The sequence below is a fragment of the Schistocerca gregaria genome, chromosome 7, assembly GCF_023897955.1.
Source record: "Schistocerca gregaria isolate iqSchGreg1 chromosome 7, iqSchGreg1.2, whole genome shotgun sequence".
Lineage (NCBI taxonomy): Eukaryota > Metazoa > Arthropoda > Insecta > Orthoptera > Acrididae > Schistocerca > Schistocerca gregaria.
Window position 1 is genome coordinate 57,871,439 of NC_064926.1, and position 72,089 is coordinate 57,943,527.

Sequence of the window (72,089 nt, forward strand, 5' to 3'; positions counted from 1 at the left end):
GTGTAACTGTGCTTCTTGTCAAATTTCTTTATTCAAGGGCAACATTAATTACCGTATAGGTTTTGATGAGCGGGTTTGCGAATGTCACATGTGGGATACGTGGCCATATCTTTTGATTGCATTGACTTAGAATCTTACATTTATTACAAAGACTACATTAATTTACAGTTTATCTGATAACTGTTGCTGCTACTGGGGGCGCTGCTGTGCGACGTCTCGGCTTGGTTGCCGCTACACTGAAAATGTAACTCACCCAGGAAAGAAGTGGTTTATAAGGCGCTCGTTCGCCCGATTCTTTGAGTATTGTTCATCTATCAGGTAGGACTGACAGAGGAGATAGAGAAGGTCCAACGAAGAGCGGACCGTTTCGTCACGGGATCATTTAGCTGGCGAGAGAGCGTTACGGAGATGCTAAACAAACTCCACTGGCAGACATTACAAGAGAGGCGTTGTGCATCACGGAGAGATTTACTATTGACATTTCAGGACAGCACTTTTCAGGAGGAGTCGGGCAACATATTACTTCCCCCCCCTCCCCCCCCCCCCCCACCAGACACACACACACATCTAGCGTATTGACCACGAGGAGAAAATTCAAGAAATTAGAGCCAATACAGAGGCTTACTGACAGCCATTCTTCCCACGCACTATTCGCGAGTGGGACAGGGTTGGAGGGATCAGATAGTGGTACCGAAAGTACCCTCCACCACACTCTATTAGGTGGCTTGCGGAGTATGACGTAGATGTAGATATTACAATGCCGAGGGACTATATACCTTAGTACGTTACGTAAGTTTCAACTATATACAGTTATCCATTGCTGAAGAAAAGGGGTTTTTACAGACGGACAGTCAGACAGATCGTTGGATAGGAAATATCACATAAAGTTTTTTTCTTGTCATATAACTACAGATTAGGAGTTCTGAGAATTTTTCCTTCAGTTTTACTATGAAACCCCGCTTCTTGCCGAATTTCGTTATTCTCGGTCACTGGGGAGTACTCTATTGGTCTTGACGAGTGAGTTTTCGAGTATCAAGATGTGTGGCATTAATTAATTTTTTATACCGCTAAAGGAACGTAAATATTAGTACGAGTATGTGACATAAATTTCAACTTAATGCATCCATTAGTTCCTGAGAGAAAGGTGTTATAACAGAAGGACAGACGGAGAATTGGTCCTGTAAGGGTTCCGTGTTTACTGATTGAGACACCGAACCTTAAAAATCAGTCTGAGGTGAAATCGCATTCGCTCTCTTCCAATCTCACTCGTGAGCAACTGCACAATCAGACTAGCTCACATCATGTAAGATAGTGTTAAAAGTTTTCAGATACTCTAAAATTGTTAAGTAAAACTTAAGAAGGAAAGAGGAAAACTTAAATAGATTCACAGCGATATGTGGCTAGCTGGTCACTTACCTTGGCCTCGGACGAGCCAATAATCAGATTCAGGTCACAGAACAGAATAAGAATACACATATGCCGTTCACTAGAACCCATAATCTTTTTTCGATCTTGAATTTATAATGTATAATGTAATAACAGAAAAAATATATATCGGTCAACTAGGGAGAATTTTTAAAACAAATATTTCGTGAACACATCAACAATAATAAAATTTATCCATCAGCGTTCAGTACATATTTCAAAGTCATGAAGTGATGGAGATATCATAGTGCATTGTCAATATTACACATATTTTACACACATCCTCGAAGAAACAGAAATCCTTACCTACACGAAAAAAGATCTGAATAATAAGCTAAATTAACAAACAGAACTACGAAACAAGAATGTCATCCAACCTTTCACAGGTGTCATCCTGCCTAAAGACTTCATCGACGAATGAAATGACCTCGTAAACTACACACTGAAAAATTTACACTGATTATTAACTTCTCATGCTTGGGATTCACAGTCATATAATATTTCTTAAGAGGCATCATAGTCGCCGTCGACTGTATAAAATATTTATTGTAATATTGCAATTTAGGCCTTATGGCCATTTTTAAGTAAACTGCAAAAGCTACATTCTTTCAGAATATAAAACATGTCAGATAGTTTTATATTCTGACATAATGTAACTTTTGCAGTTTACTTGAAAATGGCCATAAGGCCGAAATTGCAATATTACAATAAATATTTCTTACAGTCAACGGCGACTATGATGTCTTTTAAGTTATACTGATTATGTTTTGTAGAGTTCGCTTTGTACAACACTGAAGAGCCAAAGAAACTGTTATCGGCACGCGTATTCAAATACAGAGATACGTAAACAGGCAAAATATGGAGCTGCGGTCGGCAACGCCTATATAAGACAAGTGTCTGACGCGGTTGTTAGTTCGGTTATTGCTGCTGCTATGGCAGGTTATCAAAATTTAAAGGAGTTTGAACGTGGTGCTATAGTCGGGGCACGAGCGTGTTGAAGAGATGCAATTTTTAGCTCAGATTTAATTCCATGAATATTTAGAGACTATTTCATAAGCTTTGGTCATAGCCACAGCGAAGCTACGTAACACTAACATAAAGATCGTGCTCTCTTTCCAAATTTAAGACGTGTTCTTTTCCTTGAGCCACAGTACTGACGTCTTTGGAGCCTTCTTTTTTTCTTCCGTACTGCATTGGCATTTGGCTGGATTTGCTCCATCTGCCAGTCATGAAACTTTCGTCAGTTGGAAATGCCCGGTGGGTCTTGGCCGATGTCGCAATTCGTTCTTTGATGGCCACAGTCATGGCAGATGAAACAGTTCCTATCTCTCCACTGTAAGTAATATACATCCTGCATCCACAAACTATTGGAAGAGACGAAACATTCTATCTGATACGCATTTCAGTCGACCTGAGGCCGCTAAGGCACTGCAATTTATGTTGGCCACACCAACGTTCGTTATGGAAACGTTTCAGCTGCCCATAATTGGTTAAAACCTCTTTTAAATAACAATTCTGTGCCTCAGGGGGCAGATTAAGCACACTTACGTTTTTGTATTCTGTGTTAGCGTTTAATGTTATTACAGTTCTCACAGAGTCGTTTCAGTTACGGGATTCAGTTTTCCTTCCGTGTTTGAGAAGTATCCTTTCCAGCAACACAGAATTCAAGAGCTCCATGAAAACACGGTAGAGTTCCGTGTCGACGTAAGCTGTGTGGACTTGATCTGATTTGATTCGGTAACTTCCATGGTCCAGTGCTGCACTTCTAATGAGCCTGGTCGAACATTTCTTATCGACTTGTCGAATACGAAATGGAGGGTGCATTTCCTGGGAATCCTTCTTGATATGATCATGACAAATCAGCGGCCTGAAACGTTAACATAGCACACGCTACGGCAGACCAGATGTACAGCACGTCCGAGCTGCGCGGTGTGCCATGCGGTGACCACCAAACTCAGCACATGCATACAGAGAGATAGTTCATCGATAGCTTCTGGTGAGCGAGTTTCCGAGTGTCAAAATATCTGACATATGTGGCAGTATCTTTTGAATCCACTGACTTAGAAGCTCAAACCATTTACATCGTCAAGAGACCGTAGACTTTAGTATTTAACATAAATTAGAGCTAGATAAGTCTGCCCATCCGTGAGAAAAATCTTGTCTCAACAGTCGGACAAACGGGCAAACAACAAACAAACACACAGACAACAAGGTGACCCTATAAGGGTTCGGTCTTAACCGATTAAGGTACGATACCCTATAAAAGATCAATTTCAGCACTTGCGTACTATCACACCTTGTAACATCTTCGTGATACGTTTTTTGCCAGACTATTTCTTGAAATAACCTGATAACATCGATTTTCTAGGCTTCGCGAATAATGGAAACTGAGTGGAAACGCTGTTGTCTATGAAGCAAAGAACGTGGGGTGACCAGGGATGTCCCGATTCATAGTGTGTATCACACTTAAATTTCAAAACGTAAGCTTGGAGTACACTTATTACTGCTGTTTGAGTGTATGGCCTACAATTTAAAAAAAATCGGGATGTATCACTTTTATTATATTTGCATGCCTGCAGCTACCCTATGCATTATAGAAGAAATACGAAAAACACTCAATATTTCACAAGTGTCCTACGTCTTCCTAGTTAGTTAGTTCGCAGTTAGTTGGTTTCGTGTTTCATTGATCAATCGCACGGTACGGTAGCCGTTATGATGTGGGACGTGTCAAGTGCACAAGAAATGCACATACGAAACAAGTTTTTTAATATGTATATATTACAATACAGAGATAAGTATTAATATTTATGTTATTTACCCCATTACCTTAAATGGCACAAAATTCATATACTATATTTATAGATTTATTTATTCCTATTCAAGAAATCATCTATGATATAGAAGGAGTTGTCAAGGAGAGATGATTTCATTTTATTTTTGAAGCTATTACTGCTGTCTGTTAGACATTTCATTTCATCTGGTAATTTGTAAAAAAATTTTATAGAAGCATATTTTGCCCCTTTCTGTGCCAAAGATAGTTTGAGTAAAGAATAGTTTATTTCTTTCCTTTTCTGGTATTATAATCATGAATTTCACAGTTGTTTTTAAACTAGTTCATGTGTTGAGAACAAATTTCATTAGTGATTAAATGAACTGTGAGACTGTTGTAAGAATTCCCAATCTTGTAAAAAGATGCCTACAAGATGTGCGACTATGAACGCCACACATTATTCTAACCACTTTCTTTTGAGCAGTGAATACTTTTTGTCTAAATGTTGAGTTACCCCAAAATATTATTCTGTAAGACATCAGGGAGTGAAAGTATGCAAACAATGTTAGCTTACTAATTTCTATATCCTCAAAATTGGCAATTATTCTGATTGCAAAAGTTGCTGAACCTAGTCGCTTTAGGAGATCCATAACCTGAATTTTCCAATTATTATTCTCACCTATGTGTACACCCAAAAACGTAGTATGCTTTGCCCTCTCTACTGACTTCTGTTGAAGTTTTATATTTATTGAAGGAACTGTACTTTTTGCAGCCGAAAATTGGATGTACTATGTTGTTTTTTTTTTGTTTTTTTTTTTTCAAAGTTTAGAGCAAGCCTATTTGCAGTAAACCAATAAATGGCTTTTCTGAAGACCTTATTTGTATCATTTTCAATTGGAGTTTCTTTTACCGGATTAATAATTATGCTTGTATCATCAGCAAACAGTGTCAGTTCAGCTTCCTGTTTCAGATAGGAAGGGAGGTCGTTCACATATATCAAGAACAGGAGGGTACCCATGATTGAACCCTGTGGAATATCTGATGCAATTTCACCCCTAACGAAGAGAGAGGAGGTAGCTCTCGAGCAGGTCGGTTTTAATTCATATCAGAAATTATTAGAATACTCGCAATCCCTTACACAACATGAATACCATCAGATATGGAAGAAGGTATTAACATTATTAACATATTAACAGAATCAGTCTTTGATCTGAAATGAGACAATGAGCTTCTTTTAAGATTCACCAGCTGTCTGCGAAGTAAATGATCATGAACAGAAGAGATTCAGAACTATTGTCGATCGAGAAGCAACGGTATTAAAAAGAGCAAGACGACGTGGTAACGAAAATCTTCGCTTCCGACGTATTCTCAATTACCGTTTGTCAAACTGAAGAGACAGTAGTCGATATAACGCAGCCGGTATTAGCACTGTGATAACAAGAACGGGGACCGTTTGGCGGCCAATTTACAGTCGAAGAGACAGCACCGTTGGATGTTCTGCATCCCGCTACTCCTGGCCGCGGTGTTAACGAAGGTATCACGCCAGAACGCGCTCTCCGGCTCGACACCGCCAAAGTACGAGCCAGAAGTCCAGTCTCGGCCACGATGGAAGTACGAACCTGTGTCGCGTGAGTAGCTTGTCGCTATGTACAGTACTCTGTGTCCGGCGTAAAGTAAATATCTCTATATGTCCCTAGATTAGAGTCTCATTCTTGCTGTTAGGTTTAGTGCAGTGTTAAAAACTTCCAGAGTGCTCACGGGTAACAAAATACAGCCGTGCATACATTCATTTTAAATTCTGTTGTCTATCTGAATTCTGTGTATTCTTCTTGACTTCTTTTTAACGCCAATCTTTTTCCTCAGTGAAATAACTCTGCTGTTACGTTCTAAGACACAATAGGCTACGGACAAAGTCAGTTTATTACCTGCAGGAGGAGGAGAGAACGAGATAGAATTTAACATCACTTCGATGATGAGATCGTTAGAGGCGGGGCCAAGGCTCGGAGCGAAGCAGAAGAGGGAAAAGATTCGGCTTTGTCCTTGTCAAGCAACCATCCAGTTATCCGACTTAAATGATGTAGGGAAAGCACGAAAAACCTAAATTCTCTTGGATTTGAATCTCTGTCCTCTAGGCAGCGAGTGCAGTATCTCAACCACTGTGCCATCTCGCGCAGTACCTATTAAGTGAAACTGTAGTCCATAACACAGTGACGGAAAAAAGTCGCAACACCAAGAAGGAGTTGTGCGACAAAACGAAAGTTGGTAACCGTGTTTCTACATCTCAAAGATGATGTCTGTGCAAGAGAGTGTGCAAATCAGATTTGCTTTAAATACAAGTTGTGACATAAATTTCAATGTGCTACATCAACCCATTCCTGAGAAAAAGGGTTTTTAACAGTCGGACAGAAAGACAGACAGACAACAAAACGATCCTATAAGAGTTCTGTTTTCACCGGATGAGGTACGGAACGTTAAAAACCATTGGCATAGTCCGAAATATATAAATCTCCGACATCCTGTGACTGGAAACTGTATTTTCAGTGATAAGCCACATTTTATTGTTCAAGAATCCAAAGCAATGGCTGTCAGGCGAAACACCCTTGGTGTAGTGAGAACTAAACATCTTGAACCGACAATAAAATACCCTCCCTCCTCCTCCCCCCCCTCCAAAAAAATGTTTTATGGGTTTTCCAGTGCAAGTAGCACCTGGGCACTAGTTCCAGTTAATAACATGATGAATTCAACCAGATACATAGGAAATCTCTAGGGGCGGTATTGTGCTATTCTTACAGACCTTTGCAAGTGACGGAGGAACATTTCAACACTATGTGGTCCCGTGTCACAATTCGAAAGCAGTCAGGACATTTATGGAAGGAAACAACATTATAACGTCCGTCAGTGGTCTGGTAATTCACCTGACTTGAATCCCATCGAGAATTCGTGGAGTATTGTGAAAAGACGTCTTGGAAAAATGGACTGTTCAACAAAAGAAAGCGTATTAGTAAACGAGAGAAAAGTGTGGTTTCAAGACGATGAACTACGGAACATTTTCTCCAACCTGCTCTAACTTATGTCACAACATGTTCAAAAGCTCATTAAAGCAAAAGGAAGGCACATTACTTATTAATATTCAGCAAGCTACTAACTGTATTATACATATACTAATAAATGTGCACAGTTAAAGTTTAATCGTCTTGTCCCAATTAATTTGCACACCATCGTAGTTCTCCAGGGCTTTGTAAGCAGGCCTTCTCGGAATATGTAGCGTCTATCTTCAAGCGTCTGCCAGTTCAGTTTCTTCAGCATCCCCGGGACACTCTGCAGTGGGTCAAACCAACATGTGACCATTCGTGCTGTACTTCTTTGTAAACTTTGAGATTCGCATTTTAGTCAGATTTGGAACGAATCACACTCACTTGAAAAATATTCTAGCATTGGTCAGAAGTGTTTTGCAAGCAGAGTGATTGCAGTTTCTTAGAATCTTATCAGTGAACCGAATTTTTCAACTAACAGTACCTACGACTGAGTCTAAATGATGGTTCTATTCCATATCTCTATTAATTGTTACACTCAGATATTTATGTAAGTTGAATGATTCAAATTGTGAATCACTGATATAATAGCCTTGCGATACTACAGTGTCTCAAGTGCACAACTATACGCAAGTGAACATTTAAGAAAGTTTCCAATCTTTGCACCACTTAGAAATATTATCAATATCTGATTAAATACATATGGAAATTTTTTAAGACAGTGCTTCATTGTAGATAACTTTATCATCTGTTAATAATCTAAAATTACTTCTAATATTGTCTTCAAGGTCATAAATATTAAATCACCATCCAAGAAATCCTCCAGTCCAGTTGATGTCGCATGAAGTCATACTTTCGATAAGAATTGTGAATGTGGTACTAAGTCAAACGCATTTCGGAAATCAAGAAATATTACATCTGTATAATTGACTGGATGTATGGCTTTCAGAGAGTCGTGCAAGAAAACCGCTGGTTTGGTTTCACATGACCAATATATTCTGTATCCATGCTGGCTGGCAAGGAGAAGGTCATTTTGTTCGTTAAGTTAGAGCTCCTCCCCCCATGAACCATGGACCTTGCCGTTGGTGGGGAGGCTTGGGTGCCACAGCGATACAGATGGCCGTACCGTAGGTGCAACCACAACGGAGAGGTATCTGTTGAGAGGCCAGACAAACGTGTGGTTCCTGAAGAGGGGCAGCAGCCATTTCAGCAGTTGCAGGGGCAACAGTCTGGATGATTGACTGATCTGGCCTTGTAACATTAACCAAAGCGGCCTTGCTGTTGTGGTACTGCGAACGGCTGAAAGCAAGGGGAAACTACAGCCGTAATTTTTCCCGCGGGCATGCAGCTTTACTGTATGATTAAATGGTGATGGCGTCCTCTTGGGTAAAATATTCCGGAGGTAAAATAGTCCCCCATTCGGATCTCCGGGCGGGGACTACTCAGGAGGACGTCGTTATCAGGAGAAAGAAAACTGGCATTCTACGGATCGGAGTGTGGAATATCAGATCCCTTAATCGGGCAGGTAGGTTAGAAAATTTAAAAAGGGAGATGGATAGGTTAAAGTTAGATATAGTGGGAATTAGTGAAGTTCGGTGGCAGGAGGAACAAGACTTCTGGTCAGGTGAATACAGGGTTATAAATACAAAATCAAATAGGGGTAATGCAGGAGTAGGTTTAATAATGAATAAAAAAATAGGAGTGCGGGTAAGCTACTACAAACAGCATAGTGAACATATTATAATGGCCAAGATAGACAAGAAGGCCATGCCTACTACAGTAGTACAAGTTTATATGCCAAGTAGCTCTTCAGATGACGAAGAAATTGAAGAAATGTATGATGAGATAAAAGAAATTATTCAGGTAGTGAAGGGAGACGAAAATTTAATAGTCATGGGTGACTGGAATTCGACAGTAGGAAAAGGGAGAGAAGGAAACATAGTAGGTGAATATGGATTGGGGCTAAGAAATGAAAGAGGAAGGCGTCTGGTAGAATTTTGCACAGAGCATAACTTAATCGTAGCTGACAGTTGGTTCAAGAATCATAAGAGAAGGGCGCCTGCCGTAGTGGCCGAGCGGTTCTAGGCGTTACAGTCTGGAACCGCGCGACCGCTACGGTCGCAGGTTCGAATCCTGCCTCGGGCATGGATCTGTGTGTTGTCCTTAGGTTAGTTCGGTTTAAGTAGTTCTAAGTTCTAGGGGACTTATGACCTCAGCAGTTGAGTCCTATAGCGCTCAGAGCCATTTGAACCATAAAAGAAGGTTGTATACATGGAAGAATCCTGGAGGTACTAAAAGGTATCAGATAGATTATATAATGGTAAGACATGAATTTAGGAACCAGGTTTTAAATCGTAGGACATTTCCAGGGGCAGATGTGGACTCTGACCACAATCTATTGGTTATGAACTGTAGATTAAAACTGAAGAAATTGCAATAAGGTGGGAATTTAAGGAGATGGGACCTGGATAAACTGACCAAACCAGAGGTTGTACAGAGTTTCATGGAGAGCATAAGGGATCAACTGACAGGAATGGGGGAAAGAAATACAGTAGAAGACGAATAGGTAGCTCTGAGGAATGAAGTAGTGAAGGCAGCAGAGGATCAAGTAGGTAAAAAGACGGGAGCTAGTAGAAATCCTTGGGTAACAGAAGAAATATTGAATAATTGATGAAAGGAGAAAATATAAAAATGCAGTAAATGAAGCAGGCAAAAAGGAATACAACCGTCTCAAAAATGAGATCGACAGGAATTGCAAAATGGCTAAGCAGGCATGGTTAGAGGACAAATGTAAGGATGTGGAGGCTTATCTCACTAGGGGTAAGGTAGATACAGCCTACAGGAAAATTAGAGAGACCTTTGGAGAAAAGAGAGCCACATGTATGAATATGCCATTGTCATTACCTCCCTTTTCTGTTCCAGTCGCGTATGGTGCACGGGAAGAACGACTGTATGAAAGCCTTCGTGTGCGCTCGAATCCCTCTAATTTTACATTCGTGATCTCCTCGGGAGGTATAAGAAAGGGGAAACAATACGTTCGATACCTCATCCAGAAACGCTACCTCTCCAAAACCTAGCGAGCAAGCTACACCGCGATACAGAGCGCCTCTCTTGCAGAGTCTGCCACTTGAGTTTGCTAAACATCTCCGTAACGCTATCACGCTTACCAAATAACCCTGTGACGAAACGCGCCGCTCTTCTTTGGATCTTCTCTACCTCCTCTGTGAACCCAACCTGGTACGGATCCCACACTGATGAGCAATACTCAAGTATATGTCGAACGAGTGTTTTGTAAGCCACCTGCTTTGTTGATGGACTTCATTTTCTAAGGACTCTCCAAATGAATCTCAACCTGGCACCCGCCTTACCAACAATTAATTTTATATGATCATTCCACTCAAATCCTTCCGTAAGCATACTCCCAGATATTTTACAGAAGTAACTGCTACCAGTGTTTGTTCCGCTACCAAATAACCATACAATAAAGGATTCTTCTTTCTATGTATTCGCAATACATTACATTTATCCATGTTAAGGGTCAGTTGCCACTCCCTGCACCAAGTGCCCATCCGCTGCAGATCTTCTTGCATTTCGCTGCAATTTTTTAATGCTGCAACTTCTCTGTATACCGCATGGAACTTCCGACACTATATCTCACGAATCGACACTATATCTCACGAAATAAGAGTCAAACGAAAGAACCACAAAGAATGAAACTTGTCTATCTTGAAGGGGAAGTTTCCTTCTTTGTAGTTTTTTCATTTGATGCATATTTCGTGAGATATTTGGCCCGGTCACTATCAATGGACCACCCTGTATAATACAAGTATTTTTCGACAATCACAAATAGAATACAGATCTTGTGATATTCAGCTGAGTGTGCGGTGATTTGAAACTTCGTGGAAGATTAAAACTGTGGGTCGAACCGAGAATTGAGCCTAGGACCTTCACCATCCAGCAGCAACGGCTCTGCTGACTGAGCTAGCCAAGTATGTGTCGCAACCTCTTAGGTTGAAGCTCAGGTCCAACACACAGTTTTAACTATGTTTTGGTATCCTAATTTTTCTTGAATCTTCTTATCCTTACTTCTGTCCGGATAGTGTCGACATACTGGTATAACCGCTAGTGCCATGCTGGAATGTAATTGTAATGTTTTTCTGAAAATGAGATAACAAGTGTCGTGTTTCACATGTTTTGAGGTTAGATCAAATAAATATTTCCCACTGATTTCAGAAAATGAAAGCTTACCGTTTAATACCATCTTCATATAACTCTGTACTCTTCACGGTATTACTCAAACACCTTCTTCCTCCATATCGACCTCCTAGTTCTCGCATTTCTTTCTTTTACAAACGATTAATACACTGGTCCGCATCCATCATTAGTTCGTAGTAAAGCACTTGAATGCATTTCTAACGTATTTGTAGAGTCATGCGATGTAACTCTCTTAGGTAATTTTATCTTTGTATTGATTCTTCTGACACGAATATAAAATAAACATTCTTAGGTAATGTTATCCACCTTTTTCAGCGTTACGTTTGACAATCTTGCAACTAATTTCTTGTCTCTGTCACTCTGCCAGAACTGTGTAGGCTTCGCATCAGACTGCTTACTCCTGCTCATTTTTTTATGTACCGAGAAACTGTGTATTTGTTAAATAACTGAACCTCTGTTCGGTAAAAGTGGTTTAAGAAGCAGTTCTACCATCGGGGTGGGTGAACTACAGATGGTTCCTAAAATGAGGTCACGGCCGATTTCCGTTCGCATTCGTGAGCAAGCGAGTAACTGCACCGACTTTAATGATAACCGCATCGATGGAGAACGTTGGAGTCCACTCCTCCTCTCTTTCCTGTTTCAGCCTTCTTTTTCTTCACTGCAGTTCCATCCTTTTTCGGCAATGCAGTTTCTGATGAGCGTTTCTGGAAGCTTTTGCGTTGTTATTCGCCCGAAGCGTTAATCTGTATTGCAGACTGTAGTGGAAGAGATAGAAACTGTTTCAGGCATTTGTTTTTATACTGAATTAGAAACATTCTGTGTTTATTGTGTTTTGAATGAATATATGTATTTAAAAAAAACATGGGAGACAAATTTGGAAACTCGAAGAGATAAAAATTGTTTCATAGTATTTGTTTCTATATCGAATTAGAATCCTTCTGTGTTTATTGTATTTTAATTGAACACACGTATTAAAAATAAACGTAAGACAAAATCTAGAAAACTTAAAAAAAAAAGACACAATAGACTCCTGGTTGGGTCAGACAGCTGGGCGAAAATGTGGCTCATGGATTCAACACGTGCGTCGTACAAGTCCCTACTCTGAAAATGAACACAGAGTTCACTTTGGCATCTAAATAACTTACCCTTTAGCACTGTTACTTCCACAAAATTGGAAGTCCTCGAACTGGTGAGCCACATATCATTACTTCAGAAAGTAAGAGCTAGTGAATACTTGTTGTTGTTGTTGTTGTTGTTGTCTTCAGTCCTGAGACTGGTTTGATGCAGCTCTCCATGCTACTCTATCCTGTACAAGCTGCTTCATCTCCCAGTACCTACTGCAACCTACATCCTTCCGAATCTGCTTAGTGTACTCATCTCTCGGTCTCCCTCTACGATTTTTACCCTACACGGTGCCCTCCAATGCTAAAATTGTGATCCCTTGATGCCTCAAAACATGTCCTACCAACCGATCCCTTCTTCTAGTCAAGTTGTGCCACAAACTTCTCTTCTCCCCAATCCTATTCAATACCTCCTCATTAGTTACGTGATCTATCCACCTTATCTTCAGTATTCTTCTGTAGCACCACATTTCGAAAGCTTCTATTCTCTTCTTGTCCAAACTAGTTATCGTCCATGTTTCACTTCCATACATGGCTACACTCCAAACAAATACTTTCAGAAACGACTTCCTGATACATAAATCTATATTCGATGTTAACAAATTTCTCTTCTTCAGAAACGCTTTCCTTGCCATTGCCAGTCTACATTTTATATCCTCTCTACTTCGACCATCATCAGTTATTTTACTTCCTAAATAGCAAAACTCCTTTACTACTTTAAGTGTCTCATTTCCTAATCTAATTCCCTCAGCATCACCCGATTTAATTTGACTACATTCCATTATCCTCGTTTTGCTTTTGTTAATGTTCATCTTATATCCTCCTTTCAAGACACTGTCCATTCCGTTCAACTGCTCTTCCAAGTCCTTTGCCGTCTCTGACAGAATTACAATGTCATCGGCGAACCTCAAAGTATTTACTTCGTCTCCATGAATTTTAATACCTACTCCAAATTTTTCTTTTGTTTCCTTTACTGCTTGTTCAATATACAGATTGAATAACATCGGGGAGAGGCTACAACCCTGTCTCACTCCTTTCCCAACCACTGCTTCCCTTTCATGCCCCTCGACTCTTATTACTGCCATCTGGTTTCTGTACAAATTATAAATAGCCTTTCGCTCCCTGTATTTTACCCCTGCCACCTTTAGAATTTGAAAAAGAGTATTCCAGTCAACAATGTCAAAAGCTTTCTCTAAGTCTACAAATGCTAGAAAGGTAGGTTTGCCTTTTCTTAATCTTTCTTCTAAGATAAGTCGTAAGGTCAGTATTGCCTCACGTGTTCCAACATTTCGACGGAATCCAAACTGATCCTCCCCGAGGTCTGCATCTACCAGTTTTTCCATTCGTCTGTAAAGAATTCGCGTTAGTACTTTGCAGCCGTGGCTTATTAAACTGATAGTTCGGTAATTTTCACATCTGTCAGCACCTGCTCTCTTTGGGATTGGAATTATTATATTCTTCTTGAAGTGAGGGATTTTGCCTGTCTCATACATCTTGCTCACCAGATGGTAGAGTTTTGTCAGGACTTGCTCTCCCGAGGCAGTCTGTAGTTCTAATGGAATGTTGTCTACTACCAGGACCTTGTTTCGACTCAGGTCTTTCAGTGCTCTGTCAAATTCTTCACCCAGTATCGTATCTCCCATTTCATCTTCATCCTCTTCCATTTCCATAATATTGTCCTCACGTACATCGCCCTTGTTTAGACCTTCTGGATACTCCCACCTTTCTGCTCTCCCTTCCTTGCTTAGAACTGGGTTTCCATCTGACCTCTTGATATTCATACACGTGGTTCTCTTCTCTCCAAAGGTCTCTTTAATTTTCCTGTAGGCAGTATCTATCTTACCCCTAGTGAGATATGCTTCTACATCCTTACATTTGTCCTCTAGCCATCCCTGTTTAGCCATTTTGCACTTCCTGTCTATCTCATTTTTGAGACGTTTGTATTCCTTTTTGCCTGCTTCATTTACTGCATTTTTATATTTTCTCCTTTCATCAATTAAATTCAATATTTCTTCTGTTACCCAAGGATTTCTAGCAGCCCTCGTCTTTGTACCTACTTTATTCTCTGCTGCCTTCACTACTACATCCCTCAGAGCTACCCATTCTTCTTCTACTGTATTTCTTTCCCCTATTCCTGTCAATTGTTCCCTTATGCTCTCTCTGAAACTCTGTACAACCTCTGGTTCTTTCAGTTTATCCAGGTCCCATCTCCTTAATTTCCCATATTTTTGCAGGTTCTTCAGTTTTAATCTACAGGTCATAACCAATAGATTGTGGTCAGAGTCCATATCTGCCCCTGGAAATGTCTTACAACTTAAAACCTGGTTCCTAAATCTCTGTCTTACCATTATATAATCTATCTGATACCTTTTAGTATCTCCAGGGTTCTTCCACGTATACAACCTTCTTTCATGATTCTTAAACCAAGTGTTAGCTATGATTAAGTTGTGCTCTGTGCAAAATTCTACTAGGCGGCTTCCTCTTTCATTTCTTAGCCCCAATCCATATTCACCTACTATGTTTCCTTCTCTCCCTTTTCCTACACTCGAATTCCAGTCACCCGTTACTATTAAATTTTCGTCTCCCTTCACTATCTGAATAATTTCTTTTATTTCATTGTACATTTCTTCAATTTCTTCATCATCTGCAGAGCTAGTTGGCATATAAACTTGTACTACTGTAGTAGGTGTGGGCTTCGTATCTATCTTGGCCACAATAATGTGTTCACTATGCTGTTTGTAGTAGCTTACCCGCATTCCTATTTTCCTATTCATTATGAAATCTACTCCTGCATTACCCCTATTTGATTTTGTGTTTATAACCCTGTAGTCACCTGACCAGAAGTCTTGTTCCTCCTGCCACCGAACTTCACTAATTCCCACTATATCTAACTTTAACCTATCCATTTCTTTTTTAAATTTTCTAACCTACCTGCCCGATTAAGGGATCTGACATTCCACGCTCCGATCCGTAGAACGCCAATTTTCTTTCTCCTGATAACGACATCCTCCTGAGTAGTCCCCGCCCGGAGATCCGAATGGGGGACTATTTTACCTCCGGAATATTTTACCCAAGAGGATGCCATCATCATTTAATCATACAGTAAAGCTGCATGTCCTCGGGAAAAATTACGGCTGTAGTTTCCCCTTGCTTTCAGCCGTTCGCAGTACCAGCACAGCAAGGCCGTTTTGGTTAATGTTGCAAGGCCAGATCAGTCAATCATCCAGACTGTTGCCCCTGCAACTACTGAAAAGGCTGCTGCCCCTCTTCAGGAACCACACATTTGTCTGGTCTCTCAACAGATACCCCTCCGTTGTGGTTGCACCTACGGTACGGCCATCTGTATCGCTGAGGCACGCAAGCCTCCCCACCAACGGCAACGTCCATGGTTCATGGGGGGAGGAGTGAATATTTAGGCTGCGTATTTATTTGCATATTTAAATAAATATACATGAACAACAGTAAACCAACAATGACTCTAATCTTTCTTAAATTACATCGCTAAATGTTCGGGAAAGGAAAATACTATGATTTAGTAAGTGAATACTTAGGCTTACTAAATCATAGTATTTTCCTTTCCCGAACATTTTGCGATGTAATTTAAGAAAGATTAGAGTCATTGTTGGTTTACTGTTGTTCATGTATATTTATTTAAATATGCAAATAAATAAGCAGCAGTTACTTTCATATTACTCCACCTGGCTCAGTGATAATTTACGGGTAACGCTAGGAGAGTATCACCAAATCGGAAACTTATCATTTATAGAATGATATTTTCACTCTGCAGCGAACGTGCGCTGATATAAAACTTCCTGGCAGATTAAAACTGTGTACCGGACCGAGACTCGAACTCTGGACCTCTGCCTTTCGCGGGCAAGTGCTCTACCAACTGAGCTACCTAAGCACGACTCACGCCACGTCCTCACAGCTGGCAGAAGTAAAGACGTGAGGACTGGGCCTGAGTCGTGCTTGGGTAGCTCATTTGGTAGAACACTTGCCCGCGAAAGGCAAAGGTCCCGAGTTCGAGTCTCGGTCCGGCACACAGTTTTAATCTGCCAGGAAGTTTCTTATCATTTATACTTTAACCGTTTAAGAAATTTCATAGTGACAACAGTTTACAAACATATTCAAAATCAACGTTTTCAACCAATAAAAAACGTGTATTTCGTTCTATGAATTGGAAACATCGTCAGTGATCTGGAATGAAACATATAAAATTTTGATTTGCTTCTAGAAATCTGATTTACTTATAAATCTAAAAACAATGTTTGACAAAAGATACATGAGCGTTATTTTTTCTTAATCAAGGGTTATTCGTAAAGTAAGGAAAGACCGGTCGCGAAATGGAAAATGCAGTGAAAATCTGATGAAGCTTTGCACAGATGCGTTGGGCACAGTGTCTAGTACGCCCTTCGATCGCATCATGTCGCGCTTTTCAGATCTGAGCGAGAAAGTAAATATGGCTAGAAATTAGCGTCTCTCCCCAAGCATGATGGCCTGGCGAAAGATTTCGCCTGAAGGTATGCAGTCCACATACCATAACAGTCATGCGGTTCGCTGTACACGACAATTCTCTGTCGCACTCTGTAGGGACAATGAAGATGCTCCGCAGTGTTTTCGAAGGGAAGTGTTTGATCATCCACAATAAAGCCCGTAATTGGCTACCCTTGAGGTTCATCTCTCCTCAGATGAGCCGCTGGCCATGAAGACAATATCTTTACCCAGGCGTCCCCGGAGGCTGATCAGAAAGCCTCCCCGGTGCGTCTGACAAACCGGTTTCAGGCACTGTCTCTGGCTGAGCCAGATGCAGCCGCCTGCCCTGTTTCAGAGGATCATTCTCAGCCTTCAAGGTCCGGGCAAGCGCAGAGGGTGGGCTTACTGGTAGTTGGGAGCTCCAATGTTAGGCGCGTAATGGGGCCCCTTAGGGATACGGCGGCTAAGGAGGGGAAGAAATCCAGTGTGCACTCCGTGTGCATTCCGGGAGGAGTCATTCCTGATGTGGAAAGGGTCCTTCCGGATGCCATGAAGAGCACAGGGTGCAACCAGCTGCAGGTGGTGGCACATGTCGGCACTAATGATGTGTGTCGCTTTGGATCTGAGGAAATTCTCTCTGGATTCCAGCGGCTATCTGATTTGGTGAAGGCTGCCGGTCTTGCTTACGAGATGAAGGCAGAGCTCACCATCTGCAGCATCGTTGACAGAACCGACTGCGGACCTTTGGTGCAGAGCCAGGTGGAGGGTCTGAATCAGAGGCTCAGACGGTTTTGCGACCGTATTGGCTGCAGATTCCTAGACTTGCGCCATAGGGTGGTGGGGTTTCGGGTTCCGCTGAATAGGTCAGGATTTCACTACACTCAGCTGGCGGCTACACGGGTAGCGGAGGCTGTGTGGCGTGGACTGGGCGGTTTTTTAGGTTAGAAGGCCTCGGGAAAGTGCGGGATGGACTGCAATGTCAAAGGGTGCTCGGCAATTACAGGACGTGCTTGGATCAAGGAACAGTCGGAATTTTAGTTGTAAATTGTTGTAGTTGCGCTGGAAAAGTCCCTGAGCTTCAAGCGCTAATAGAAAGCACAGAAGCTGATATCGTTAGAGGTACAGAAAGCTGGCTAAAGCCTGAAATAAGTTCTGCAGAAATTTTTACGAAGTCTCAGACGGTGTTCAGGAAAGATAGATTAGGCAGAATTGGTGGTGGAGTGTTTGTGTCTGTCAGTAGTGGTTTATCTTGTAGTGAAGTCGAAGTAGATACTCCGTGCGAATTGGTGTGGGTGGAGGTTATACTTAACAGCCGAATTAAGTTAATAATTGGCTCCTTCTACCGACCCCCAGACTCCGATGATACATTTGCGGAACAGTTCAGAGAAAGTTTGAGTCTCGTAACAAATAAATACCCCACTCATACGGTTATAGTTGGTGGGGACTTCAACCTACCCTCGGTATGTTGGCAAAAATACTTGTTCAAAACCGGTGGTAGGCAGAAAATATCTTCCGAGATTGTCCTAAATGCTTTCTCCGAAAATTATTTCGAGCAGTTAGTCCACGAACCCACGCGAATTGTAAATGGTTGCGAAAACACACTTGACCTCTTGGCCACAAACAATCCAGAGCTGATAGAGAGCATCATGACTGATACAGGGATTAGTGATCACAAGGTCATTGTAGCTAGGCTCAATACCATTTCTTCCAAATCCATCAGAAACAAACGCAAAATAATTTTATTTAAAAAAGCGGATAAAGTGCCACTAGAAGCCTTCCTAAAAGACAATTTCCATTCCTTCCGAACTGACTATGCAAATGTAGACGAGATGTGGCTCAAATTCAAAGATATAGTAGCAACAGCAATTGAGATATTCATACCTCATAAATTGGTAAGAGATGGAACGGATCCCCCGTGGTACACAAAAAAGGTCCGAACGCTGTTGCAGAGGCAACGGAAAAAGCATGCGAAGTTCAGAAGAACGCGAAATCCTGAAGATGGGCTAAAATTTACAGACGCGCGAAATTTGGCACGTACTTCGATGCGAGATGCCTTTAATAGGTTCCACAACGAAACATTGTCTCGAAATTTGGTAGAAAATCCGAAGAAATTCTGGTCGTATGTAAAGTACACAAGCGGCAAGACGCAGTCAATACCTTCGCTGCGCAGTGCCGATGGTACTGTTATCGACGACTGTGCCGCTAAAGCGGAGTTATTGAACGCAGTTTTCCGAAATTCCTTCACCAGGGAAGACGAATGGAATATTCCAGAATTTGAAACACGAACATCTGCTAGCATGAGTTTCTTAGAAGTAGATACCTTAGGGGTTGCGAAGCAACTCAAATCGCTTGATACGGGCAAGTCTTCAGGTCCAGATTGTATACCGATTAGGTTCCTTTCAGATTACGCTGATACTATAGCTCCCTACTTAGCACTCATATACAACCGCTCGCTCACCGATAGATCTGTACCTACAGATTGGAAAATTGCGCAGGTCGCACCAGTGTTCAAGAAGGGTAGTAGGAGTAATCCATTTAACTACAGACCTATATCATTGACGTCGGTTTGCAGTAGGGTTTTGGAGGATATACTGTATTCAAACATTATGAATCACCTCGAAGGGAACGATCTATTGACACGTAATCAGCATGGCTTCAGAAAACATCGCTCTTGTGCAACGCAGCTAGCTCTATATTCGCACGAAGTATGGCCGCTATCGACAGGGGATCTCAAGTTGATTCCGTATTTATAGATTTCCGGAAAGCTTTTGACACCGTTCCTCACAAGAGACTTCTAATCAAGCTGCGGAGCTATGGGGTATCGTCTCAGTTGTGCGACTGGATTCGTGATTTCCTGTCAGGAAGGTCGCAGTTCGTAGTAATAGACGGCAAATCATCGAGTAAAACTGAAGTGATATCAGGTGTTCCCCAGGGAAGCGTCCTGGGACCTCTACTGTTCCTGATCTATATAAATGACCTGGGTGACAATCTGAGCAGTTCTCTTAGACTGTTCGCAGATGATGCTGTAATTTACCGTCTAGTAAGGTCATCCGAAGACCAGTATCAGCTGCAAAGCGATTTAGAAAAGATTGCTGTATGGTGTGTCAGGTGGCAGTTGACGCTAAATAACGAAAAGTGTGAGATGATCCACATGAGTTCCAAAAGAAATCCGTTGGAATTCGATTACTCGATAAATAGTACAATTCTCAAGGCTGTCAATTCAACTAAGTACCTGGGTGTTAAAATTACTAACAACTTCAGTTGGAAGGACCACATAGATAATATTGTCGGGAAGGCGAGCCAAAGGTTGCGTTTCATTGGCAGGACACTTAGAAGATGCAACAAGTCCACTAAAGAGACAGCTTACACTACACTCGTTCGTCCTCTGTTAGAATATTGCTGCGCGGTGTGGGATCCTTACCAGGTGGGATTGACGGAGGACATCGAGAGGGTGCAAAGAAGGGCAGCTCGTTTTGTATTATCGCGTTATAGGGGAGAGAGTGTGGCAGATATGATACACGAGTTGGGATGGAAGTCATTACAGCATAGACGTTTTTCGTCGCGGCGAGACCTTTTTACGAAATTTCAGTCACCAACTTTCTCTTCCGAATGAGAAAATATTTTGTTGAGCCCAACCTACATAGGTAGGAATGATCATCAAAATAAAATAAGAGAAATCAGAGCTCGAACAGAAAGGTTTAGGTGTTCGTTTTTCCCGCTCGCTGTTCGGGAGTGGAATAGTAGAGAGATAGTATGATTGTGGTTCGATGAACCCTCTGCCAAGCACTTAAATGTGAATTGCAGAGTAGTCATGTAGATGTAGATGTAGATGTAGACAATGAGCTGCAGTCCAGAGTAGAAAAACCTATAACGAGGGAATTGAAAAGATGGTACAACGCTATGACACGTCTAAGTCCGAGCGGCGACTGTGTAGAGAAGTAGGTGGAAGATGTAGCTAACCGTTGCAAATAAAACAGTTTTGATTTTCACTGTGGTTTTCATTTCGCGACTTATTGTTTCTTACTAAAGCACTCGTATCAGTTTTATTTGGTTTGCGCTCACATCTGAAAGTATCGCCTCCTCACACATTTTTCATAGTTTGGCACTGATGTTTTTAGCCCGCTTTCACCATGGTTCGCAACACTAAACATTTTCTTGACGTGGAATATGCTCCAGAAAGCGAAACGCTTATGTTAATGCTGTATAATAATAATTTTTAGTAGTTGCGAAGACGGATTTTGAATATCATTGTTAACTGTTGTTTATTGTCGAGAAAATTTTTTCAAGAAGGTAACGTAAATTTGATAGGTTTTCGATTTAGTGGCGTGATAATCTTCTAGCTTTACTCGCGAATTCTTACCGTGTGACATGACGTTACAATTAAAGCAGTAAATGTGTATTTATTTATACACACTGCTCTACGAAATTTAAGGAGACAGACAAAGTAACATAACTATTTTCACAAGCTGCGACATCGTCGCGAAGAAACAGTGACCCGAATATTAATAAGTTTCCTTTAATTTACGTATATGGTCACAAACTTTTTGTTAACAGATTACCAGTTTCGGACTTAATAATGACCATCATTAGATCTGTTGCATAGGACTTTGTTTTTATGCAACAGATCTGATGATGGTCATTAAAGACCGAAACCGGTAATCTGTCAACAAAAAGTTTGTGACCCCTGTCGTAAATTAAAGGAAACTTGTAACATAACTAGTCGGTTGGAAATGAATGAAAGTGCGGGAGCATGTTGCCAGGGGTCTCCTTGTCGTGCACAGTGGATTGGACGTCACGTAACACGAGGATCACGTGACTGTAGTGCCAAACTGGGTTGGCTCAGCAACAGGAGGCAATTGAAGGAACGGGAAAAGACAGTGTCTTTCAACCAGCGTGCAGTTACGATGCAATTTTGTGTTCTTTCTTACAACATGGCCTGGAGACATCTTTTGGATAACGTCACTCGGGGAAGAATTATTAGGAAACTCGAATAAAAACTAACTGGGATGGTTGTAGCCGAGGAGACTGGTACTGTTCACATAATTTTTTCACGTGCATCGAGACCGTTCCAAATCACAGGCACCGTTGTTCTTAGGAGAGGAGGTTGTCAACTACAGCAGATGACCGCTACATTGTGCAGAAGGCAAGAAGGAACCACGTCGAACAAGCAGTTGCAACCAAATTTAAGAGAACTGGAAGGCATGCAATCTCAGGCCCCACAGTGTCACGGCGACTGCATATTTGCGGTCTCGTAGGCCGACGACCAGTACGTTGTGCTGCTATTACACACGCACATAGGTGGAATCGTTTGCGATGGCGCCAATAGCATGATGACTGGACCAACGGTGAGTGGAGTCGCATGTTCTTCTCGCATGACGGCAGATTCAGTCTAGGAAGTGATTCCGGGCCGTCAGTGGCGAGTGGTGGGAACAGCTAATGCGCTCAGGAGCATTGTCGAACATGATCGTTTTGACAGTGTAGGTGTTATCGTGTAGTGAGGCACAATGCTGCGTGGGGACACTGACCTCCAAATTTCTAAGCACGATACACTCACTTATCAATGTTATTGTGGCACTGGACTCCTTCCCCATGAGCGTTTTTTCAGGGGGGGGGGGGGGCATTCGGCCCTAAATTCACTCGTATCGATGACAATACCCGACCACATCCAAGAGCGCAGGTAGAGGAGCTCGTGCAGTTGTCGACAGCATTGTTACAGGAATGGAATGCCCAACCACAAAAACACTGTAACATCCTGGTGGGCAGCATGGTAACCATTTGCAGACCATGCATTGGCGTCCGTGGTGAAACCGTAGGCTGCGGAGTATGTATATACGAGTGTCACTCCAAAAGAAATGCACAATATTTTTTTTTAAATATCCATCTTTTATTCTACATGTTTGTAAGTTTTATAGTGTGTAGATACATCCTTTAAGAACAATATTTTCATTTCACCACATAATTTCCATCCCTCTCAACTGCCATCATGGAACCAGCGCCTGTATACCGACAAGGTAAAATTCTGGACCAAGCTGTTGGAGCCATTGTTTGGCAGTGTGCACAAGGGAGTCATTATCTTCAAACCTGAAACTTCCTGGCGGTTTAAAACTGTGTGCCGGACCGAGACTCGAACTCGGGACATTTACCTTTCGCGGGCAAGTAGATCATTTGCCCGAGAAAGGCAAAGGTCCCGAGTTCGAGTCTCGGTCCGGCACACAGTTTTAATCTGCCAGGAAGTTTCATATCAGCGCACTCTCCGCTTCAGAATGAAATTCCCATTCTGGAAATATCCACCAGGCTGTGGCTAAGCCGTGTCTCCGCAATATCTTTTCTTTCAGGGGTGCTAGTTCTGCAAGGTTCGCAGGTGAGCCTCTGTAAAGTTTGGAAGGTAGGAGACGAGGTACTGGCAGAAGAAAAGCTGTGAGATCGCAGTGTGAGTCGTGCTTGGGTAGCTCAGATGCTTGCCGGCACGGTAGCTCAGCCTGTTCGGTCAGAGGGTTAGCAGCCCTCTGCAATAAAAAAACTGAGATAATCGATCAACAACGAACTTAACCGGATATTTTACGACGTCTGCCCCGAGCAGATGCAGCGAACGAAAGTGAACAAAATGAGATCAAAAACAAAAAAAATGGTAGAGCACTTGCCCACGAAAGGCAAAGGTCCCGAGTTCGAGTCTCGGTCCGGCACACAGTTTTAATCCTCCAGGAAATATCAGCGCACACTCTTCGTCTATGATGAAAAATGATGGAGCCATGTTTCATCACCTGTCACAATTTTTCCAAGAAATTCATTTCCACCATTCTCGTACTGTTCCAAAAGTTCGCTGCATACCGTTTTTCTTGTTTCTTTCTGAGTCACTGTCAACATCCTGGGAACCCACCTGACACAAACCTTTTTTAACACCAACACTTTCAGTATTCTGTAAACACTTCCTTTCCCTATCCCAACGTAGCGTGACAATTCGTTCGCTCTGATGCGTCTGTCAGAAGTCACCAATTCGTTAACTCTCTACACATTATCTGGAGTGTGTGCAGTACGAGGCCTGCTGCTGCGAGGGCAGTCCTCAATATTGCCGTGCCCGTTTTCATCACGTAACCTGCTTGCCCACCGACTAACTGTACTGTGATCGACAGCAGCATCTCCATGCACATTTTTCAACCTCTTGTGGATGTTTCCCACTGTCTCGTTTTCACAGCACAGGAATTCTATGACAGCACGTTGCTTCTGACGAACGTCAAGTGTAGCCGCCATCTTGAAGACATGCTATGACGGCAGCACTCACGGGAGCAGGTTGAACTAAGTTTGAAACATGAGGGAAGGATGTATCTACACACTGTAAAAGTTTCGCACATGCAGAATGAAAACTGTATTTTTTACAAAAATAGTGTGCCTTTCTTTTGAAGTGGCCCCCGTAGAGATAGATGTAATGTTTTTTGTAGTTTGTCCAGTGGGCCCTCATAAATCGCGATGGCTTCAGTGTAATTATTGCCTTTACATAACAATCTCATTTATGTTCGTGTCATGGAATATTTCGTTCAGTCATCTTCTGTGCCTACTATTGCAGTTCCCTCTGTGTATTGCAAGTTTCATCGAGCTATTTTATGCGGAAGTCAGTGACACATCACGAGAAAGTTGCTTTCGTCCTATATTTTTGCCCATAGTGGATTTAAATAAATACAAGTGAGTAAATTTAATCGATAAAGCACACATATGACAAGCCACGGATAAAATGAAATCCAGAAATAGCAATTAAATTGGCAAGGCACAGATGTACAATGCTTTTATCTAGTGGAACGTAAATAAATATTAGCAGTGTTTTGTGGTGTTTTAAGTCACGAAAATGCGTAGAGCTGCAAGGTAACACGGAAGTGGACTGGAAACATCAGTGCCAGTCCCTGCAAAACGTGCAAGGAGACGATACCTCCCGGCGTTAGCGAAAATCAGGCAATTATTACGCAACGCAAAACTCACGCTCATACATCTTCTGTAATGAAATGTTTTTTGATGCAGAAGCAAATCAAAACTGTGAATATATTTCATTCCTGATCAGTGACAGTGTTTTAAATCACTATAAGGAAGGGCTTGTGGTAATTAGAAAGAGGCATTTTAGAAGCTTGCAAAGGCGGATGTTCAGTATCTTTAATACTTTTTAAGTGTCGGCGGTGGCGCGAACGAAGATGTTTTCTAAAGAGTCGACGCTTCTAAATGATGGCTGCCAGTTAAGGTATACTGAAAAGTTTATTCCGACACGGAAAGGAAACGCTATTGCATTACTCAAGTAGCTGAACTTTTTATGTAGAGCATCCACAGTCGAAATATTACGTACTGAATAAAAATGACTGCTGTGACTTAAAAGTCTTTATTCAGAGACATGACCGGTTTCGTGAACTATCTTTGCAACATCACGTGTTTATAGTCAGGCCATAGAAGCAATCTGTTTAAAAGCCGAAAAAAGGTGCATTCCCCAACTTTGTCATCAAGATATTTTAAAATTTCTAACTCGCAAATGTGCGAATGTTCATAAATAGAAAGCGGCGACTAAGGCCATCACGATACCTCCTTGTAGAAAGCCTCGGTGGAAGCATCGCTGTTGCCAGTATTAAACAAAGTCGCAGCGGTCCTTCTTATTCGGTATCAAATAGCAGCATTCGGAAAGACAAAATAAGTTCGTCGGAGGCCGTGCAGTACGGAACACACGCCATGCCGGCGGGGCTGAAGGCCGAGTACACCGCACCGCCGCCTCTGCCGCAGGTGGTGCCTCTTGCTGCTGGGCTGCTTCTGCAGTCGGAGCTCGGCCGAGTGGGAGCGACTGCTGTCCAGGCAGCGCAGGAAAGTGCTCTTCACCGACGCCAGCACCATGGGGGTAAGAGCGGCTCTTGTCTCAGTGTTTTACGCTTCCAGATGGAATAACACCTCTGTTGGCTAACAAAGCAGCTACAGTTCTAGTGCATAGTCTCTCTATACGCGTTTGTGATTGGTCTCTCTCTCTCCCTCCCTGCGCGCGCGCGCGCGCGTGTGTGTATGTGTGTGTGTGTGTGTGTGTGCGTGTGTGTGTGTGTGTGTGTGTATCTTCCACTAACTAATCCACCCAAACAAATGAGTACAAGCGTTTATATTTTCACAAATCTAACAATTTGTAAATTTCGCAGTTAACTTTTGGATATAAAGTAGAATGGGAACTAAGAAGCTGGTAAATTCCAGAAGCTACAAGCCACCTTCTTTAACTGGCTTGTGTCTTGATGGATAACATTCCAGCCAGGTAGGAGCACACACTTAAAGATTGACTGCACCTGCTGTCAACAACAAATCCATCACGTTTCGTGACTCCACAGAAACCTGAGTAAGAGAAGAAAGAAAAAGACCTTCTCGTAAGAGAATGCAACAGAAACACTGGCTAGCTTAACGTAGACGGAAACCATTAACAGGCTAGAAGAAGCAGCATCTCCTACATTTACCCGTCCGCTTAGGCATAATCTTGTGTTTGTCCCTGTGGATAATCGTGAGTGCAGACTTCGAGTTTATATTGCATAAATTATAACTTTGTCAATGTTGTCAGAAGTTGATGATATTGTAGTTCATATATTAATTACATAATTCATGGACTTCTCACATTTTTGGAAAGGTCACTTCAAAAAGTATATTTCGGTTAATTTGCAATTCCATGCACATTACACGGACACCTTTAAACGATTTATTATTATCATTATAAGTATATTAATATATTCTAAAGACTGCTGGAAAAATACAACATTCTCCAGGACAAGGTCATCTTATCGACAAGCAATGTAACAGGTAGTTCATAATTACAGAAATATATCATTACAAATGTTGACCAAATCAAACACACATGTCACAGTATATTTTATCCGGAAAGTTGTATTAATACACAGTTTACCCCGATCTGGTGGACACAGGCGTGTGTTCTCGCATGCAAACGGTGATTAAGGCGCTGAATGGTATGCCGCAATAGATCGTCCCAAGGATCTTGCGCCTTTCGTTGCAGTTCGGCAATACTTCTTGCGGGCCCTGGAGAAAGAGTAAGTTAACACTTCATCACGTCCCACACATGTCGGTCGCATCAGCCGTACGTGGACGCGCACTGATCTCCTAAAATACACATCACCTTACTGTCGAAGAAATGACACTAGCACTAGGATACCAGCCTGTGCAATGTAGCAGGCGCCAGTTACTTTACCCTGCAGAAACATCGAATGTGACCAAGAGTTGTAACTAATGGCCCACCGCACCCTACATCCATCACTCGTATAGAAAGAGAACGCACTCTCATCACTGAAGACAACAGCGAGCCATTCCGCCTTCCAGTCAACTCTTCCAGGACACCAGAGTAGCCCTGATTGGCGATGTCGTGGTGTCTGTGGTAACCTGGCAAGACTCACACGTGATCTTAATCCTCCTGCAAGCAGAGAGGTCCCAATGGTCCCTGCTGAACCAGCTTAATGTACCCCTGGATGACGTTCCGTCGGCGACAGCCGCTCGCACCGTGTGTTGATCTTGCCGTGCGTCTGACCGAACCGGACGTCCACAACCTGGTCGACAGGTGTGGGAATGATCCACAGACCACTGGTGAAAGCAGCGACCCATCACTAATACATCGTGCTAAACTTATGTAGCAATCTGGCGGTACGTCCATCCAGCTTCCAACAGACCCACAATGCGACCATCGCTCAAATGGTTCGAGCTGTTCGAGAGGAGTACGTATTCGTCAGTGGGGCACGGTTGTACCCCAGAACGAACATAGCAAGCACTGTTCACCTCTAAGGTGCACTCACTTACTGCCTGCAGAGTCGGAACACAGGCTACACACACAAGCCACCTAGACGCCATCTGATCTCCGATGACTGCTCTGACAAATGAATCACTAACACTGCAATCCGCCAGTATGCACGTACTGTGTACCCTACTGGCACTGAACACAGTCCTTGAGGGGTCTGCATTTTTTCCATCAGTTTATATTTCATTTTGATTAATGAATCATTATATCAAAACATTTTATTGTTATTATTATTAAATTCATAGGCATTTCCGATATGATGGCAAGTTTTATTTGGTGTTGGACCAAGCAAAGGACCATCAAAGGTGAAAATAATAAAGACGTGTATGTGATGGTTTCAGTGAAACAGGTTTGCTTCAAACTGTCGAAAAAGCACAGCTGATAAAATCTCCCGTTCCTTTTGTTACGTGGCCATTTATGCCAGAAGTGTCATAGAAGTTATTTTTATAATTAATATGCAGATCTCAGTAGTCTAAATACTCAGTTCTTCAACACTGTATGAAAACTATAGACAACACTCGCTGCTCCAATCATTGTAGTGCCGTACTCCTTCTTCTCCTTTCCTTTTAATACGGTGAGGAATACCTATTATTTTGAAGACTTGGGAGTTTTTTTAGTAGTCTCATGACAGACCAGTGGTGTTACAAAATTGTTTTCTGTCAAAAATCATTTCACCACATGTAAAGAACATGGAGGGAAATGGCAGTCTCCTGATGAAGGTATATTTATATATACCGAAACCTTGGTCAAGAATTTTAATAAATCTTTATCCTGCAACTGTTTTGGCTGTCATCATTTACCGTGAACTATTCACGTTCACCCCCCCCCCCCCCTCATGAACCATGGACCTTGCCGTTGGTGGGGAGACTTGCGTGCCTCAACGATACAGGTAGCCGTACCGTAGGTGCAACCACAACGGAGGGGTATCTGTTGAGAGGCCAGACAAACATGTGGTTCCTGAGGAGGGGCAGCAGCCTTTTCAGTAGTTGCAGGGGGCAACAGTCTGGATGATTGACTGACCTGGCCCTGTAACACTAACCAAAACGGCCTTGCTGTTTTGGTACTGCGAACGGCTGAAAGCAAGGGGAAACTACAGCCGTAATTTTTCCCGAGGGCATGCAGCTTTACTGTATGATTAAATGATGATGGCATCCTCTTGAGTAAAATATTCCGGAGGTAAAATAGTCCCCCATTCGGATCTCCGGGCGGGGACTACTCAGGAGGACGTCGTTATCAGGAGAAAGAAAACTGGCATTCTACGGATCGGAGTGTGGAATATCAGATACCTTAATCGGGCAGGTAGGTTAGAAAATTTAAAAAGGGAGATGGATAGGTTAAAGTTAGATATAGTGGGAATTAGTGAAGTTCGGTGGCAGGAGAAAAAAGACTTCTGGTCAGGTGAATACAGGATTATAAATACAAAATCAAATAGGGGTAATGCAGGAGTAGGTTTAATAATGAATAAAAAAATAGGAGTGCGGGTAAGCTACTACAAATAGGATAGTGAACGTATTATTGTGGCCAAGATAGACACGAAGCCCATACCTACTACAGTAGTACAAGTTTATATGCCAACTAGCTCTGCAGATGAAGAAGAAATTGAAGAAATGTATGATGAGATAAAAGAAATTGATAGTCATGGGTGACTGGAATTCGACAGTAGGAATAGGGAGAGAAGGAAACATAGCAGGTGAATATGGATTGGGGCTAAGAAATGAAAGAGGAAGGCGTCTGGTAGAATTTTGCACAGAGCATAACTTAATTATAGCTAACACTTGGTTCAGGAATCATAAAAGAAGGTTGTATACATGGAAGAATCCTGGAGATACTAAAAGGTATCTGATAGATTATATAATGGTAACACAGAGATTTAGGAACCAGGTTTTAAATTGTAGGACATTTCCAGGGGCAGATGTGGACTCTGACCACAATCTATTGGTTATGAACTGTAGATTAAAACTGAAAAAATTGCAAAAAGGTGGGAATTTAAGGAGATGGGACCTGGACAAACTGACTAAACCAGAGGTTGTACAGAGTTTCAGGGAGAGCATAAGGGAACAATTGACAGCAATGGGGGAAAGAAATACAGTAGAAGAAGAATGGGTAGCTCTGAGGGATGAAGTAGTGAAGGTAGCAGAGGATCAAGTAGGTAAAAAGACGAGGGCTAGTAGAAATCCTTGGGTAACAGAAGAAATATTGAATTTAATTGATGAAAGGAGAAAATATAAAAATGCAGTAAATGAAGCAGGCAAAAAGGAATACAAACGTCTCAAAAATGAGATCGTCAGGAAGTGCAAAATGGCTAAGCAGGCATGGCTAGAGGACAAATGTAAGGATTAGAGGCTTACCTCACTAGGGGTAAGATAGATACAGCCTACAGGAAAATTAAAGAGACCTTTGGAGAAACGAGAGCCACTTGTATGAATATCAAGAGCTCGGATGGAAACCCAGTTCTAAGCAAAGAGGGGAAAGCAAAAAGGTGGAAGGAGTATATAGAGTGTCTATATAAGGGCGATGTACTTGCGGACAATATTATGGAAATGGAAGAGGATGTAGATGAACATTAAATGGGAGATACGATAATGCGTGAAGAGTTTGACAGAGCACTGAAAGATCTGAGTCGAAACAAGGCCCCAGGAGTAGACAACATCCCATTAGAACTACTGACGGCCTTGGGAGAGCCAGTCCTGACAAAACTCTACCGTCTGGTGAGCAAGATGTACGAGAGAGGTGAAATACCCTCAGACTTCAAGAAGAATATAATAATTATAATCCCAAAGAAAGCAGGTGTTGACAGATGTGAAAATTACCGAACTATCAGTTTAATATGCCACAGCTGCAAAATACTAACGCGAATTATTTACAGACGAATAGAAAAACTGGTAGAAGCCGACCTCGGGGAAGATCAGTTTGGATTCCGTAGAAATGTTGGAACACGTGAGGCAATACTGACCTTAAGACTTATCTTAGAAGAAAGATTAAGGAAAGGCAAACCTACGTTTCTAGCATTTGTTGACTTAGAGAAAGCTTTTGACAGTGTTGACTGGAATACTCTCTTTCAAATTCTAAAGGTGGCAGGGCTAAAACACAGGGAGTGAAGGCTATTTACAATTTGTACATAAATCAGATGGCAGTTATAATAATCGAGGGGTATGAAAGGGAAGCAGCGGTTGGGAAGGGAGTGAGACAGGGTTGTAGCCTCTCCCCGATGTTATTCAATCTGTATATTGAGCAAGCAGTAAAGGAAACAAAAGAAAAATTCGGAGTTGGTATTAAAATCTATGGAGAAGAAATAAAAACTTTGAGGTTCGCCAATGACATCGTAATTCTGTCAGAGACGGCAAAGGACTTAGAAGAGCAGTTGAATGGAATGGATAGTATCTTGAAAGGAGGGTATAAGATGAACATTAACAAAAGCAAAACAAGGATAATGGAATGTAGTCGAATTAAGTTGGGTGATGCTGAGGGAATTAGATTAGGAAATGAGACACTTAAAGTAGTAAAGGAGTTTTGCTATTTGGGGAGCAAAATAACTTATGTTGGTAGAAGTAGAGAGGATATAAAATGTAGACTGGTAATGGCAAGGAAAGCGTTTCTGAAGAAGAGAAATTTGTTAACATCCGGTATAGATTTAAGTGTCAGGAAGTCGTTTCTGAAAGTATTTGTATGGAGTGTAGCCATGTATAGAAGTGAAACATGGACAATAAATAGTTTGGACAAGAAGAGAATAGAAGCTTTTTAAATGTGGTGCTACAGGAGAATATTGAGGATTAGGTGGGTAGATCACGTAACTAATGAGGAAGTATTGAATAGGATTGGGGAGAAGAGAAGTTTGTGGCACAACTTAACTAGAAGAAGGAATCGGTTGGTAGGACATGTTCTGAGGCACACAAATTTAGCATTGGAGGGCAGTGTGGAGGGTAAAAATCGTAGAGGGAGACCAAGAGATGAATACACTAAGCAGATTCAGAAGGATGTAGGTTGCTGTAGGAACTGGGAAATGAAGGAGCTTGCACAGGATAGATTAGCATGGAGAGCTGCATCAAACCAGTCTCAGAACTGAAGACGAACAACAACAACATTCACGTTCACACAATGGTACTTCAGTTTCACTGTAATCCTGTAAAAAAGCCTGTAGCCACGTTCGCACCGCTCTGGACCGCTTGTATCAACAATAATTGGAGTCGTCTGATCTATGGCGCATGCAGTTTCTGGGCGAGAACATTTAAGCGTTTCGGTGCTGTTAAATAATTATTGTTGACTGCACTTTGGTTACCGCCTGTTGTCAGTGTTATTGTCGTTTCGATATTTGCCTTTTATTGTCTGCCACTAAGCAGCCTTTAACTTAGCTTCCTGTCGGTGTTTGTGAACAGGTGTTTATGTAACAGTGAACTCAGTGTCTGGATTAAAATGTCGAAACGCTCAGTACTGTGTGAAAGCAAAAAATCATATGACTGGATTAAAATGGATATTTAAGGTAAATTCAGTGCGATATATAGTATCTGCAAGGACGACTCACATTCTGAAACTACAGTAATTAAATAAAATTAACGAATAATGATATGTTTCTCGCGATAAACGCTTCCGAGAAAAGACACTATATGTTTAAAAAGCAGTATGGAAGTGAAACCACTCAAACCCGGAGACCGAGTGAAAACATTCATGCTATAGACATAACCGACACAGACTTGGTCATTCGGTTCTCTCTCACATCGAATGAAACCAATCAGACACGGAAAGTGAGTGAAAAACATTCATATAGCTGACGTAGCCGCAGTTACTAGTTTCATTCGGTTATTCGACTCGACTGAAAAAACTTACTGAGCGAAAAAACAGTTGACTGGCTAAAATTGGTTGTTGAAACTAGTCGATTGCTTCATCACTACTGATCAGTCTCCGTGAGTTGGCAGGCGGCTATTTTAGTGTCCAATAGAGTCCATGGTACATCGCACCGCCGTCGCTAACACAGCAAAAATAAATGCCACTCGCTGTCAGTTAGGTATCACGAACTCATCTACTGCGACTGAACATGGAACGATTACATAAGATAACATAATTTACGGCTAAACGAATGCCAGAGAAATTCATTGTAGGAACGCTTAGAGAGTATCTTGCAAGTACGAACTAGGCTGCTTGTAAATAGCTACTCCTGCGGAATACATTAAAAATTAAGATGTAGGAAATGGTGCTCTCTTACAAGAAGAGTATTGCATTATGGTTACAACATAAAAAAGGGAAATTCGAGATCATACGGAGATGAGGTGGATTGCGGAGAAAAAGTGTACAAACGTGGAGTGTTTAGCGGCATGTCTGTCGGTAGGCACTATTCTTCATAGTGAGGTAATATTCGAGAACCACACAGAAGCCGAAATCTGGATCTTTCATAACAATCTAGGCAGAAAATACTGTCATTTCTAAAATTCCTGTAATACTTGTCTGTTGGGACCCATATTCAGTATTCGACGTCATTGACTTTTTGTATTAGAGGCACAGATGCTATCTAACACATTTGATTACTGGTTTCGGCCGTTATGAGTCATTTTCAAATGTTTTCAGCTTGATCACAAGGTAACACTTGAAATTCTTCGCTGTATGAAACTGCTTCGACATTAAATTACTCAGTAGACAATGTAAAATGCTTTTTTATTCCAGTCTCTGATCACAAATGAATTATTTAGACGATGACCGGTTTCAGTCTGTAATGACCATCTTCAGATCTAAAATATATATATGTAGTAATCATTTACGCAAAAACATAATCTGATAAAAGCACATCAACATGACTCATAAACTAAGGCTAGATATAAATACGCGATACATTATTTGGTTATCGTAGTACGTTATCAAACAAAGCAAAGTAGGCGTTGGGTGCAAAATCGCTTTGTCCATTGAGTACCCTAGTGTGCTCATGCCTTTTGGCTTTGTAGATTTCTAATTCCTCCAACAAGTCGAGAGCGCGACTCTTCTCTGCCCTGTGTAAAATACGCATACAACTCTCGATATTGTCTACAGTGTGGCCGGTTTCTGCTAAATGCATTCCTAATGCAAATTTGTTATGTGCTTGTAATTGCTCTCCGAATCTAATTTTAAAAGAGCGGCCAGTTTACCCGATGCAAAATTTGTCACAGCTACTACAAATCATTTTGTAAACCCCAGAACCGTCAAATTTATCAGAGTCTTTACTCAAACTGTGTTTTAAACGGAGTTTCAGAGTGTTGTTCACTTGAAAACCACATCTAACCTTAGATTTATTCAAACACTTTTCTATTTGTTGGGACATTTTCCGTAAATTTTCATTGGAATAGTTTTCAGGTTTTCTTTATTCTCTCTTTTTTCTGGATGATTGTGGCTCGGCCTATTATTTACTTTCTGTTTCTTCATCCTATTGTATGGGCGCATAACATCTTTAGCTCAAAAACCGTTGGCTACTGTAATTTGCTTTTGTATATACTAAGTTCTCGGCGTACTTCACTGTCGGCCAATGGTAATCTAAAAAGTCGGTGGATCATAGAGGTGAAAAAAGCCCTTTTATATCGAGGCGAATGGCATGAACTGGCTCCAATAATAGTGACTGTACATGTAGGTTTTTTGAAAATCGAAAATATATGTCTGTTATCAACCTTCTTAATGGTAAGGTCTAAATAGTTAATTGAGCCCGCGTCTTCTATTTCTGTAGTAAACGCTTTTTTTTTTTTTTTTTTTTTTTTTTTTGTGCATGCTGCCTAGGGCTTGAGCAAATGCGGTAACCTCATTCTCGTCCTCCCTTAACAGTAACAAGATGTCATCGACATAACGTTTATAATATATGGTCTTGTCTTTCAGTCGCGGAAACTTAGCAAAGAATTTACATTCTAAGTCGTTCATGAAGATGTCTGCTAACGTACTAGTCAAACTGTTACCCATCCCAAGGCCATCTTTCTGTTGATATATTTTGTCATTGAATGTAAAATAGTTATACCTGTACGCAAATTCTAAAAGTTCCATTAATTCTGTGTATTCTGCAGTATTAATCTTGTTATGTGTTAGCAGATTACGTTTAGTAATCTGGTTTCCTTTATGGGGACACTACTGTAGAGGCTTTTTACATCTAGGGAAGCTATTGTCGCGTTATTTGGAATATGTATATCCTTAATAGCAAGGTCAGAACTGTTTTTCACCCCTAAACTGGTGGAGAAAGTGTACACCGCTTTATGTTTGTTGTTATGACCATGACATGACATGGCGATGACAAATTGTTAACAATTGGACGGGCTTGGTTCCCCTTCTTATGTATCTTAACCTGCGATCTCAGTTGGGGGACCTTAGGATTCATCATTTTTAGCGATTTCTTTGCGTAATCGTTAAGCAGAAATTGAGAGCTGTCTATCTTTCCGCGATTATGTCGCAGTTGGTGAAAGTAGACCTTGTGTGTGATTTTGTAATTGGTGTCACATGTTCTGGAGCAATGGATACAGATTAATATCGTGTAGTGATATTTTTGTTAAAAGTCAGTAACAAAGCGAATCGAGAGAACTACATGGAGATTTAGTACCAGAACTCGAAACCACTCATTATTCACCTCGTATTACTTGCAACAAATACTTCATATCAAGAATGAAGTTATGTGCATTAAGAAGCTAAGTGCGTGACTGGTCTTGCTTTTTTACATATACACTGATCAGGCAAAGTAGAACGATCTAAACGCGGTAGCATAAGGAAAAATATATGCACAGGGGGTCAGATGCCTGATCCGACCGTTTTTCGGGCCACCCCTATTGAACAGGCCGAACCACCTGGCGGAGAACCAGTTAGGCGGCAACAACAGCTGCTATGCGCGAGCTCGTAATTGGGAAACCCTCGACAGCGGCCTGCGTTTCATTGTCAAGATGGAAGCAAAGCAATGCTTCAGCGTCAAAGTCGGGATCAGGACTCACAGGAAGGCGGGACGAGGCCTCCGCATTGGCATATTTAGACGTACATCCAAATGGATTTCGTAACTCTAGCGAAACAAGAACAACGTCCAGCTTTGAAAGCAGTGTGTCAGGCAAGGAAGTCTGAGGGTTAAACAAGGAAATCAAGGGTTTATGGTCAGTAATAAGGTAAAACTTGGAGTCTTAAAAAAAAAAAAAAAACATGAAATTTCTTGCGAGCAAAGACTATGGCAAAAGCCTCAATTTCCACCTAGTAGTAGCGGAGCTGGGACGGAGTGAGAGATTTAGAGGCGAAAGCAACAGGTCGCTCTGAGCCACTGGTACATTAGTGGGCTAGGACGGCGCCAAGGCCATATTGAGAGGCGTCAGTCGCCAAAACTATGTGCTGATCCGGAGAGAAAGTAGATAAACAAAGGGCCCAGTGTAGTTTGGATTTCAACCCTTGAAAAGCACGTCCACAACCCGGACTCCAGCAAAAAGGTACATTCGTGTGCAACAAGACATGTAATGGATGGGACTATGTGACCGCCCCTTGAAGGAATTTATCATATAAGCTATCTTCCCTAGAACGGCCTGAAATTCTTCGTGGAAGATGGGCAAAGCATAGACGTAACAGCAGAAATGTGACCTGGCAGAGCCGGCCGCTGTGACCGAGTGGTTTTAGGAGCTTCAGTCCGGAACTGCGGTGCTGCTACGGTCGCAGGTTCGAATCCTGCCTCGGGCATGGATGTGTGTGATGTGGTTAGGTTAGTTAGGTTGAAGTAGTTCTAGGTCTAGGGGACTGATGACCTTAGATGTCCCATAGTGCTTAGAGCCATTTGACCTGGCAGAGGGAGAATGGCATCCTTCAAGACCTCGAACCCCCAAAAAACAATAGAAGGTTGAAAAACTGACCTTTTGCAAAGCTACACCGTAAACCTGTGAACTGTAAAACAGAAAACAAAGCGCGCAAATATTTCAAGTGACCAGCCGTGGAGGAGCCTCTGACAACAGCGTTAGCCAGGTAATTAATGCAGTCTAGGACAGGCATCGTCAAATTGCTCTAAAAATCTATGTAAAACAGCAGAGACTGCTAGCCACACCAAAAGGAAGGCGCAAATATTGATAGAGACCGAAAGGAATATTCAAAACCCAAACTCACCAAGACTCTTCGTCTACAGGAACCTGTAGATCCACTTCCGGCAAATCGATTTCAGAAAAGTACTGACATGTCGGTATTTTCACTAGCAGTTCCTCTTGCCGTGGGAGAGGATGTGTATCCTGCTCGTTGACAGTAGTTCTGAAGTCGCCACCGAGGGGAAGTTTCCCCGATGGTTTTGGAAACACAGCTAGTGGAGACGACCATTCACTAGCCATGAAAGGTTGCACCACCCATTCAATTCTGCTTTCACTTGACCTTTCATGGTGACAGGAATGGGACGAGCAAGACAAAAACTAGGCGGAGCCGTGGATTTGAAAGAAATATGAGCAGAAAAATTCGTAGCACACCATATTCCTTCCGAAAACAAATTCGAAAACTCCTCACACAGTGTTTCCAACTGAGAGTACGTACCTGATGGGACATTATGTGAACTGCGTCCGTGACAGAAAATCCAAGGGCCTAAAATGAGTCCATCTCGAAAAAGTTCTAAAAATCAGTATCAGCAACCGCCAAAAATGTAATAGATCAGTTCTGACTCTGTAACACGCCCGTGGGTACAATTGGGTGGGGTACATTAAACTGACTTCTCGTTTCGTGGCCGTGCGTCCTGTCCACACCACGTACCTGATAATCCCGCGGCGGTCGTATTGTTCTGCTCCACACTGCTGCTGGCTTGCTTGAAATTATCTATCGAATTATGCTAGCGGGCTCAGGGGAGCCACTCAACGTTAAAACACAACACTGTCCTATGTCTGATATGAACATCTATATTCAGAGACGATATGGAAACCACAGGTTGCACTGTTTACACTCTAAATCGTAAATGTTTCTCCCAATTAACAGTCTTGACGATTAACAGTCCAAAGATCATTCGGACGAGCGTACGCGTAACCGACACGACGCGGGTGATTGTTGATGATGCGGAATCCGAATGATCGAACGAAAGTTGTTACGCTCGTCACACATACAGATATCGTTCTCCTTGTCACCAGTAATGATGTAACACTGTTCGTAAAGTTAATTTTTCAGTTCTCAGTTCTCAGTTGTACGAGCGTACGCGTAACCGTCGCGACGCGGCTGATTTGTTGATAATGCGGAAACGGGATGATCGAAAGCACGTCCTCACGCTCGCTACAAGACACTGGCACTTGACTGCACTCTTTTATGGTAACTAATTTTTAGTGATTCACATTGGTTCATTCTGAGAGACCGAACACGGCGTGGATGATCCATGCTGTACGACACGCAACGAGAGGAAACATAAATACGTTATCGACGGCACTGCTCATTTTTTTCAATACTTCTCGACGCACTTTCCTCTGAATCACTTCCAAGTTTCATCACTTCACTGTAACAGCACTTGTAGCAACACTTCAACCTGAAATTTTTTTAAAAAAAGAGCCTCTCACATGCAGAGCTACACACTACACAACGTAACACTACCGTGTCCCGCGCTCGACTCTCTGCAGACGCGGCTGCCCGAAAAGATACTCCACAACTAAGCCAGCGATATGACACTACGCTTACAACTTGTAAGAGGCAGAAGCCGTAAACTGTCCCAACAGCGCAATGTTCTTTTTGTTATAACTGACCAGCTTCCGTGTGAACAGTATCAACGGTGGCGAGCCTAAATTCACACAAGTTGAGAATTCAATAACGTCACTGCAGCCCCTTTGTCTACCTGTAAAAGGATCACATAGCGAAAAACACTTAACTCGATAAACACCTTGGGAGGAGTCACAAGCGTTGGAGTCACACAGTGTACGCCTGTGCCCATATCCTGAGAAAATTCCGGCGAACGACGCACGGAGGCGATGTGGCCTTTCTTCCGGCGAGCATTACAAGTAGCACAGCGATTAGGACACCCCGAACATTCGTGCTGGACAAAACAGAAAGGGCTAGACGGAAACAGAGCGCTGACGCCTGCGCTGTGGCGGTCGTGGCTGTTGGGTCAGCTCGGCGGTGAGCCCTCGTGTTTAGCCCTGCAACTGCCGCTTTCTCGTGCGAGCTATCTGTCGTCCTAGTGGAGCCGTTTTGTGACACTACTGCCACATCGCCACACACTTCAGTTTGCTCATCCGCTGTCCGAGAAACTGCAGAAGATTCTGTTATTTGCAAAACTTCTACCAAGGGGGGGGGGGGGGGGGGGGGAGGGGGGGTTCCAATGAGTAAAGACTCCTTGTCCGGAGCTAAACAGATATTGTGCCTTGCACCATAGAGTTTGTATAAGAGTCTTTATGGGAATCAGTAACGAACTGACATTTACTGCTTTGGCTCCCCAACGCCATGTATGACCGGTATGGTTTCTTGCGACATCAGAAGAATTCAATTCACGTCGCTACGACAAGTGTGCGTTTTCGATAGTAGTTGAAGAACAAACTTTACATGTGATCAGAAATAAGAGTTGCCGGTTCCCGTAAAGGGGCAAGGTGACACAGTAGCTGATACAAATGGTTCAAATGGCTCTGAGGACTGTGGGACTTAACATCTGAGGTCATCAGTCCCCTAGAACTTAGAGCTTCTTAAACCTAACTAACCTAAGGACATCACACACATCCATACCCGAGGCAGGATTCGAACCTGCGACCGTAGCAGCAGCGCGGTTCAGGACTGAAGCTCCTAGAACCGCTCGGTCACAGATGAAATCCACGACAAGAACCGAGTCTGTCACACCACAAGCCAAAAAATGCTGAGTCTTTTTTCGTAAACGTCCCAATCTTCGGCTGAATCTACATAAGGCGGTAACGCGGGTGGATGGACCGGTGGAACGGTACCCTGTCTGTTAGTGGAGGCCGACAAAGCGGTCACAGCCGCAGTAAGCTGTTCAGCCAGGTCCGGTAGCACGGCCTCCGTAATGAATAAATCTGATGGAACCGCAGGTAGAAATTGCACACGAGGAAACCATTCCATCCTCGTCTTCAGTCGTGTAATAACCAAGTAACACGCGAGACCGGTCAAAGAAAAAGGCACTGAACGATAGCGGAAAACAGACTCTCGTGGACTCCACGTAACAAGAAACAGTACGTTGGTGTGAACGGTACTGTGGGAGGATATAGAATAGAATCAGTTAGCGCAGTTCCACGCATATATATCCTTGAGCCGCCGGCAGACGCCTCGGCGCAGACCTCCCAGCGCGCACACCCCCCACCTTCAGCGGCCGGTCCGCGGTGAGGCAGTTGGCGGCCGATGCTAGCACACATTCGTGACGACACCGCACTCCCACTCACACACACTAAACAGACAGTTTATACAACCATCGAGAACATCGAGTTCGCCACTACATCTGGAGACAAGAAGAACCGCATACCAGTGAAGAGTGTTGCTGCTACTGCACTTGTCGATGGACCTTGTGTTTTCTGTGGTTGTAGACTTAATTTTAGTATTGACATAAATGATACCTTTTCTCATGGTAATGGTTGGCTCACTGTAGCCATTGTACGTCGAGGTTCAGGAATTCCTAACGTACCCGGACTTGAAAGTTTTGTTGATGGAGACATTATTGCCTATCGCACCTACCACATGTCAGAACTTGCAAATAAAGACTTTGGTAAATCTGCTTATATGCGAGTCTCGAAAGACCTTTTCCGAGACACAGTCAAAATGCATCGAAAGGAGTTTATCACCATCTCTGTTGGCAGTTTTGATCTCAACGGGACCGGGATCTCGCCAACGAATTTCACTTCCGATTAAGTGCTCTTTCTTTCTTTCGTTCATTCTCTTTTCATCCGCCTCTATGTCGCGTAACTAGCTTAGCTCGCACTGCTTCACTCGTGTAGACTTTACGGTCTGCACATTTTTTTCGTTTTTACGAAATATTTTCAAAAAACGTTTCATCCCCCTATTTCACCCGCCTTATGGGTTGAATTTTCAGAAATGCTTAAGCTCTAGTTTCAAAATTGTCTCAACATCGACATATTTTCAAGTAACGTATGACCCTCTATTTCACCCTCTAAGGAGAAAGAAAACGATGCCAGTAGTATAACACCAACATCTTCAACAGATGCCAAGTTTCTGTCCAAAGCGATTTGGGCTGGGCGATGATCAGCAAGTGAATCATTCAGAACATTTCCTTTTACGCATACACTAATAGATCAGAAGCCCGCCCGGTTGGCCATGCGGTCTAACGCACGGCTTTCCGGGTGGGAAGGAGCGCCTGGCCCCTGGCACGAATCCGCCCTGCGGATCTGTGTCGAGGTACGGTGAACCGGCCAGTCTGTGGATGGTTTTTAGGCGGTTTTCCATCTGCCTCGGCGAATGCGGACTGGTTCCCCTTATTCCGCTTCTGTTACACTATGTCGGCGATAGCTGCGCAAACAAGTTCTCCACGTACGCGTAGACCACCATTACTCTACCACGCAAACATAGGGGTAACACTCGTCTGGTGTGAGACGTTCCCTGGTGGGGTCCACCGGGGGCTGAACCGCACGATAACCCTGGGTTCGGTGTGGGGCTGCGGAGGGGTGAAGTGTACTGCGGTAGTCGTCGTGGGGTTGTGGACCACTGCGGCTGCGGCGGGGACGGAGCCTCTCCGTCGTTTCGAGGTCCCTGGTTAACGTACAATACATACATACAATAGATCAGAACATTATGACCACCAACCTGCTATTGTCAGTGGCGTTACCTGGCGAGGAATAACAACTACCAGTCAGACACATGCACGGTGCACGTAGCATCAGTAAGCGTGCTGCCCGTGTGTAGAATGGGGAAGGCGCGCCATCTATCTGAGTTTTACCGTCGGCAGATTGTGATAACCCGGAATCTCGGCACGAGCATTTTGGAAACGGCACGAGTTGTCGGGTATCTGAGCAGTACTATGGTGAGTGTCTTCAACATGTGATGAAACAACGTCCAGACGCCGTAGGGTTGGGCGGCCTCCCTCATGTCGAACAAGACAGGTGGCGAACTATGGTGGAACTAACATCAGACTTTACTGCAAGGCAGAGTAAAAGTTTATCTGAACACACAGTGCACCGAACACTCCTAACGATGTTCCTCCGCAGCCGACGACCCGTGCGTGTGCCAATGTTAACACCATGGCATAGACAACTACGACTTAATTCGCCACGTGACAATCGGCAGTGGCAAAGCGTCGCATAAACTGATGAATTCCGATACCTTTTTCATCATCCCAAAGGGAGGGCGCAAATCCGTACTCTTCCAGGGAAAACAGCTCCGTAATACCTGTACTTCGGGATGGACACAAGCTGGCAGTGGCTCCATTATGCCCCGGGAAACATTCACGTGGGCATCCATGGGTTCAGTGTGGCTCATGCAAGGTACCATGACGGCCATGGTTCCAGACCCCTTCAAGAAGATCATGTTTCCCGATAGCAGTGGCTTTTTTCAGTTGCGAGGCCAGGCGCGTGTTGGTGTGGTTCGAGGACTACAGAGGCGAGTTCCGATTGATGTGCTGGCCCTCAACTCGCCAGAACTGAACCCGATCCAACACATCTGGGATGTGATGGAACGTGGTGTCAGAGCTCATTGCTCTCTCGCCCCCCCCCCCTCTCTCTCTCCCGGAATTTACGGGAATTAGGTGACTTGTGTGTGCAGATGTGGTGCCAATTCCCTCCAGCAACCTACCAAGCCCTCATTGTTTCCATGTTCGACCCGATAGCTGAGTAGTCAGCGTGACGGATTGCCGTCCTACGGGCCCGGGTTAGATTCCCGGCTGGGTCGGGGATTTTCTCAGCTCAGGGATTGGGTGTTGTGTTGTCCTACATCATCATTTCATCCCCATCCGGCGCGCAGGTCGCCCAATGTGGCGCAGACTGTAATAAGACCTGCACCAAGGCGGCCGGACCTGACTCATAGGGGGCCTCCTGGCCAATGACGCCAAACGCTCATTTCCATTTCCATTGCTTCCATGCCACGACGCGTCGTCACTGTTATCCTTGCCAAACTTGGACATCTCTGGTATTAGGAAGGTGGTCATAATGTTCTGGCTGATCAGTTGCAAGTGGCTGCTTCTGTGTTGGCAACGCTGTGTACCGCTTTGCATTGGATCTCTGACTGCGCTTTCTTTGTAAGAGATTCTGTGGCTGGTCGGACTCGTAGTTGGAAGTTAATCGCCAGTGCTGTTGGGCAGTTGGAAGTTAGTCGCCAGCAGTGACGGAAGTACTGTTCGGCAGTTGCAGGTGAACAGCCAGCAGTGATGGGTGTTAAATGTGAGGAGCTAGCACTGATGGAGAGTAGAGGTCTCAAGTGTTAGCGTAGGCTAACGATCTGTACATGTTCGACTTAGAGATTGAATATTATTCATGATTATATACCTTTGTACTAGATGTCGATGACGATTTATATTCGTCTCTGAACTGGATGTCACATTATTAAGGTAAAAAGAAATACATTATTTGGTTTGCAACAAAATCTTTCCTTTGCTAGCCACATGCCTATTAGTAGTAGTGGCCTTAGTAGATAGAACCTTTTATTTAGCTGGAAGTATTGACGCTCGCTGTATTTCAGTAGTTCGCGTAATGAAGATTTTTGTGAGGTAAGTGCTTAATGAAATGTATAGGTTATTGCTAGGATTTCTTTTTAGTGAGAGCCATTCTTTTGAATTAATTATTTGAAGTCAGGTTATCTTCTTTTTTTGAGTAGACAGATTGCGTTACGCTAGGATATTGTTGGTCCCAGTCATTCAGCAATTTAAGTACAGACACACACATATAAATAAAGAAGTTTCACAGAGTAGAGCTTTTATTTTGTGACTTTTAAGGTACGGTCCGATCAAGTGAAATGCGTAAATGGAGAGCTATTTTGGTTCTTGTTACGGACTGAGGTGCTCTATTCTCAGAGTTTTCTCTTATTGTCTCATTCCTCGTTTGGCCTTACAAGAAAATTACCTCCATCTTTTACCTTCCAAAGCACAACATTATTGTGTGGTGATCTTGAGGCCAGGCTCTTCCTAGGCTTGGGCGGACCCTTTTACTACTATTACAGTTATTATTTTATTTTTTGCTAGTGTAGTCGTGGTTATTATTATTATTAACCGACTCTGGTCTCCACTTCCCGTTTCAGATACTGCTCGCGCTTGCGACGCCGATCGACCTCCCGGGTCGGGACGTGTCCTTTTCGTACAACTTTGAAGCCAATTACGCCCTGCCGAGCAACCTGACGCAGCTGCTTGAGTACGATTTCACGCTGGTGCGAAGGCAACGCTCTCTAGACCGACGCTCGGCCTACAGCCTGCTGGAGAAGCGCTTCGAGAGGCAAGTCCTGTGTCCAGCGTACCTCCTGGGTACCATACGTCGACGCGCGTACCACTCGCAAACTAATATGCGCTAAAAAGCGACACGAGTGTCAGGTCTTCTGTTATAGAGACCCACTTTTTCCTTTTATTTTTGAAAACATTGGTTTTTGGTTGATTCGGGGAAAGGGACCAAACAGCGAGGTCATCGGTCCCATCGGATTGGGTAAGGATGGGTAAGGAAGGCGACCGTGCCTTTCAAAGCAACCATCCCGGCGTTTGCCTGAAGCCACTTAGAGAAATCACGGGAAACCTGCATCAGGACGGCCGGACGCGAGTTTGAACCATCGTCCTCCCGAATGCGAGTCCTGTGTACTAACCACGAAAACATTGTTGGAGAAACTCATAGATCGAAACGGAATATTTGAAAGTAATTTTAAGAAAGTGTTCAAATGACGAAATAAATCTCGGGTGAGCAGCCGCATACTAGGCTGTTCACCCGAGATTTATTTCGTCATAAAATACGCTTGGAGAAATTGGAGACTCACAAGTGTTCAAATGTTTGTGAATTCCTAAGGGACCAAATTGCTGAGGTCATCAGTTCCTAGAGTTACACACTACTTAATAAACTAACTTATGCTAAGAACACCACACGCGTTCATTCCCGAGGGAGGACTAGAACCTCAGGCGGGAGGGGCGCGCAATCCAGGACATGGTACCTCAAACCGCGCGGCCACTCTGCACGGCTGAAATTAATTTAAAGTAGTCAGGGTCGCAAAGGTACTTTTATTACAAGGTGACCGGTTTTGATCACCACATGATTACCTTTATTCAAAATCATATTGATGGACAATGACTGTTTACGGAGCAGGAACCGCTCAATGAGATAATCAAATGTTCCAACTGTTCAACAGTTGATTATCGTCATTCAGCGGTACCAGGTCCGTGCACAGTCATTGGGCATCAATCCATCGATATGGTTTTAATGGTCTGAGGATGAACCTGTGGTGATCGAACCGGTCATCTTGTAATAGACGAGCGTTTGGTTGTAGACTGTTTTATAATTAACTTCGCTTTTCCTTTTGCTGTGTTTGATTTTTACTGCTTTTCGTGTAATAACGCAACTTGTGTCAGGTTTTAGAAACATGAAGTGAAATGCAGAAATACTAATTGCAGCAAAGGGAAGACCAGGTTCCTAAATATCTAAAAATAGCGAACAATGAGAGTGAATAATAGTGAGATTGAATTCAGGCGTTTTGTGACTGCATTCTCCACATGCATAAAGGGAAAAAGCTGTTGTCTTCAAAATGAACGCTGTAAGTAACGTCCACAAGCCATTCACAAGCAAAACTGTTTTTAACTCTATAAGAAATCAACTGTAAAAACGTGCTATGCTACTATTCATGTAAAATTTACAGAACCATCACTAACTACGCTTTGTCTATAAACGCAAACGTGCCTGGTGTGACACCGTCTTAAGCTGTACGCTTGAAACAAAAAGAAAAGTCTCCTTTGTGGTTCCCTTACGTGCAGCGGTTTCAAGCTTCACACTCAATCTCAAGCGCAGTACCTGGAAAAGAAGATGGGTACGCGACATAACATCAAAGACATTTCTTGTTTGATATTCAGATGTTTCTTTCAAGTCAAATAATGACATATTATTAGTGTGTTAAACGATGCAGTTTGCTATATCTGAGTAATGCCCCAATCGAGATTTTACAAATTGACATTAAGACGTACAAATTATATTAGAACAAATAAGCCCTCGGTCACAAATATTAAGTCAAAATTGACCAGGGTTCGACGCTACTATGAGCGTCGTCTTCAGAATTAGACTAACTGTTCTAAAACATATTAGGTATATAATACATTAATAAAATTAGAGTTTATACTGACTGGAAAAAGAAGCAGTACTTACAAGTGACATATTGAAAAAGATCTAAGCTGGAAACGCGACGTCATGAATAGTTGTAAGTGAGATGGCGAGTCGCTAAGGGCTGTTCGTACTGTGAACAAGGGTTGCAACGCTCATAGTAGCGTCGAAACCTGGTCAATTTTGACTTAATATTTGTGACCGAGGGCTTATTTGTTCTAATATAATTCTGACACGGTCACTGAACCTTAGTCTATGTTCAGAGTTTTAAGACGAACAACTTTATGAAATAAACCTCGAAGTGCCGTTGTAAGTGAAACATTCTATGACTTCGCGGGTCGAGTCCTATAAAAGAAAAGTATGGTGGGTGTGTGAACGCATCACGTGTGTCATCGCAGCTGTATATGTGTTGTTGGTTCCGTGTCCCTCATTTAAATGGAAGGTAGATCAAACATTTTGTTGTAGATTCTGCCTTCCTGGCGCAGTTCTGCTTACAGAATTATCGGTGGCAGTAATGAGATGGCAGTGGCCGACAAACTGGACAACAGTAAACAATACTGAAGCTAATATGGTCACCAAAAGCGATCTTTCACCTCGTCATGAATGGATAGCATCACTTTTCAGCCGGTTCACAGTTCATGTTGTGCTCCCATTTCGCTGTCTCGACAACCTCTCCGCTTATTTTGTAGGTGGTATGAGGTCGCCGAGCTAAAATGCGAGCTTCTGTAAACTGTGTGGCTCCACTGCAGTTTCCTTAATCTTCTTTCGCGCCAGATTTTTTTATAGCGAGTTTCCTAAATTGCTTATAGTCCTTGTTAACTCTCATGCTCAGTAATTTGATATCTTATTTCCCACAGGCGATGTCTTGTTAGGTACGTACCTAGTTCTTGCACTTACACACAGCAAAGAGAGTAGTGAGTGATAAGTCTTCAATGGGTCGTGGCTCCGAAACGACATCCTTTCGTAACACGTAGGCTATAAACGAAAACAACCAAATAGGAAAATTCTATTCCACCTGAGGGCCAGGAGAAAGACAGGCCGCAGCCGGTACATCACGAGGACAGGCCCGAGATAACTCGCTCGCTCAGCTCAGCAGACGAAATGCGTTTCTAGACATGTCAACTCGTAAATGGGTATTTCCGTACAAACCAGAATTGGATCATCTGCTGGAATCCGCTGTTATAGAGTCTTTCTGATTAATCAACGACCGGAAGTCCATAGGGCTACTAATAATTTGTTACTGTTGTACTAAGTACGATAAACCTGAAGCCATACCAGAATGATTATCACTTGCATGAGGCACTACATCTTGTATCAAATGAGGATTGTTAAGCAGAAGAGACTGAGTGCTACAAACAAGCCGTTAAATCATTCACGTAAAGCGTATATCTTACATTACAGAATACTGCAAAGTTCTGTGTTGGAGTGCTAGTTATCAGTAGGCCTCCAAAATTTATTGGTCCAGTTAACCCCATCTTCACTTTATCAAAAATCTTCAGAACAGAGGGAAAACGCTCCATGCACAGCTTATATTCCATGGAATACCATAAAGCAATAAGCACAGAATTTATCTCAAAGAAACAAAATTGTGTGCTATTACTAATTAGAATTTATGGAAATTTGTTAGATGTGAGAGAAAATTACTCTTACCACAGGATTTCACACACACATTGTGTATACCAGCTAAATTGCCAGCTAAAGTCGTATATATATATATATATATATATATATATATATATATATATATATATATATATGAATTTAGCTCGACATACAGCGCCATATAAGTTCAAATAGTACTTCCAACCTTCTTCTTTCTTCTTCTTCGTCTTTTAGTGTTCAACCCTGAGGTTGGTTTGCAGGAGAGCGCCATTCCTCTCTTCTGTCTGCCTTCCCCTTCATTTTCACGCATGTGTTACATCCAGCGTCATTCATGATCTGTTGCGTGTGTGATAACCTTGGTCACGCCCGCCGATTCCTTCCCTCAATAGCTCCTTCTGCTATTATTCCAATGATGTTGTGTCGTAGGATGTGCCCTACAAGTTTTCCTCTTCTTTTTTGGATGTGCCTCCAAAGAGATCTATTTTCCTGTACTCTTCTAAGCACCTCTTCATTTGTTACTTTGTCTCTCCAGCTGATCATCATCCTTGTATAGCACCACATCTTCAGGGCCTCTAGCCGTATTCTCTCTTCTCTTCCAACTGTCCCAGTTTCACATCCATATAGAGCCCCACTCCAAACGAAACATTTCATGATACGTTTTCTTATTTTCAGACTGATGTTGTTGCTGGTGAGTAACTTCCTTCTCCGATTAAATGCAATTTTGGCCTTTTGTATTCTGGTCGCAATTTCTTTCGGGCTTCTACCATCTCTTGTGATTTTGCTTCCCAGGTAAGTAAATTCCCCTATTACTTCCAGCTCCTCTCTTCCAATTCTCATTCTTAGAGGTTCATATTCTGCTCCTGTACTGCATTCCATCACTTTAGTCTTTTTATTCTCATTCCATACTGATTGCATACAATTTTTTCCATTGTTCTGAGGACTTCCTCTAGTTCTTCTTTCGTCTCTGTGACTATAGCAATATCACCTGCATAATTTAGCAAGTCTATTTTCTGCCCATTAATTTTGATCCCCACCTCAGTAGTTTCTCGAACTTGTTCTATAGCTTCCCAGATGTAAGCATGGAATATAAGAGGAGAGGGAGCACATCCTTGTCTTACCCCTTTTCTCATATTTGCTTCTTGTTCCTGGTGACAGTTCCTAATCACTGCCACCTCATTCTTATAGAAACTGAGTATCACACGGATGTCTCTGTACTTTACTCCACTTTTCCTCAGCACTGAACATCTCTTGCCAGATAACGTTATCAAATGCCTTTTCCATGTCTACAATATAAGTTGGTTTATTTTTCTGTAATTGCTTTTCGATAAGGAGTCTCAGTGCCAGAATCGCCTCTCTTGTTCCAAATCCCCTTCTGAAACCAAACTGATCTTCCCTCAGCATATCCTCCAACTTATCTTCAATTCTCTTCAGAACTATTTTTATGAGAATTTTTTATGCATGTGATATTAGACTTAGAGTTAGGTAGTGTTCGTATTTTATAGCTTCTGCCTTCTTTGGTACAGGAACAATGATACACTTCTGGAAGTCTGTCGGTATCTCTCCTGTGTTATAGGTAGACCCAATAAGTTTAAGCAGCATCATTCTTTATTAGTTCTGCAGAGATGTCATCAATACCCGTTGCTTTGATGTGCCGTAGTTCTTTTAGAGCTCTGTCAAATTCTCCTTGAAGAATGTCATCTCCCTTGTCATCTTCGTCTACTTGCTCTTTTCTTCCTATTACTTCCTCCGAAAGAGGTGTTCCGTCGTACAACTCCTCTATGTATTCTTTCCATCTCATCACCATGTCTTCACCAAACAGCATTTTCCCCTCTTTATTTTCTATTGTGCCTGAGAGTGTTGTTTCACGTTTGTTAAAAAATTGATTTGCTGTTCTGTAGGTTAAATCAGTTCTTCCGTTTTGCATATTTCCTTCCACTGTTCTGCGCATTTCTTCAAGAAAATTTTCTTTTGCTTTCCTGGCTTCTCTATTAACTAATTTCCTTAGTCTTCCAACCTAAGGGATTAATTTTATAGTACGAAAAAAATTATTTCCTTCTTGAGTTGTTAATTACTGTGATGGTCCAATTAAACCCGAGGTTCAGTTAACCCAAAACTCCTCAAACGTCTTCCAAACAACGTCACTCAAAATCTGATGAACCGCACTTTTCGCATCCGTCACACAGCTGTACCATCCCATAGCGGTAATGAAGAAAACAAACAAAACAATATCACCCAGAACAGAATGCACAGTGAAGCACGGTAGACAGACAACAACTTCAGCTCCGTTGATCACTAGCACGGCGGCTATTTGCCCTCTTGCGAGCACAGCCGAGAACCACACAAGCATAATTCCATCACTTCCTCATCCATCCTTATCGGAACGTGACAGGCACAGCATCCACCAGTGCGCAGTGCTCTGTACGTCTCAGTGAGAAAGCGAAACAGGCGGACAGCCTGCACTCGTCGCCTGCAGTTCGGTACTGCTGTTGCGCTTCTCCTGGCTGCAGTTCACGGACTGGCTGCTCACTGAACCACTCCAGCTGACACTCTGTTCACTCGGTTCGCCCCAGGCAGGCTCTCTGTCGGCACTCCGCACCAGTCGATGGTTGCTTCGACTTCCTCCTTGGCCACAGACAACACCAGTCACATAGCACTCACAGCAAGCCTTCTCTGACATCGATAGGCAGAGGTAACTATTGTTATTATTATTATTATTACAGGGTGGGGCAAATACAAGGGGCCAGGACGACAGAGTTCCAGGATACAAAGAAACTCAGCAGATAAAAGGAAATACAATACTAATCTGACTACAGCAGACGCTGAGAGTGACCAGCATTCATCTCTTGGAACTTACGGGCCCTGGTCAGCAGGTTGCTCAAGGCGGATTAAAGCTGGACTGCTGGAGTTGCTGTAATCTCGAAATGTTCTGCTGCGGTTCTTGAAGACTATGAGGGCTGTTGCGATACGCCTTAGACTTGAGGGCTCCCCACAGAAAGTAATCGCTCAGTGACAGATCGGTAGACCTGGTGGCCAGCTAAGGTCGCGAGCAGACTGACCTCTGCTAACATCTCTGTCAAGCATGAAGATTTTGTAAATGTTCTCCAAGGTTCGGCCGGCTATATGGTGAGTTGCTTCATCCTGTTGGAAGTAACTGAAGGTCTTTTCCTCCTCCGTTATTGGTGCCAAAAATGATTTCAAAATGTTGGCAATGTAACGCTCGGAAGTCAGTGTCCCATGAAAGAAGATGAGACCAATAATGCGGCTTGCAGACAATGCATACCAAGCCCCAACCTTCCGAGCTGGCCGCAGTGGCCGAGCGGTTCTAGGCGCAGTCTGGAACGGCGCAGTCCTGCCTCGGGCATGGATGTGGGTGATGTCCTTAGGTTATTTAGGTTTAAGTAGTTCTAAGTTCTAGGGGACTGGTGACCTTAGATGTTAAATCTCATAGCGCTCAGACCCATTTTTGAACCCAACCTAGCCGCGCGGGATTAACCGAGCGGTCTAGGGCGCTGCAGTCATGGACTGTGGACTGTGCAGCTGGTCCCGGCGGAGGTTCGAGTCCTCCCTCGGGCATGGGTGTATGTGTTTGTCCTTAGTATAATTTAGGTTAAGTAGTGTGGAAGCTTAGGGACTGATGACCTTAGCAGCTAAGTCTCATAAGATTTTACACACATTTGAACATTTTTGAACCCAACCTTCCGATCATGCACTGGTGTTTCGTGGAAGTTATGCGAATTCTCTGCTTCCCAGAACGTGCGATTTCTGGCTTACATAACCACTCAGACGAAACGAAGCTTCATCACACATAAAGAACAGATTTATGTCCCAAACACTCATTGTTGTATCAGTGAACAGCCAGTCACAAAACTGGAGGCGCTCAGGTTCTGCTGGTTTTAATACATGAACAACAGGCACTCTATAGGGATGCATTTGCAGCTCTAGGAGGAGTATTCGTCTGGATGATCGATGTGATGAGCCGGTCTCTTGCGATAGGCGTCGGGTTGATTTGGTAGGACGCTGAAGCATTTTCTGGTGACCTGCTGCCATATTTTCGGAATGTTTTTTGACTTGTTCAAAACAGATTCTGTCTGAGACCATTTCCGGGCTAAACACTGCTTGGTACTCTTTCTTGCCATGTTGACACTATTAAACGTCTCGGCAACAACTGACCACACCGTTTCCGCGGCTTTGTTGTCACGTAACTTTACACAATGAACACCCGCTTCTCCACTGTGAATACCATCGTCTCCTTTGTATTGCTCCACTCAAACTGACACAGTCAACACTACTCTCTGAACCATTGTCGATCACGTGGCCGGCTTGAACGTGGTGTGCGCATCACGTGGTGCGCGTATATGCATAAATTCACGACCAATCGTATCTCGAGATCGAGTCTCGGTCCGGCACACAGCTTTAATCTACCAGGAAGTTTCATAACAGGGCACACTCCACTGTAGAGTGAAAATCTTATTCTGGAAACGTATCCACTTTACTTGTCCCACCCTGTATTATTATTATTATTATTATTATTATTATTTGCGAACAAGCCCATTAGAACTTCTCAAAGTGCTTTGTGCCCACATTTCTTTCGTTGTCTTCCTGTAGCCTTCCTTTCCCTCTTCTGACAATGTTGTTCCAGTCTCCTTCCGTTTTTCTTCTTACTACCCTTGATTTTTGGACCTTAATATTTCGGCGTTTTTGGACACATTGTACCGTAATTCCGCCCAGTTTCCAATCAGTTTTGCCGGCCGCGGTGGCCGAGCGGTTCTAGGCACTTCAGTCTGGAACCGCGCGACTGCTACTGTCGCAGGTTCGAATCTTGCCTCGGGCATGGATGTGTGTGATGTCCTTAAGTTAGTTAGGTTTACGTAGTTCTAAGTTCGAGGGGACTGCTGAACTCAGATGTTAAGTCCCATAGTGCTCAGAGCCATTTGAGCCGATCAGTTTTGACCTCGCCAACCCATTTCATTGTGTCCATTTTGGCTTAGCTCCTGCTGCCAATAAAATCGAGTTTGTTTTCTAAGCATGCCTGGGATTATTATTTTAATGTCTTCATAGAATCTTAACCTGCGTTTTCTAATTCCACTGTGGACATTGTGTATTGTGTGATTTCTGATTCAAAAATGGTTCAAATGGCTCTGAACACTGTGGGACTTAACTTCTGAGGTTGTCAGTCCCCTAGACTTAGAACTACTTAAACCTAACTAATCTAAAGACATCACACACATCCATGCCCGATGCAGGATTCGAACCAGCGACCGTAGCGGTCGGGCGGTTCCAGACTGTAGCGCCTAGAATCACTCGGCCACCCCGGCCGGCATTTCTAATTCCTTCTGTATTATTCGTCTACACGTTTCGGGCCTAGAATTTTTCAGAGGGATTCTGGTAATTGCTGTATCGTAAAGTCTTAGTTTTGTGTGCATGGAGGTACAATACTTGTTCTAGATATTATGAAAAATCTGTATGCAGGTTTCATCCCATTTTTTCTAATTTCGTATACTTCTGTTTCGATTTCATTCTCCTGAATGGCTCCAGAGAGATATTTAAATTGTATCGTATTTCGTCTCCTTGAATTCTGCTGCTTTTTTATTGCAGGTCATGTTATTCACTTCAAAAGATGTCTGGAGACCGACTTTTTCTGCATTTCCTCTCAAAAGATCAATTTGATTATGGGCTGATAAAATTTCGGAAGTTAATATTGTTAAATCTTCTGCAAATGCTAGATAACTGCAAATGCTAGATAATCGACAGATACTTGCCTCTGCCTAAAGTGCTTGATGGATCAATTCTGAGGACTGATTCTGTTTTCGCCGTTCTTCTATCACTTTCTCAAGGACATGGCTTAAAAGTAATGGAGACAGCCCATCTCCTTCTTTTACTCCCATATCCATTTCGGGAGGATCTGAGAGTTTCCTCGGAACTTTATTCTTGGACTTTGTATCTGTCAGTGTATGTTTTATGATTGCAATTGATTTCAGATTTAGACCTTTTTCTTGTGATGTTTGGAAGAGTGATTCGCAGTCAACTGAGTCATGGGCTTTTTTTTCTTTTAAATTCACCGGTTTGCTACGGTTTTCTGATGTCTTAGGGGTAACTTTTGGTTCAACATTTGCCCGGGATACGAACGGCCTGGTCCGAATCCTGACTTATATTTTTCAGTTTTTATTTCAAGTTGTTACTGTGCTCTATCGAAGAGACCCTGAGATAGAACTTCGTATGTAGCTGATATTAGCGAGATTCCCCTGTAGTTATTTACATCTGATATCTATCCATTTTTGTGTAACGAGTTAATTAACGCATTTCTCCAGTCTTATGGAGTTACTTCAGTTTGCCAATTGTCTTACACGAGTTTGGTGTTTTGTTTTATGGTATTTGAGCCTGCTGATATGACAATTTCTGCTATGATTCAATCTTTCCCCGATGCTTTACAAGTCATGAAACATTTTTTTTTAAAATCGTGTAGGTAACTGCCTAAATATGGAGCAATAAATAGTACGATATGTGAAAGACAAACTCACAAAATTTTCTTTTGAACTTTTAACTGATGGCAGTGGCGGCACAGGTCGTACGTGCGGAAAAACATTTTGTATGCTACAATTTACCAATCGATAGTATCTGTGCAAAGACCTTTCCATGGCACGTTTCACAAAACCTCACCAGTTTACAGAGGTATAGTGAAGCTGTACAGGAAATTGGAGATGGATGATTGTTTGTGAGACGCAAAACGTTCGGGTCGACAGAGTGTGTCAAAGCAGACTGAATGTGTGATCTGATGTTGCGAAGTCCCACAAAGTCTGCCTACCAAGCTAGTGCAACACTCAATATCCCTTAACCACTTAATTAATTTTCAGTGACGAAACCACACCCCATCTTTCAGAAACGGCCAACTGACACAACACACACCTATAGAGGACAGATAATCCAGATGCAGCTGTCGAGCACGTCCTGGATTGTGAGAAACTTCGCGTCTTCTGTGCCGTTTCCAACAATACAGTCCATGGACCCTCCTTCTAGGCTGAGAGAACTGTCAATGATATCACCTATCTCGACATGCTACAATTGTGGCTCATATACCACACGAAACGATAGCAGGGATTTACTCTTTCAGCAAGTTGGCGCCTCAGCACATTTCCACAACTGTACACGAGATTATCTCAATGACACTTAACCATGGCGAGTGGCTGCCACAGTTGACAGACGTGATACCTTGCAATTTTTCCTTGTGGGACTACATCAAGGACAGTGTCTCCGTTCTGCCTCTACCACAAGACACCGAAGACTCAGCACCTGTCCTCACCTTCACTTGTAATAAACTGGGTGGACTAGTTAGATGTGTGTAGTGTGACGGTGGACATGATTGACGGTTTGTTCTCCACATGCTGTATCATTTGTATTCTTTGGCCATTTGCCTGTGCCGATTTTTTGAAATGTTTCTTGGACTTCGTAATTACCAAGTAAAAAAACATACTATAGAGGGGCCTCCAATCCAAGCGGAGTAATACAGTATAGCGTCTCCGAAGTTCTGCTTCTGACGTAGAGCACGATATTGCATCTCACTTGCCACGTTCTTCTCCGTGAAGACAAACTATGACTGTCTCAGTTTTTCAGGCTTCGGAATACTCTGCAACCCGTTTGAGGATGGCTAATGGCACAGGATTGGCATCGAGAAGAACAAGGCTTCAAATTCCGTCGCACCAAGCAGGTATAGGTTTCCAGCGATTTTCCATAATCTTTTAAGGAGAATAACCGCCCGGTTTCTTTCAAGAAAACAAGAACAATTTCCGGCCGCATCTTTGCTTTACCCGCGCTTTTGTTCCGTCTTCCATAATCTAGTCATCGACGAGATGTTCAACCCCAATCCTCCTCCCTACTTTTCTTTATTTCTAGTGTAAAGGCAATTTGACTACAGGTTACATTATTTTCCTTGACTACATGTAGCATGGAACAGCGACTTGGGAGCCTTATGCGTTATTATGGTATTTCAGTTTCAAGAGATGGTTAGACTTTTCAGGCACTCATATAGACTCTGCTGCTTTGTTCCAGGGAAGGTCTAACGGGCCGTGCTTGCGTTCTCAGGACGGTCTGTGAAGTTGCAGAGACACCTTTAAGGCACAACGGCCTCGTCGGAGATCTTATGCACATTTTCTTCACGTGAGTGTACTATTTATTCATTCCACACAAAAGCGCTAGATAGACAAAATATAACGCCTGGAAATAATATTGTGTTGCTGTTAACAGTGCAGTTAATAACGACCACTCTATATTTCCCGACAACATATACTATTAAAGTGCGGGTCATTTACGACGGTGGCCGAGTTTAGGTTCGTTCTGCGCATCTGACGTCACAAAACACAGTCAGCCAATGAACAGAGAACGACGTTGCCAGAGCTCGACTGCAGTGCAGAGCACGGACGAGTGTCTTCAGTTTTAGAAACGTTCAGTCATAAATAAAGTAATTGAACAAAAGCAATGTCTTGATAGCAGACTTTCTATATAAGAAAGTTTGGAAAAAGCATTCCTTATACCACTTGATTCACATTCTATTAATTAATTAAACCAAACAAGCAATAAGCCTCCTAATTCAGGCGATAGCAAGGAAATTTATTCTCACTAACCGCTTTTTCGCAATAAAGAGCAGCGGTATTTCCTGTTGTACTTTGACGAAGCGTGAATAATTCATAGTCATACCAACAGTGTTTGTCGGTATTTTGCGTGATTGTTAAAAGTCCTCCAGGAATTCAATTTAATGACGAGCTGCGGTATTTTTTTGATATTTCTAGTGGCAACGAAAATCGACCATACAGAAAGTATACGCTGTGGACTTTTACCTCTGCAAACTCTTCAAAATTTCGTGCAATGGTTTACTACATTCAATGCTGCACAATAACTGCGTTGAACATCGAAACAAAATTAAGTCGTTTATGGGGGGGGGGGGGGGCAGGTATCAGTCAAGAAGATGTGTAAAAATCAAATTTTTGGGCCAAATACTTTTTGTGAAATCGAATAATAAATGTGTCAAAGCAGTCGGAACACCATGTGTCTGCACAGGCGAGCAGTGCAGTGATGTCAAAATGAGGGGAGCACGTCCCTGCAGCGAAAGGGTTAACGCGCCCGTGGCGGCTTCACCTCATAAACTACGCGCTCCCCCCTATACGTAAGTTTGCGAACTGTACTATGGAGCTGCTTCTAATGGCGTGTGCAACTGGCAACGCCGCAATCTCGCGCGTCTGGGAGGGCATACGCGCGCCGTCAAGATAAAAGAATTGAACTATAGTGAAAAAGGGTCGCTATATATCAACGCGTAAACTACAGCGCTTTTACATGACATTTTTTCAGTTCTTGAACGAATCTACAGTCTCATGATCCAAAACATATTCTCAGCTCGAACATAGCCTTACGTCTTGTGAAGAGAAGCGTTCCTCGAAGAACCAGGTTGGGTTCACTCGTCGTCGTCGTCTACAGGGTGTTACAAAAAGGTACGGCCATACTTTCAGGAAGCATTCCTCACACACAAAGAAAGAAAATATGTTATGTGGACATGTTTCCGGAAACGCTTACTTTCCATGTTACTCATTTTACTACTTCTCTTCAAATCACATTAATCATGGAATGGAAACACACAGCAACAGAACGTACCAGCGTGACTTCAAACACTTTGGTACAGGAAATGTTCAAAATGTCCTCCGTTAGCGAGGATACATGCATCCACCCTCTGTCGCATGGAATCCCTGATGCACTGATGCAGCCCTGGAGAATGGCGTATTGTATCACAGCCGTCCACAATAGGAGCACGAAGAGTCACTACATTTGGTACCGGGGTTGCGTAGACAAGAGCTTTGAAATGCTCCCACGAATGAAAGTCAAGAGTGTTAAAGTCAGGAGAGCGTGGAGGCCATGGAATTGGTCCGCCTCTACCAATCCATCGGTCACCGAATCTGTTGTTGAGAAGCGTAGGAACACTTCGACTGAAATGTGCAGGATCTCCATCGCGCATGAACCACATGTTGTGTCGTACTTGTAAAGGCACATGTTCTAGCAGCACAGGTACAGTACCCCGTATGAAATCATGATAACGTGCTCCATTGAGCGTAGGTGGACGAAACTAAAATGAGCTCTAACATGGAAAGTAAGCGTTTCCGGACACGTGTCCACATAACATCTTTTCTTTATTTGTGTGTGAGGAATGTTTCCTGAAAGTTTGGCCGTACTTTTTGTAACACCTTGTATACATTCGAAATATTTATTACAAGTACTAGACGGTGGGGTGGTGGAGGAGGGAGGAAAACGGCTAGATTACACGTCAAATGGCTGTAGCGTTAGGAGTTGCTGCTAAAAAAATTCATTGACCGCATTTTTCGATCACACGTCGTACAAATTGGGCAGTACGAAGAAAAGACTGAAAAATGGTTCAAATGGCTCTGAGCACTATGGGACTCAACTGCTGTGGTCATTAGTCCCCTAGAACTTAGAACTACTTAAACCTAACTAACCTAAGGACATCACACACATCCATGCCCGAGGCAGGATTCGAACCTGCGACCGTAGCAGTCGCACGGTTCCGGACCGCGCGCCTAGAACCGCGAGACCACCGCGACCGGCAAGGGAAAAGACTGAATCGTTTGCATGACACCCTTTTTAATTCGAGCGCTTCGTTCTCAGCCTTCGGTTGTTATTGCTCGTTGTTGAAGTAAATCAGTGTGTGCGTGCTCCCGCAGACCTTCCACGTCGACGGAGGAGGGCCTGCCGCTGGAGTTCTCGGAGGCCGAGGAGCGTGGCAGGGCAGGGGCCGACTGCGCAGCCGCCTACCCCGCCTGCAGACACAGCCCGCTCGACCTGGTGTCCGTCGTCACATGACGTCGCAGCAGCCACCGCCTCCGCGTTCGCCGCTGTCAACAAACTGTTCCCACCAACACTGTACACCTATTACACCAAATAAATAATACCACACTGACAGTGTTAATCATTTACATTCTGTATTTCAGCTTACACTGATTAGCCAGAAGATTACTATTGGTATAAACACGTCCAGGCGATAGCGGCGTCACCTGGCGAGGAGAGACTGCTAGTCAGACATGTGCACGGTACATGCAGTTCCAAGGGCGTGCTGTCAGTGTGTAAAATGGGGAAAGCGCGAGATCTGAGTTAGACTGAGGGAGGCTTTGCATGAGTATTTCGAAAACTGTACGACTTGTCGGGTATTCGATGGCTGCTGTGGTGACTGTCTTCAACACGTGGACAAACTAAGGCGAAACCAAGTCCAGCCGTCGTGAGGTTGGTGTCTGAACACACAGTGCATCAAAGCAACACCGACTCAAAGCAAGGCCTCGCTGCTTGTTGGTGACGTCACGTCAGCTAGGCACGTCGAACGCCAGGTCCGTTGCAGGCAGAAACGCCTGGGCGTGCTTATCACTATAAATCTCTTATTTTTGGACAAAATGTTTGATATTGTTTCGTATTCTGCAGTTTTATTTATATATAAGCTACAAATGAAGATCATAGTTCTTTATTACTGAATCCTGTCGAAAAATACGTAGATCAATATGAGAAGATGCTTTGTCCCATTGCAAGCTTCGGAAATTTTACATTCAAGTAACTATATTTACTTGATCCGTTTTGTTATAGAAACTTACGAAAACCCCCTTACAATAAACTGGTTTCTTTTATTTATTTATTTATTTTCGTTTGACATCGTCACTGGGAATGTGAACTAATTTACATGTGTAAATGCACAACTGTTGCCAGTCATTAGATTACAGCCGTTTTCAACGAAAGGATTTCTAAACAGGAAACAAAATGTCTTCATACATCAAAAATACTGCTGAGCTTAAACTATTTTAAATATGCACATTAGAAAAGATAAATATTCCCCTCTTGCAACTGAAAGGAGAAACTTCATAAGATAAAAAAAAATTGTTTGATAAAACAAGTATCCCTATCTTGGCCCTTCTTCTCTCCCCCACCCCCTCCCCCAAAATGTACAATCGCAAGATATTTCATTAACATTCAGTGCTCCTCACCCCACGGTCAACCAAGACACCTGGAGAAGAGCACCAATATGTTCACGGTTTCTTGTAAAAGCAACCCAGTGCAAACGTAACTTCCTCAGATTTACGAATAAGGTGAAGAAGCACGAATTCTGTTGCTGCTGGACCATGAAGTTATTTTTGTATGTCAATCCTTAAAATAGGTGGAAATTTAAGTTCAGGAGTACACTATTTGTTAAGAAGTGTAATGAATTGCGCAACTAACTGATTGCAAAAATCTCTCAGAACAATTTGTGTTGGTCAACTACCGTAAATAGTTTCACATTTTCCTGTGTCAAAGAGGGAGACACCACCATTATGAGTATGCCTGCAACAGACCTAGCGTTCGCCATGCCTAGATGACGTGCCGTCACGAACAAGCGCCGAGGCCTTCCTTTGAGTCGGTGTTGACCAAACACTCCTAACAATGAGCCTCTGCAGCCGACGAACCATGCATGTGTCAATGTCAACACCACGACGTCGGCAAATGTTACTGAAATCGCCACGTGACCATCGGCAGTGGACGGTAGCGCAGTCTGATGAATTCCGATACCTTCTTCATCACGACAACGGGAGGGTGCGAATCCGTCGTCTTCCAGGGGAAACCGCTCCCTGGCACCTGTACTGCGGCACCCGAGACAAGCTGGTGGTGGCTTCATTATGCTCTGGGGAACATTCACGTGAACATCCATGGGTCCAGCGTAGCTTGTGCAAGGCACCATTACGGCCAAGGGGTATCGTAATCCGATTGCAGACCACGTACTCCCATTCATGACGACAGTGTTTCCCGACGGCAGTGGCATTTCTCAACAACATAATGTCACAAGGCCAGGAGTGTGATGGAGTGCTTCGAGGAACACAGTGGCGAGTTCTAATTGATGTGCTGCTCCCACAGCTCCGAAAAAGCACTCCGTCTTCAGGCCACAAGTGGCCCATCGGGACCATCCGACCGCCGTGCCATCCTCAGTTGAGGATGCGGAAAGGAGGAGCATGTGGTCAGCACACCGCTCTCCCGGTCGTTATGATGGTATTCTTGACCGAAGTCGGTACTATTCGGTAGAGTAGCTCCTCAATTGGCATTACGAGGCTGAGTGCACCCCGAACAATGGCAACAGCGAATGGCGGCCTGAATGGTCACCCATCCAAGTACCGACCACACCCGACAGCGCTTAACTTTGGTGATCTCACGGAACCGGTGTATCCGCTACGCAAGGCCGTTGCTCGGTCACAGCTCTGAACCTGATCGAATACGTTTGGGATGTGACTGAACGCGGCGTCAGACCTCATCGCCCCCTCCTCCCCCCCCCCCCCCCCCCCCCCCGGAATTAGCGGGAATTACATGACTTGTGTGCGCAGATGTAGCGCCAGTTCCCTCCAGCGACCTACTGATGCCTCATTGCTTCCATACTAAACGCATGGCTGCTGTTATCCGTACCAAAGGTGGAAATATCGACTATTATTTAACTGGTTATAATGTTCTGGCTGATCAGTGTATTTAAGTTGAATAATGTATGCTATCCTTAATTCGAGAGTGTCGATCAAAACTCGGAGCACATCGGTCATACAGATAGAACAGAACTAAACAGGCAGACAGTTTTGTAAAGCCTCATACGGCCTGTGCAACCTGCTTATAAAAACCTCTGATTCTTACTGGATGCCACCCGCTAAAACGAAGAACCTATCTTCTCCCGATTGAGATTGCCTTGCTTCCCACACACTTCTACAATGGATATTTTTTTTGCTTGAATTATTTGTTCGCACATATGTTGAAGCTGCTGTCTGGATAGTAAAGGAGGAGATTTACATTTTTGGCTTAATTTTATGCGTATTAACATCTTTGTAATGTATTTGTTTCTTATACTATAGGAGGAACCTTGTAGATGCAGGTGATCTCCTAGGTCTCATAGCAATATTTCCTAAAGCACAGGACACTGCAGGCACACGGTAGAAACCAAACACAATGCACGTTGTTTATGTACACACAAAACAAAGACGGTAGCGCGGGAGCTTTGACGTCACGACCGGAAGCGGGGAAAGAATATACTGCGTAGCAAAGTTGCTAGTGTCTTTAAGAGAAAGTGAACTTTTCAGGGATGGGAAATCTTCACCGAAAGCTGTGCTGAAAAGTATAGGTTTCCGTTACAAAGCGACAGATGGACGGAATGCTCTGTTACAAAAGGCGATTACTGCGCTGCGATTGGTTCGTGCAGCACGCCTGGCGCCTCACGCTTCTCGTTCTTCACTTGTTAATCAGTTGCGTGAAGGGCAAGGTTTCACCGGCCTCCGTATAGGTACAGATTGATTGTCGACGACGGTGAGATCACTGAGAGTGCGATAAGTATCACTAAGTGTGACTGAACCATCATTTTGTGGACGAAGCCGATCACAGATGTCCAGCAACTGTCCGAAGGACGTAAAATATCTGCCTGGAAAAGTTCGTCCACTGTGGCTTTTGCTGTACGGAGATGATCAGGGCTTAGTCTGCGAGGGTGTTCACTCACCGGCGGCTCGGGGACTGTGTTCATTCGGTGCACTATTCAGTTCTTAATCGCAGTCATGAAAAATAAGTCCTGAGAGAGTGGCACTGAGAGATTAGGGACGGAGCGCTAGTGGAAAGCGTGTCGCTAACCTGTAGTACCTCCGTGATCACATAAGCCCATAAGGTGTCTCAAGGCCTCGTGTAGAACTCAGGTTCGTAGCAGTGTAGGATAAAAAGCACATTAAAGATAAGGAGTAGAAAAATCACTATATTAGGCACAGCACGATACATATATCCACACACGACCAACACTACAAAGTCAGAGACCAAACTAGTCATTTAGGGAGATTCAGCCTCGTCTCTCTCGCTGGTCAGCGATATTGTTGTTCCCACATGTGTTTTCATCCGTGTTGTTGTACTTTCTCAAAATAAGGTTACTATTTCTGCAATAAGTAAGACAGAATAGCCAAGTGTTTCAACAATACAACGTTGTAACTGGACAGATTCAATGTTGTTTGTCCAGGAAAATAAAAAAAAATAGTCATTTTTTCCAAAGATAACATACGTAATTGTGTAATAGCAGTTACAAAATATGTAAAATGGTGTTTTACCTTGTATAAACTGCCTGCATCGAGAAAGCCCAAATATGTAAAAATAAAATAGGTAAGCAAATAGCTACACATTAAATATCCAGAACGCAGAATACTTTAGTTATATCAGTATTAAAATCCTATTTCTCATTCATTGCTCTCTGGAACACACCCCATTTGTTCTACAATACGTGAACGAAAATAGTTATTGAATGTTTCGTGATTGAAACTGTTAGTGCAGACAAGAAAAATTTACGGATACGATATTTAGCTAACTCTGCCGCTGGATTTGCGATTCTCTACCTCTAGCTTTAAAATGAAAATAACTCTTAATGCAATATTAACTGAAAATATGGTCGACTGATTTTATAAACTCACATACGACAGAGAAACACGAGCTACAAACCAGCATAGTGCGCGGCCATAATGTCGAATGTAGCACGTCGTTGCTCGTCATGGTCAAACGTCAAAATATACCATTTATTTACTCGGGACTTGAAAGAGGTTTCACTCTCCTTCCACCGTTAACAAAATTTCGATATGTTAGCTTATTTCATGCACAACAACCTATATTCTACTACCCACGAAACTTAAAATGGTCAGCGGCTACATTCTTCACTGCAAACTTTCCATATGTACCCAGTGATTTACTTATTTAGGAAGGAACACCGTAGCTATGGACAAGAACGAAAATAAAATTAGTTCATTACCAAGTTATGATTTCAGACTGTAACGAACCGTTCTTCCCCTCCCTTTTTTTGACCAAATATTTTCCTCAAAATCGAATGAAAAGGCTGCATAACGGAGACCACTCACGAATCCCAAAACAGTGGTTTTTCATTTTTTACACGAAATATGAAGATGAAAGTACTAACGTCTGTTGACCGAAAATCATACTGCAGCACACTCGTAACTCAGATCGAACGATAATATCAATATCTCGACAGAGCCTGACAAAAAGTCTTTACATTTTCCTGGTGGACTCTGTATACACCACATTTGCAAATCACTTTCTGTACGCAACAGAATCACCATCTTCCTGGCACAAGACTCAAGTAAACATTAACAATAATCTGTAGAAAGCTAATGGCTATCTTCAGCAGCCCAAAAAAGATGCACTACCGTAACTTTAAGCATAAGACACGCCACCCTTCTTATTATTATTAAAATTATTTTTTAGGTTATAATTTATGCCTGAAATTCCCGCTGAAGATTCCTGCCTGCTAGTGGTGTCCAATAAAACTGCAATATAAGTCCTTAGATTCCGAACCATACCACGATTATGATATTTTTCATCCTCTGCATGCCACAAACCCATTCTTTGACTTCTCACAGTCCATATTTCGTATTGTGTAATGTTTACGGCATTTCTGCTGGACAATAGCACGTAGTACGCGCCAAATCGGAGTTTTGATTGATACTCTGTCGACATACAACGTTTGGTGCCGATCTGAGTGTCTGACATCTCGAGGTTTGGGGGTTATTGCAACTTTTACTTTTCGTGTAAAAAATGAAATACCACTGTTTTGGGACGATAAGACGGAAGAAAACAAATTGATTTGAATTTCACCGATAGTCATCTGCAGACAGTACGTTTGGGCAGTGATATCGACTACATTGTGATCGCACGCATAGTGGCGTACCGTACTGATTTGAAAAGATCGGCCGATGTCGGTCGACGGCGGAATCCACCGATATCGGTGTCACCGTGACCGCAGCCTTTAACGACCTTTCCACCCTAAATACAGGATGAGTCAAATAGGACTTTATAGCTTTGATATGACATACAAATCTATTGGGATAACGTACGGAATCGGTAGATGTGTCATTTTGTAACAAACAACCTCAATTTTGATTCACGTAGTGCATCAGTACCCCATTTCGTCACCAGAAGCACCAGTGTAGGGCACAGTTTAAATGGCTACTTTCACTGGCGCGGAGTGTGATCGCTGTGAGTTTTGGTCCCACGAAATGAGCTCTGCAACAACTGTAGGGCGTAAATTTCGCACTAAATACGCTAAAGGGCCTCCAACCAGGCCTACAATTTACTATCGGCATAAGTACTTAGTTGAGACCAGTTGTCCGCTGCGACATGATAAATCACCAGGTCGCCCGTGTGTTGATGATTTGATGATTATGTCGAACATGTTCGGGAGAGCTTTGTCCGCTGTTCACAAAAATCTCGCGAGACTAGCAGTCCACAAAAGACTGTTTGGTGCGTACTGCGTAGACCTTTACACTTGAAACTATACAGATTCACAATGATACAGCATGGCCACCTCGCTCACCGCACATGGCACCAATGGATTTCTTTCTCTGCGGCTTCGTGAAAGACCTTGTGTATGTTACTCCCCAAACACACAATTTAGCCAACCTGAAAAATCGAATCTACGCTGCCGTTGCACATGTACGCCCGATTTGCTGCAACGAGTGAGGGAAGAAGCTAGTTACCGGTGGGATTTTCTCGCATTACAAATGCGAACCAAACTGACACTTAGACACTTTTATATGAAACCGATTCTGTAAGTTATCTTAATAAGTTTCTACGTCATTCCAATGTTGAAATGACCGTCTGAGAGCAGTATTAACGGTATGCGCAATATATTGAACGAGACTGCGATGCAAATGGCTAGTACAGCAACACCTTATGAATATGAATACATCAGCAAAGACAGATGAAAGGAGTTACCTGTTGACGAGAACTTAGGAGCGTAGTTCGAAAATCTTAAACATGGCTGCGAAACAGTAACTGTGTAATCAAGAATAGATTGAAAAATCAACCAAGCAGTAGCAAATAAAGGTTTATTATCCCTTGACCATGGTTTCGATGTTTGTAAAATATTTTTTTCAGTAATCTTGCCTCTAATAATGTATATACCAGTCACAAATTATCATTTTTTTTTTTTTTTACTTTTCTTATTACATGTTTGTCGGCAGCTCGTGGTCTCGCGGTAGCGTTCATGCTTCTCGAGCATGGGGTCCCGGGTTCGATGCCCAGCCGGGTCAGGGATTTTCACCTGCCCCGATACGTCTGGATGTTGTTGTGTCGTCTTCATCACCATCATTCATCCCCCTTACGGTCGGGAGAAGGCAACGTCAAACCACCTCCATTATGACCTTGCCTAGCACGGCGATGCGGATCTCCCACATCGTTCCCCTGCGCCCTGTCAAGCAGCATGGGACTTCATTTCCCTTTTCAATTTAATATTCCACGAGCTATGTTCTGTGATACCATTTCTTTTCATGGCACGACCACTTGTCATCCGCGGCACCCTCACATCACAGGGGTACGTTGGCGACAATCTGTGTCCTGCTTTGTTGCGCTTCGTGGCAAGTCATCCTCGGCTTACATTTCAGTAAGATAAAGCCCGTCCGCATACGGAAAGTGTTTCTACAGCCTTTCTTCGTGTCTGCCAAACCCTATCTTGCCCCACAAGGTCGCCGAATCTCTCCCCAATTGAGAAAGTTTAGAGCATTGTGGGTAGTGCCCTCCAACCAGCTCGGGATTTTGGCGATATAGCCAGCCAATTGGACAGAACTTAGCACAATATTTCAAGGTAGGACATCCAACAACTCTATCAGCCAATGCTTAGCCGAATAACTGCTTGCGTAAGGGCCAGAGGTGGATCAACGCGTTATTGACTTTCTCAATTTGTTAAGCTCTTTCTCTTGAATAGAGCATCCATATTTTTCTGAAATTCGTTTGCCTGTACATGACAGTCATACGTAGTGATTTTCATCCCATTCGGATAATTCCTTCATGTTGTGTCGTTTTTTAGGTTGAGTGTAATCAAAGATTCTTATAAAACGAATAAACGTCACTTTACAATAATTAACAATAGCTTGTACCCACGCAGAATGTTATTTATTCACTTTAACGTATAAAACTATAAGTAATTTAATAACTAGAAGTTATTTAATTTTACACGCGGGTAATGCTTTTGTGAATATTATTATTTTTAAATTCTGTCGTGATTTTGTGTTGTTATATCACATCAAACATTGAAAAGGGCAACAAAAGTGGAGCATCGTATTGAAGTAAGAAAATAGTTCAGGAGGAGAGTCTATACTATAGTTCATGAAAGTTTCTTCAGATGCGCCAGACTCTACATGAGGGTTATCAGGTGTGAGTTCTTCAGAACTCTTGCTGCACAAAACAAAGAAGAAGCTGAAGTATCCAGCGCTGATGGCTTTCTGATACAACGAACTGATCAGCTTCACAGGCTTCCGATGAGGTTGCCAAAATTGCGACGCCTGAACAAACTGTAAGCACGTAAAATGGGCCAGACTTCGTCTGAAACTATATTGTTCAAATGTGTGTGAAATCTTATGGGACTTAACTGCTAATGTCATCAGTCCATAAGCTTACACACTACTTAACCCAAATTATCCTAAGGACAAACACACACACCCATGCCCGAAGGAGGACTCGAACCTCCGCTGGGACCAGCCGCACAGTCCATGACTGCAGCACCTTAAACCACAACTATATTGGAAAATGTCCTCAAAATATAGATTCAAACCTGCTATTACTGTTAGAACGGCGAGATTGCGAAGTCTTACGGTACGTTAATACAGACTTTCCTGAAGAATCGAAAGTACCACTCACGGTTCAGTCAGACACAGCGTCTTGTCACCCAGAAGCATTGTCAAGGAGGGAGATAACGCAAGCGTCGTTTTGGTGCACACTGATAAATGGGGAAGAAGCTTTACGCAATCGGATGGGTTCTTCTCCATCTAAAGCATCATTGTTATGCTTCTATTGTCGTTTGTTTGAGAAGACAAACCACAAAACAAAAGGAAGTTTTACTCCTCCGAGGGGTATGGAAAGAGTTGGAAGAGCAAGAAGTCACATAAAAAGAAATAAAAATATGCTGTGAAATGCTAACCAGAATGTTTCATATAATAAGTTTCATGGGAAAAGAAAATTAAGAGTCTAGTGGCCATAGAGAAGAAGACTCCAATGTCAGCAGTGGCAACGGTTTGGATCTGGTGCATCTAGGATATTTTCCAAGAACATTTGCTAAGAAGAAAAATTTGTCAAAAATTTCTTTTTCTTGTGAAAACGACTTTCTTGAAATTTAGAGAAAAAAAGTTCATCAAAAAATTACACGAGGGTTGTCCAGAGAGTAATCCAAAGCATTTTTTTTTCCTCGGCCTAAACAATGCTACGAATGCGAAACGTTAAGTATGTATTATTTGAAGTCTCCTGGGTGGTGCGCCAAGTTTCCGTCACTTCCGACAGATAGCGTAGCTGCAGGACAGTTTCAAATTGGCGTCTGTAGATGATGTACGTTACAAGCAATGTGCTGTCATTAAATTTCTCACTGCAAAGAAAGAAACTGTATGGAATATTCGCAAGCGCTTGTGCAAAGTCAATGGAGCATCTGCTGTCGACAGAAGTAAAGTTAGACGCTAGGCACGGAGGGTGACGTCATCACAAAGCGGTTCGGCGGAGCTCCATGGCCTGTAGCAGTCGGGGAGGCCATCCACAGCTGTCACGCCTGATATGCTACAGCGGGCTCCCACTTGTTTGGGCCATTAAAGAATGCCATTCGTGGAAGACATTTTGCGGGTGATGAGGAGGTGATCCACACAGTGATGCACTGGCTCCGCCACCAGGACCAGGATTGGTGCCGACAGGGCACACACGCCCTTGTTTCACAGTGGAGGAAGGCCACAGAAAGGGATGGAAATTGTTTGGAATAATTGGGTGTTAGGATAAAACAGCATTCTCTGGTGTGTATAATTCTCATTACGTTCAATAAAGAATTGTTGAAGAAAAAGTGCGGTTCATTACTTTCTGGCGACCCTCATAGGTCATGTTCAGAAGGCAAGTATCATTCCATTATATTCGACAGTACTCCGAGTACTTCCTATATAAAGATCAAACAAGTATTATCATACTTGATAACTGAGAATCGGGATGCACGAGTAGTGGTGTCTTCGATAGATTTCAGTGAAACAACAGAAGGTATTAGTGAGCTGATACTAACTAAACCCATTGCTGATGGACTTTACGTAATGAACTTTAGAGAACAACCTTACGATAACGCTGTTGCAATGGTCACAAGAGGGACAGGTGTGCAGCAACGAATAAAATACATCAATCCTAATGCTGGAGTTATGGTCTCCCAAACAACTTCTTGAAACTAGTCTGCTTGCTTGAGACTTCGATGGAGGTGAATGCACTGATTTTCTGCAGCGCATTCGAACTTGGTTATGCTTTCTTTTTCATGTACACTGACTGCTATTACAGACAAGAGTTTGAAGAAGGTACAGGAAACAGGTTGGAAATCCAGATGCAGTCCATTAGACATGACACGAAAACTTTAAAAAGAAGTTTTGTATTTTAGATCTCTGGCAGCCGGTAGTGCGTGAAATGAATTATACCTAAAATAATTTACAAATAAACAAACTTAGTGTACATCAATGTGTTCAGTAAACAAGCGTGTTACAGGTGATGTTGGGAGATAAACTAAAGGAATTCGTAGACAAGCCTTTACACTGACGGAGCGAGGTGGCGCAGTGGTAGCACACTGGACTCCCATTCGGGAGGACTACGGTTCAACCGGCGTCCGGCCATCCTGACTTAGCTTTTCCTTGATTTCCCTAAATCGCTTCAGGCAATTGCTGGGATGGTTCCTCTGAAAGCGCACGGCCGACTTCCTTCCCTAATCCGCTGTTTGGTCTCTTCCTCCAAACAACCCAACCCAGTCCAACCCTTTACACTGAGATGACCAAGTCAGAGGATTCCCCCTAATGACCTGCCTTATTTTCCCCGGCACAGTGCAGCAACTCGACATGGCATGGAAGGCCCACGCAGAAATGTGTTACTGGTGCAGCATTTTGTGCACGAACTCACCTCTGTATTTTGTCCCAGAAATGTTCGACGTGATTCAAGTAGGGCGATCTGTGTGGCCAAATCATTGGCTCGAATTGTCCAGAATGTTCTTGAGACCAGTTACGAACAGTTGTTGTTCGCTGTCATGGCGCATTGTCATTCCTAAAAACGAAGTCCATGAATGGCTGCAAATGCTCTCCAAACAGCTGAACTTAACCATTTCTAGTCAATGATCGGTTCAGTTGGAGGATATAAACACAACCCACACCATTTTGGAGCCATCACCAACTTGTACAGTGTCGTGTTGACAACTTGCATCCATGGCTGCGTGACGTGGAGTCTGCATCACATTCAAACGCTAACATCAGCTCTTACCAAATGAAATCGGAACGCAGTTGACCAGGCTAAGGTTTTCCAGTCTAGGGTCCTACCAATATGACCACGAGCCCAAGAGAGGTGCTACAGGTGATGCCGTGCTGTCAGCACAGGCACACGCGTCTGTCGTCTGCTGCCAGAGCCTATGAAAGCCAAATTTCCCCCCACTGTTCTAAAGGACGAATTCGGCGTACGTTCCACATTGATTCGTGTGGTTATTTCCAGCCGTGTTGCTTGCCTGTTAGCACTGACAACACTGCGCAAACGCCGCTGCTCTCACTCGTTAAGTAAAGACCGTCGGCCACTGCGTTGCCCATGGTGAGACGTAAGTCCTGAAATTTGGTATTCTCCGCACTCTCTTGACACTGTGAATCTCGGAATATTGGATTCCCTAACGACTTGCGAAATGAAATGTTGCATGCGTCTAGCTCCAACTACAATTCCGCGTGCAAAGTCTATTATTCCCGTCGTACGGGCAGAATCGCGTCAGAAACCTTGTCACATTAATCACCTGAATACAAATGCCCTGTCCGTTTTACCTTGTGTGGACGATACTACCGCCATCTGTGCATGAGAACATCGCTATCCCATGACTTTTGCACCTTAGTGTACGTTACGCTTAAAGCTTGTGTGAAGAACTTGGCATTTCTATTGAGCTTCCGAGCTGAATCAGGAGAAGACACGTTCGTGGCGACTGAAGTAGAGAAGTCGGCTTATCGCACAAAGACGATTTAAAATCACAAATGTTTCATCATTATATAAAGTAACTGGCGATATTCGCGAAGGGTTCCAACAGCCCTAGAATTTGGCGGAAAAACATGCCTACCAAAGACCTGCAATAATACTGGGTGTCGATGATGAGGAATGTCACCTACAGCAAAGTGTAATAAACAACTTAACCCTGTTCACCGTGGCCCACTGTGTTTATTTAATATTTATCAGTCCAATCTTGAAGAAGGTTGCCTAACATACTTTTATAACGCTGAGAATATTCCTCACAGATGACAAAAGCAGCTTAAACTGATAAAAAAATTATTTAAGATCAAGAATGCTCACTTTAAAATTAACAAATCTAACTACTTTGGTCTTCGAACAAGAGGTAACAATTAACAGTCACCACACCAATACAGAGCTTAAGCTGCAAAAAACGCGCAGAATATAATTTCAATATAAGAAATATCTTCTTATTTTGAATCCATGTAAAACAGTGACAGAGTATCGCAGTTTTTTTTTTCTTCCAGCTCTTTGGGTTTATGTTACAGTTGGTATAAGTAAGTTAGTGCATCCTTGAACTTCGAGGCTTCACATTGACCCTGATACTGTGTTTCAAGATGATTTGTCAACACATTCTAGTGTTTACAAAGTGAGATCTCATCTCCTCATATCACATGTCTTCTCTAGAAGGGAACATATAAAAGCACTTACACATTTTTCAACGAAATTAGAGGGTATGAATATACCATTGTATTCAGATAAATACATGTTCAACCTCCTCTTAAATTTTTCATTGTGCTACGTAAACGCTTCCACTTTTGAATACATCAACAAAATCAAAGTTAAGCCTTAATATTCATTCTTGGGTGAAACGTTTGTGTAAAAAGGAAACCATCTTCAGGGCAATTTTACTGAGATCGTGTCAGTTTAGTTGGGTCAACGAAAAACGTAATGTAATCTGTGAGATAGACTTAAGTTCCTGTATAAGCATTCCAAAACAAGTTTAATAAATTTCATTCCGTTTATTATTACTCTTTGCAAATATGAGTCAACATACGGAGATCAGTGTCACCACTCTGAACACAGCGGTTTATTTTCCATGGCAGCACTTCAAGCGTTCGAAATAATGGTTGACACAGCTTGCTAAATCGCTCGAGTGTGAGAGGGTCGAGCAAGGCGATCGATTTCAAGCAATATCGCTGGCATGTGTGACGGGTCCTAACAGATTGTTTCTATACAGTAGTATGATGATACATATAGTACAACAACGTCATTAGGTGCTTATACACATAATGTTCATAATGTTGATGTCAATAATGTAGCTTCATTTGAATTCGTTGTTCTCTGTTTGTCACGATACTTGAGTCGAGTCCTAAACGTAACGAAATTGTGATGTTCCTTCTCTTGTTTTGGCCACGTCCGTGAGAACGTCTGCTGCTCTCGTCCCCGTGCTCCAGGTGACATCAGACGCACTCTGTTTCGTTAGCCAAAGTAAGCTTGTCTAAGTCACGATCGCTAAAGTAA

General features: G+C 42.9%; 1 protein-coding gene across 1 annotated transcript; it reads left to right on the forward strand.

Moving 5' to 3' along the window:
• The first annotated feature begins 5,763 nt into the window (after positions 1-5,763).
• Positions 5,764-58,472, forward strand: LOC126281815 (uncharacterized). The gene is made up of 5 exons (XM_049981044.1): positions 5,764-5,823; positions 25,785-25,896; positions 43,897-44,087; positions 55,584-55,691; positions 58,256-58,472. Exons 1-5 carry the CDS (start codon positions 5,801-5,803, stop codon positions 58,392-58,394), a joined length of 573 nt encoding a protein of 190 aa, XP_049837001.1. The 5' UTR covers positions 5,764-5,800; the 3' UTR covers positions 58,395-58,472.
• The last annotated feature ends 13,617 nt before the right edge of the window (positions 58,473-72,089 follow it).

Bases quoted from the DNA above. Each gene is read 5' to 3' on its own strand.
- LOC126281815 (XM_049981044.1), top strand. From the start codon at position 5,801: ATGGAAGTACGAACCTGTGTCGC. The intron at 44,088-55,583 runs GCAAGTCCTGTG...GCTTTGTTCCAG, and splicing joins CTGGAGAAGCGCTTCGAGAG to GGAAGGTCTAACGGGCCGTG. The intron at 55,692-58,255 runs GTGAGTGTACTA...GTGCTCCCGCAG, and splicing joins CTTATGCACATTTTCTTCAC to ACCTTCCACGTCGACGGAGG.